General features: G+C 35.6%; 1 protein-coding gene across 1 annotated transcript; it reads right to left on the bottom strand.

The window, feature by feature from the left end:
• Positions 1-808: 808 nt before the first annotated feature.
• On the bottom strand, positions 809-51,600 carry LOC128998178 (uncharacterized). Its single transcript, XM_054424194.1, has 26 exons — positions 50,163-51,600; positions 45,823-46,026; positions 44,761-44,921; positions 42,532-42,665; positions 41,745-41,827; positions 41,178-41,303; positions 40,762-40,887; positions 40,345-40,470; positions 36,146-36,549; positions 33,584-33,717; positions 31,814-31,978; positions 30,610-30,731; positions 29,225-29,369; positions 27,543-27,682; positions 24,618-27,015; positions 23,282-23,454; positions 21,179-21,292; positions 20,087-20,255; positions 17,511-17,741; positions 15,813-15,998; positions 14,090-14,234; positions 11,344-11,506; positions 8,767-8,943; positions 5,707-5,962; positions 3,403-3,504; positions 809-1,090 (listed from the first exon to the last, which is right to left on the bottom strand). Exons 1-26 carry the CDS (start codon positions 51,598-51,600, stop codon positions 814-816), a joined length of 7,899 nt encoding a protein of 2,632 aa, XP_054280169.1. The 3' UTR covers positions 809-813.
• Between the last annotated feature and the right edge of the window lie 3,829 nt (positions 51,601-55,429).

Here is a 55,429-nt window from a genome sequence, read left to right as displayed (position 1 = left end):
AATCACAATATAAAAATGGTCCAAGACTATAAAATCAGTTTAGTTTTGAAGACATTGGGTCATAAACAATATTCTAGTTTGCAAAGGTCTTAATAAAAACAAACAAACATAAATTGGTTTGGGTTTTTAATTTTTGATGATGAAAATATTAAATGAGTAATGATGGGGGTGGATCATTTCTGTGGTAGCAAAAGTAATCATACAGTTGTGTCGGTCAGGAGTTGATCACAAGGCTGGGGGTGAGCGGAGGGGAACAGCACAGTACAAGGGTCAGGTCGGATACGATTATAATAAAATTTCGGCCTCCTCTGTCCCTGGACTAAGAAGAATGATTTGGTCCTGACTATTTTTAATACTTTAAGAGAAAGAGAACAAAAATTGAAAACATCATTAAAACAAGAGCGGATATTACAAAACACTACGTGAGATATGTAAAAGGAGTTGATAGAAGAAAAAGAAATTTTTTTTATAAAGTGATACCAATTCTAGAAGAATAGCTTATGCTGTGGTAATGTTCCATGTGTGTTTCCATTTTTGTGTGCAAAGAAAAAAATGCATCAATAAATAACCTAAAAAATCAATAGAAGCATTTACACTATGCTTGTTTATGTTTCTGGGCTGTTAGATTTTTCTGAAATATTAAGTTATTTTATCACTGTACGATTAACACACTAAGAAACTAACAAATTTACCATATAAATTGGTTGTAAATTGATTACCTCAAAAGGAAATTAGAACTCTCATTCAAACCAAACCCACAAGAATTGTTAGTAGGTTTAAAAACTGGAAGGAAAATAAAATTTACATATACCTTTATAAACATTTAATGTACAGATTTTTACACATAGAACTGGAGTCAACTTCCATGAGGGGTCTTCCTTTCCGTATCACTATGGTGGTCATGCTGTTAAGAGTTACAGGGGTGAAACTGTCGGCCGCAAGGGTGGTATGATTGTTAGTGACCACTTCTCTAGTTACGGCTTCGGTCATGCCCAGCTCGGTGCAGACGCTCGTAAAATCTGTGACAGTGTTGTTCACACATTTTGGACTCCAAACTCCAAAGTTTTGCTGAGAAAGAGTTCCTTCGTTTCTAGAAATCAGCAAAAATCTATATAAGAATCTTTAGGTTATAGTTTTAAGGAAATCTAATTGGCTAGTAAGGAATTTTTTGGAAAGGAATAGAGTTCAGCTAACTTACCTGAGAAAATTAGAGTCCAGGGGCTAATAGAAATACAATAAAAGAACACAAATATAACACTGATATTTTGCCCTGATGTAAGGCTTTTTCAGAGACTAGGTTGAAGTAAATGTAAGTTGCCAGGCTGAAATAACTGTGATAATGGAGTGTCAGGGACATGAACATTTACATTTTCACAGACAGCTAAGCTATCGCTCAAGGCCTCGACTCCTGCGAGTTCAAGTCTAAGGTGGTCTGAAACTGCCTCACAGCAGTATGTGCCCTGGGCAGGCGTTACAAGGTAACACTCTGTTGGGATCCTGGGCATTCAGGTATAGAAGGAAACGAGGGAGCTGACAAGTTAGCAAACGTTGCGTCAGCCTCAAACTTTGAGGGACCACAGCCTTTCTGTGGAATCTTTTGTGGGTATGCATGTCACTCAGTCATGTCATGGGCTCAGGAGGAACACAGGAAAATATGGGTTGGACTTCAACACCATAGGGTAAGCAAGGTCCCTCTTCTTCCCTTCCCAGACGGTCGCATCCAATGCTCTCCTATTAGATAGGAAGCAACTTAGACAGATCACAGGAATGGTCACAGGCCATGGCTACCTGAAACTGCACCTGCATCGCTTGAGGATCTATAATGGAGACACTGCATGTAGGAAATGTGGTCAGTCCGAGGAGACCGCAGATCATCTACTCTACAACTGTACAACTCTAAGCTAGGTAAGGGAAAGCACTCTTGGAACGATGACAAGGGGCAGACACCTTCAGGAGGAGCTGATAAATAGAATGCTGCAGTTCATCAAGCAACTCAGGTTTGACAGGCTCTGACGCACCAAGTGGGGAGCACAAAATCCCATCTGGGGCTGAGGTGCATCAGGACAAGATTTCACTCCTACTAAATCAATGTAAGTTGCCTGTACTGACTCTCTAAAGAAGTCCTACATGAGGAAAAAATATCAGCGTTATGTTTTTTGTTTTTTTATTGTATCTATTAGCCCCTAGACACTTATTTTCTTAGGTAAGCTAGCTGAACTCTATTCCTCAAAAAAGAAAATCCTATAATAGTCATCAATGATTCTTACATGAAGTATTAATTGACTATAAAGATAATTTTATCAATAGTTTAGATGCGTAGCTTTCTCGGTGACTAAGACCAGATATTTAGCCTGAACCATGAATTAAAATCCAATTATCAGGGACAGCTGGTTCCAGTTTTGAACAACAACAAAACTGCTGCCATTTCTCATAATCAAGCCAGAATCCTTCTGATTTTTAGGCAAGCCCTTTTGTTGGTCCTATTTAAAATTTATTTTTCAAGAGGTTGGCGACATCTTTTAACCTTGAATTTGTCCAATAAACCTCAGGCATGTGTGTGGTACATTTCAAGCAGTGTAAGGGGTGAGCCTGTGCATTACATTAAAGAATTGTACTGATATTCTCAAGCAGTAACACCACAAGTGAATCCAAGGTATTACTGTCGCAGTTTCATAGTTTGTCAGTGGACTTAGCCTTTGACTCGTCAATAAAATGTGAATGTTAATGAGTAGGGGCTTTCACATACTGCAAGGTGATCAGAAGCCATTTAAATTTGAAGAACTTAAATAGTATATTACCCCAGAAGTAAGCCTAAAGTACCTTGTCCAGCAAACCTGCTTACCAAGCAAATTTAGTTCAAAACCAAATTGTATAGAAATTATAAACTAATTAACTAATACAGTGAATCCCTTACAGAAAGAATTTAAAAAACTTAAAACCACAGTAATACAAATTTTTATGCATAAGCCGCCATCGTGCCAAAATCTTGCACATTTACCACCGTCTTGTAGACATTATCATCATTTCCCCTGGTCACGGAAAATCAGAAACGTCCTCCGCGGTTGTGGAGAAAAAAAAAAATCCTTGCAGACACATTCTGCATTTGAAATAGTAAAAGATCGGATTAACTCGGCCTATTTTCTGTAAAATCCCCCAAATTTGAATAAAAGTCCAACAATCCCAATTTTTTATTACCTTAATGTGGTACAGACCCAATTTATTGCGATAAATGGAGTTCTACTGTACCTTCTAACTTTAAAAAAATTGGGGAAATCGAAATGTTATGCTACCTTGCCCCCCCCCCTGATTTTTTTATATCTAAAACCAACCACTGGCTATATCAAAATTACTAATCAGCTTGTGACTCTATTTTGGTATTAAAATAAAACAAAAGTAACTTACAGTCCGGAATGTGAAATAGACACACAGCTTTCTTCATCTTCTCCGTCAGGGCAGTCATTTTGGTCGTCACAAACAAACTCTCGTGGAATACACTTGCCTCCGCTGTAAAATGTTGTAGGTTTAGGAGCAAAAACAATAGGTCATAACTTATAGACTGTATTTCAATTTGTTTTATCACAATTCAGCAAAAACAGTGATTAATTTCAACACATTACGGATAAAAATTAGTTCTTTTCTCTGAGCTAGAAAAGAAGCAGTAGAAGTGTGGGGATAAGATGTACATTTTCAAGAAGGTACTGTCATATCATATCATTATTAAAATTTGAGTTTTTACTGTATTAAATTGAGTCTATCTTACAAATATTATAAATGTGAAAGTTTGTGTGTTTGTTTGTTTGAAGTTCAATCACGCTTTAGCTACTGGACGGATTGGGCTGAAATTTGGCATGATGATAGCTCACATTCCCGATTAACATATAGGCATATTCTTATCTCAAAAATCCTTTCGGGCTCCGCCCCAGTGGCTCTGTAGCTCCCCATGTTAACCTTATGAGTATTCATATTTAATGGGAATTAAAGAATTTAGTCAGCTGTTTCAACTAAAAAAAAAACTGGTTCTATGATATGCAAAAGCATTAAAAAGTTACCAACAGGGTGCAGCACTATTTTTTTTTGCATGTATGAAAACAGCTAATTTGAACCAAGCAGCAACTAAAAACTGTGATACACAATGAGAACTGTCAAAGTAGGATTGTTTACAGTTATGTTTATGTTTTTAATTTCATGAATGATTTGTGATATTTTGCGGATTTTTAATAATTTATTTTTTTCTATTGTTTAGGAGAAGTGGTAGAACATTATTGCTATGGTAGATGTGTAATACTTTAGTATACCGTAAATTTAAAGAAGCAAATTTTATCAAACTGTGTCCTCCCCCATTGCAAACGCAAAACTTGAGTATAACTGCAATAAGCATTTTATACTTGATGCCAACCCTGTACGAAGGACGGGTTCTCTGCTAGTAACTATAATAAGTACCCCTTTACCGAAATTAAGACTACTGACTATACACAGAATAAACTTCCCACCCAATGTAAACATTTGAAGCCAGGAAAGTAGAGGAAGTTCAGGACTGCAGATTGCACCATGTTTTTTGGCTTCAAATATTTACATTTGATGGGACGTCTATTCTATGTATATTCAATGTCAAGACTAATAAGTAAGGTGAAAATATTTCAGGAATTTAAATTTCTTATTGTGTTGACAAAGTAATACTAGTATGTAATCTCTTCAAACAGTGATATTAATTCCTTTTCCTACAGTTACCTAACAATGTACATGTTCTCTCACTGATTTGAGAAAGCAAAGTGGCCAATTCGCTCATCAGTGAGACAATGTTAACATTGTCTAACATTGTGTGTTATCATTGTCTAATTACTTTGTCTCACTCCAGATTTGCAACGTGAAGGCACGAAATAGTGGGAATTTGCGCGTAACATGCAGGCAACGTCGTATGTGCGCGAAATATGTTGGCAGCACTGGCTGTAAATCAGCTGGTCAGCTGTTGTACTGTTGTATTTGTCACTTCACATTAAATGTTATATTAAAAGTTCACTTCTGTGTAAAAATAGGTTTTGTTTCTTCACAAATTTATTTGTTTTATGGTAACTGTAGGAAAAGTATAATGTGCAACTCGAGTTCAAAGTACAATTGCCTCACTCGAGAAACCATTCCTAACTCGCCTACGGCTCATGAGTAAGGATCTCTCTCGAGTGAGTCAATTGCTCACTTTTCTCACTAGTTGCACAAATAACTATTCTCTGACTGTTTCCTCCAGTACCTGAAGGTGTTTTATTTGTGGTGATGTTTTACTGTTTACTTGTGTCCAAGATGTTTTAGTTAGCATTGACTATGAGACCAAGTATTACCTACCGGTATTATGAGACTATGTATTACCTACCGAGAGATTTTATTGATTGGTTACAATTAATCTCTTCCACACTAACACAATCGTAACAGCCCAAATAATTGAACATCTTGTTAATGGTTATTTGCATATTCATAGCAAAACAATGTGGGGGATATTACAGGTATTGACATATACACCTAAGCAATATACAAAGTTCATAATTTGTGAATGAGCTAAATTAAACAAAAAATGTAGTTATGAAAAGAAGGAAAAGACACATCACACAGTCTAAATGTATCTTTTCCTCGTTCATTTTCAATTTTCCTTCGTTGAACGTTTGCATCAAAAAGTCACTTGAGGCCCTGTAATGAAATATACTACAGTCTCATTCTTACCTTTTGCAAACAAAAGCATCTTTCAAGGTGCAAATTTTGCTACGACAAGTTTCCCAGTTTTCATCAGACTTGTCAAAACAGTTTCTGACTCCGTCGCATATTTTCCGAGGGTAAGCGAAGCGCAGGTAAGCCAAACAGCTGTCCCTGCATCCTGGGGGCTCGTCACTTCCGTCTGCGCAGTGTTTAACACCGTCGCAGTAAGAAGATTTGTTGATGCATTCCCCACTAGGACATTTCACCTGGTCCATTTTGCAACCTGCAGTGGGAAAACATGCTTCAGTTTACACAATTAGAAATTAGGATATTAAATTTTTATTCAATATGGTCTTCTGGTTGTTAAAATTGCTCATGCAGACTAACATTTGGTACTCTTGGAAATAGACATTTGTATTCCACGATTGTCATCGTGGAATACTGAGCTATTCGCCAAATAGTCAGCTACATAAACACACAAAATATATTACCCAAACTTCAGTCTGGATTTAGACCTAACCATAGCACGTGTACAGCCCTGACGAACTTATTTAGTGATATGATTGACGCCAAAGACAAGGGTAAATATAGTTCTCTAGTTATGCTGGACTATTCAAAGGCATTTGATTCAATGAACCATGAGATGCTATTGGCCAAAATGAAATATTATGGCTTTGACGAAAATATTTTGAAATGGATAAGGTCATACTTAGACTCCAGGCTGCAGGTGACTCAGTTAGAGAGTGAAACATCAACCCCGCTTGTCAAAACCCAAGGAATTCCCCAAGGCAGCTGTCTTGGGCCTGTTCTGTTCAATTTGTACACGGCAGACCTTCCTAGCTGTGTGCAACATTGTACAGTTCATTTGTATGCCGATGACTCACAGCTGCACTTGTCTTATGAGCCATCCCAGATTAGAGCTTCACTCGATCTCATTAACTCTGATCTAAGAAAAATCCTTTTGTGGTCAGAAGCAAATGGGTTGAAACTCAATACTGGCAAGTGTACTGTGATGCATACGGCGCCACAAGACTTGGTGCAGTCCCTCAGCGAGAGAGGAGTGAGTGTTATGCTCAACGGGGAATCTTTGACTTTGTGTGACAAGTCAAAGACTCTTGGCGTTGTGCTTGATAGCAGCCTCACCTTCTCTGACCATGTCACACATGCTTCGCAGCGCGCGTTAGGAAGGCTGAGAGGGCTGTACAGGTTTAGAAGTCTGCTGCCAGAATCAGCGAAGCTGCGCTTCATGCAGTCACTAGTCCTGTCGGTGTTTACATATTGTCTCCCTGCTTATGGAAACAGCATCTCTGGAGTAGACATGACCCGAATGCAGAAACTGCAAAATTCAGCTATTCACTTCATATTTTGCCTCAAAAAATTTGAACATATCTCTCCCTATAGAGCTGTAGCGGGGATGACAACAGTAGACACTGTTTGCAGGATCATGACGTGCTGCATGGTGCACAATGCTCTTGTCTTACAGGAGCCACAGTACCTTCTTGAGAGGCTCTCTTTCCGGGAGGAGGTCTCTCAGCGCAGTACCCGCCATGGTGGTCTCCAGCTTCACTTTCCAAGAGTGAGGCTTGAGTTTAAGACGAAGCTTCTCGTACTTCGGTCCAAAACTGTACAACGACCTCCCCTCTGGCCTCAAAAAATATTCTTTATCATCATTTAGTGTTAAGATCAAAGAATTGTGCACTGATGGTTAATTATTGTTACTCATATTGTCTTGTTTCTGTTTTGTTATTGCTCTATTTATTTGTTGTTAGTTTTATATTGTTATTGACGATAGTTGTTCTGAGAAGCAGTATTTATACTGAGAAACGCTTGATAAATAAAGGCATTTTTATTTTATTTATTTATTTATTTATTTATTATTGTGTAAAATATCAAGAGTTTTATTTACATTTTTATTACAGTGAAATTATTTAATTTACATCTCAAACTGTGTTCATAAACTTGTTTGATTAGCCATTTTGGTTCAATTGCTCATGACTCATAATCATAATTTTAATTTTTTTGTTTACATTGAAACATTGAAGATATTCCTAAAACATTCTACACATTTTTGAGGATTGTATAGGTTGATAAAGATTTCCAGACAGTTTTGTACATGTTCATATCGGAAACCCCCTCTTTTTCCTCTCGCTCACTCCAGTAGAGAGGGTTTATGCCATTTCATTTGCCATTGCGAGAGCTGGTGATAGTAACAATCTAATGTGGCTATTACTGATCAATTTTGACTTTATTAATTACCGAATAAAATGAATAATTCGGTTAAAAAAAAAGTTAAAATACTTTAAATGGGCACAAAATTACTAATTTTAACAAACTTGATTTAAATATCCAACACAGTGGCTTATAAATTGCCTGTTTAATTGAACATGGCCTGATTTGCCTCTGTGGCGGATCCAAAGGGCCAATTGCCCCCTCCCCGACCACCAGAATCTGAGAACCCAAAAATTAGTATTGTGTTATGGATTTATATAAAAAAATTATCATGTTTTTGTCTTTAGATTGTCTAAAAACACAAGTTTTCAGTTCAAATTTTCCAACATTTCTTGGGGGGCAGACCCCCTTCCACCTATTCCATACCCCCCAAACCCACCGGAAGGTTACCCTCATAATCCAACTTGCCCCCCCCCTCCCTGAACTCTTGCCCTGGACTTACCACTGATTTGCCTTTATGATTTTTATGATGCATTCTAGTATCCCTTGGGAAACAAGCTAATGTGATTTGAACCAATCCAAATTTGACCACCCAGAACCGCTACTTTAAATTATTTTAGACTGCAATTCGTACAAAGACCTTCTCCAAGGAATTCCTATCGCACACTGTCCTTTGTCATTGGCTGACTTAGTTCAGCTGTGAAGCTGTTTGAACTTGACTTTAAAATTAAAAATTTGTACAATATATTGTGTTCATTCAACTATGATAATAACAATTGACTGTAGCTGGTAAATATATATGGGATGACTGTACTATCAAAAAATCAATGGTTTTTTAATGGTTGATATATTTAGCTGATGGGGCTCGAGGGTAAATTAAAATACCCTAATTTATGATCTACAATCAATTATACTCACCACAAACACTGGGATCACTCTTGCATGCCTGTTGTCGTTTCCTGAATGATTCAGGACTTTCGTCAGAAAGATCAGGACAATCAGGTTCGCCATTGGCTACATCTTCCCATTTGACACATTTACCGCATCTTATTCCATGGCAAGGTGGAGTGGCTGTCGGAGCTTCTAGACCCTTGTCTGTGAAATGCAAACCAAATTATAACAGTTATTTCAGACTAAACATAACTCACCGTTGAAGCTTTGACTTTTAATAGATCTAGTCATTTCATCTAGTGTTAAAGTTGTCACCAGTTTTAAAATCAAAATGGACGTAGTTGATGTGAGCTACCAACAGATTGCACTGATGTAGATTACTGATTTCTGACCAATATGCAGGTTTTTCAACAAACCAATTTCACAAAACAAACTATTATACAACAACAACCAATTATAAAACAAACTATTATTTGTTGGAAAGTTTTAAACTGATAGGATGATTGTAAGCCATAGCATCTGTTATACCCCATAAATTATCTTGGTAACAAAAAGTACGGACGAAAAAGGAATTTTACACAGAATCAAATCGAAATCCATAACTTGCTCACTGAAATATGTTTACGCCACACTACACTGTTTTAATGAACTTCCCACGCAAGGATTTAGTCCAGAAAACAGCTGTTTGTTGTCAGCTTAATCAAATGGGGTTTCATTACGTACTACTGTACTGTAATGAGTTTTACCAAGTACACCAACCAGCTGATTATATACTGTATTTGGCAATGAGTGAGTGTGGTTAGTTTATAAACAAAAACATAACCTCTCTTAAAGGTTATGAGTAGTGATTGTTATAGTTCGGCCGCTTAGAAAGCGACCTCCTCCACCATTTGTTTAGCATTAGCGCGCAGGTCGTTTTCTAAGCGGCCGAACTCTAGTCGTTTAGTCGGTGGTAACATATAAGGACTTTGTACAGATTTAGTATTATGGCGTAAAATATTGTACATCACTCGTCCAAATTTTGCTTACCGGACTCATATGGTAATCCCGTACTCAACTTCGTTTCGCACAGGAACCACCACACTCGTACGGTAAACAGTAAACACCTATTTATTTTCAGGACTAGTAACAGAATATACTATTTTATTTTAATAAAACATTGGCAACAGCTGGTCCATATAAATGATATGTCTATTTCAGTACCTAAAAGTCGATGGTGGAAGAATTTTTTAATAATAAATATTACTTACTCTTCAAGTTCTCATCATCCTAAATGTATTGTGTTTGCTTATTCACAATGGTTCACAAACGGTGCAATTTAAGATTATTGTAAAACCCTAACTTAAACACAGATGTCCGGAAGGTTTTTACAGGGACAAACCAATATTTTTAAACATAGATCAAGGGGAAACATCCTTTTCCTCAAACAATTTTAATTTTTTAAAGTTTCTCAAACACAGTTTTGTTTTTTTTTTGCTGTCCAAAAGCTAGAATTATCCATTTAAAATGGTTAAAACCCTTGTTATTGTCTACAATATGTCTAAAAATTTACAGAGCAAAGTGAAATTTTATGTTTTTCCTCAAGTGAGCCATGAACTTTAAAGTACATTTTTTTCATTCAATCAGAAAATTCTTGATAACTAACTGAAAATAGTATGCACGAGAGCACGAGTAGCATCAGCAACTTAACCAATTCTAGAAAAGGTATGCACATTGAACATACTTTTTTTGGGTAGTGGGATTTTTAATTAGAGTTGTTAAAAAGTGTAGAGTGAATTTTTTACCAGATAGGTTTCACTCAACACGAAAAAATTAACACAGAAAAGTAGCATATGAATCATGTTGGTAAAATATTTGTGGGTACAGTTTGCAGGACAATGTTAACCCATGTTCAATCTATATACAGTCTTCTTGGTAATTCAAAAATTGGAAGGATCAAAACTTTTGAATAATTCAAAATGACAGCTTAGCCCGTAGAGAATCTCTTGAAAATTTAAAGTTTTACCCTGTATTTTGATAAAACTCTGTATTTCATAGTTCATGAAGAGGACAGACAGGGGGAGGCGGTTTAAAACACAGTAATTTGAAGTTTCATGGACAAAACTTAAATCTTTTCTGCCAGACGCAATGTCAAAGTTGCATCCGATTGACCAAGGTGTCAGCAAAATTACAAAGAACCTTATACACTAAAAATATGAACTCTTGGTAATTTGAATGGTTTCTTCTTCTCCCAATAAATCAAACCTTTTAATAGTGAAAATGTAATTCTTTGACCCTTCAACTTTGAATTAGTCTACTGTACTATTAATCTGCGTTGCTTAGAATTTAAGTAAAATTTATTATCTAAGGTACGTCCAATGTAGTAAACTATTTTGGTATGAATATTTCAGGCTTAAAACACCTAAATGAAAACAATTTACAAAATCATTGAGTTCACATTACTTCATAGCATTATTACATTACAGCTATTATTTATAGCCTCATACCAATTTGTAATCTCCATAAACTTGAATGGAATTCAAAAATCTAAAACCCAGCTTTTTCAAAATATGTAGCTCTCTGAAACAATACTTCACTGTATAACTAAAGGTGAAAATACTTTACCTAAAATGCCCAAAATAGCAGAAGAAGATTTAGAAATCCTTTTCAAACAAACTTCACTCATTGGGTCGCAAAATATGTGGAACGAATCAAACGTAGAGACCACAAATGATTCATACACAGTGCTCATTATAACAACTCCATTTTCTTGAAAGCCACCAAGATTCTGAAAAACATTTGTTTTATTATTTATAGGAAACAATTAACATGTTAAGTATTTTGTTGGGTATCAGTATCCTGAAACATGTTTTGTTTTTTACTAATCAGCTTCATGGGTCGTGTTAAAATCATCAAGAGAGTAAGTTAGAAACATAGAAAATTGTCTGTTAGGGAATCGCCTTCTATGGGTAAAAAAAACTTAAACAAGATTTTAAAAGTACAAAAAAAGATATTAAAATAATATTGACTTGTAACTTGTAATTTTCATTATATTTGCATTGGGCGATCAGCTGATTTACTAATAATATTGGTTTGTAGTTTATAATGAAACTGGCCCCTGGGAAATTTAACAGTTTTTGGACAGTACATTTTTATACCGTTATGACCGTCAAGGAAAACAAGACCGAAAACATCTCACGACACCAATACCCAACTAGGAATAGAAATTTAAATATACAACAGCCAGAATTTGAATTTTTTAAAATCCATTATTTTCTGGTAACATAATTATTAGGAAAATTCCTAACGAAATGAAGAAAGAGAAGTAAATAGAAATAAATTTAAAAGAAAACTCTAAAACTATCTTATTGGAAGGGCTCTTTACTCTTTTTAAGAATTGTTATTGTTATTAATATCATAGTTTGTCTTTTGATTTAGCATTGTAGTTTAGAAATTATCGACTGTTCAATGTTATGTACATTAGCATATAACAAATAAAGTATATTTTGACTTGACTTGACTTGAAGGCCATAGTGACAGAAATTGTGGCCCTGCTTTGAATAAAAGAGGACACTCCAATGCCCCTCCTGCTTGGTCTGGAAATGTTGAATCATTGACTGGTATACAATGTTACAACACAAAAACAAATGAATCATTTTGTTGTTGTTTTGTCATTGATGTTGAATCATTTTGAAAGTATACAATGTTTACTTTCAAGGTTAAGCAGTTCCATAAATTGCGAGAAGAAAAATCATCAATGCATTTTATGACTGATTACAGGATTAATTGCAATTATTGCATGATTTGAGAGGAATGGAAGAATTTAATGTACCTATCAAAATACGGTTGAATAGTTCAATTAGTTAACTTTTTCTTTCCTAATAGTTTGTCAGTTCTTGCTATGGATATACTACTAATATCAATTTTGAGTTTCAGCTTTTTTGTCGTAGGAACATGTATCTCCGTTTGAGACTCCTTTGAATGGGAGATGGCAGCTTTATTTTTTACTAATTCAACCAAAACTTCTAGTTTTGTCAAACTTTTCAGTAATAATTTATCAGGGGGTATTTGCCAAGTTTTTATTAAATTTTGATATTTTCCAAAGCTGGCAGATTTAGTTTTGGCATGGTTTGTACTTCATTAGGAAAACAACATTTTGTATTTACAGATATGGATTCTTTTTTTTACCGGGACTAATTTTGGGACAATTTTCAAATCTCAACTTAAATTCCATTTCTTAATTTTTTTAATATTTTTTTAACACACTATGATAGTGATATCAATGAAGTTATGTCATAGAATGCCCAGTAGCCAGATGTGTGTGTGTACAACAGCTGACAGCAAATTTGTTGGGAAGGTGACACATGCTGACTCGGTGGCTAGGCTGCTGACCTAGTTCTTGATGGTATCGCTTATGTTGACTGAATGGAACTTATATGTGTTGGCACTTTTTAATTGTTACGTTTGATTGTCATTCAAAGGAAGACATATCAGAATGAAGCTTAACTGATTCAACTTGATTTTAAACTAAAATAGTTCTAATCTAATTGTTAGCTGCTTATGCTATTTTCCTTTAAAAAGTCTCTAGTCTAAAACAATATCGCAGATCATTGATGCTACTGGGAGTTGTCTTGAAAGTTCCGGTTTTATTTATTGAATGTCAAGAAAATTGTTTAAATTATTTATTGAAGTTTTCTGGCATGTTTTTATACACAAGTGAGTTAATATCAAGTGCATTGCTGATGAAATACACACTTAAAATTAAAATAACTGGAGATACACTTCACTTTGATTATAGTCTTTGAGCAGCACAAATTAGAGCTTTTTAAAACAAAAATAATTTAAAGGGAAACAAATATCAAGATTTTCAAATTTAGCAAAAAACACCTGATTGACTCTTAATTTCTTCTCTGTCATGGAGTTTGATATTGATGTTTACCAAACATTAGTTTTGTATTGAGATGCCAAAAAAAGGTTGACATCTCTTTTAAGCTTGCCTATTTGCCTATTTGGTTAGGCTACAGACCAGTGCGTGGAACGTAAAAGAGCAAATTGTAATGATAAAAAGTATAGACAGATACTAGGATCCAAACCCACGACATTGCTGCCTTGGGCCCAAAGTGGTGCTACCCACTGAGCACAACCCAACCATCAGTTGGTCTTGTTGTGGTGACTCACCAATTACATCACTATTTTGTTGAGGTTCATATTCGATTACAGCTGTTTTCTTGTTATTTTACCATATGTATGTTTTCTTCTTCATTAACTTAAGTTTAATTGTTATGACTCAATTTTATATAGCTCTGTTAACATAATGAAATAGAGTTATTTTGATTTAAATCATTATTAATTGTAGGATAAAAGTACTTACATAACATTCAGCAGGTCTATGAGTTATTTTGAAGCATAACTCTTGATCACATCGTGGTATTTGTGATTCGTTTAATTTCAACTCGTAAAACCCTCTGGGAGAAGAGACAACCGCGTAATAACCCTGGGGCAAGTGGTTGTCGTCCCTGTAACAAAATTACCACCTCTAAGTTATCATTTAAAATTTTAACTCTCCAAGCTCCTGGGGTTGTTTAGTGGTTTGATGATGAATATTTTTATGTTTCCCCCCTCTTACGAGCAAAAATATCCAAATTATTCAGTGGACACATAAATAAGAAGGAAAAGCAAAATGTTAAAGTGAAATGTCCGGTTTGAAACACCACCTCTCGTCAACTTCCCAGCTCTGTCACAACAGGTGAATACCTCGTAACTGACCAAGACAAGATTCGAACCCTTGATCTATTGTGCTATCTCCTAACCGAAGAAACAACGCCTCTCATCACTTGACCATTAACCAGATCTACTAACAATACAATACAATGCAATATTCTTTATTGTTAATTCGTTAAGAATTACAATTGTGTCAATACAAAAGTGAATTGTACATGTTAATTTTCATAAAATTCCTTTATTGAGTAGAAGGGTCTTTATACTGATTAACCCAAAACCTAACTGTAGTATTTCTAATCTTGACTCCTATGTTGCTGTCCAGGTCAGTTAAGCTTTCAATCTTTTTCAGTTATATTCTCATAAATGGTTTTTAACTGATTTTTTGGTTATGTTAGTCTTGTGTCCAATGTCAGCTTTTAGAACTCAAAGGATCTATGGAAATACTCCATGTAAAAGGTATTACTGAATTCTCTACCCGTAAAAATGCTGTTTTAGGTTTTCACTTTGTGAATATAGTTTTTTATTTTGTATTGTTTGAAAACATGTTTAAATCCTCAGAAGCTCGGGTAAGATTAAAGAAATGTCTTTCACGTAAATTATGAGCCGTATTTAAAAAGTTTCATCTAAGTATACAGTACTTTTTTGAGAGGATAGCAGGCTTACCTGAATGGGAAAGAGTCCAAACTGGCACAGGAACACAAAATTTTACACTATATACACAAAACATTAGAATATTTCACTGTCACTGACAGCATTTTCAACTAAGGAAGAGAGAGTTTTCTAGATGTCCAAAATGGTCCAAAATGTCAAAGCCTGCTATCCTCTCAAAAGATTTAGGCCCTTGTGCTCTATGCTACACCCTTAAGTATACAGTACATTGCTTTTGCGAGCAAAATAAATCAAGAAATGTAATAAGAAGGAAGTGGCACAAACTACAGTAGGAGGATTCATATACATTTTTACAGATTGTTTAGGAGATTTTTGACTACAATATCATCATGGGGAAAAACCAACTGCATAAATTGATACATAATAAACATTCTTGTTTTAGGGATCTATAAGGAACTTGTCTTGTTGTCTATTGACCAACTAAATGTAAATTTAGATGTTGTTATGTAAATTATATGCCAGAAGAAATAAGTAAGAAGAAAGTAACAAGAATAAGTGAGGGCAGGTAAGCAAGTGTTTCAATGAGTTGGAAAATCACATTGGACGCTGGAATGGAAATAAAAAATAATATTACATTTTAATTCTTTTAAATATTTACATTACTAGCTACAGTACTTCAATTTTTATGGTTAAAACTTCAATTTTTCAAATAAAATTAGAACAAAATACTAGAATGTGTGTCAGCAATATAATCTAATACTTACAAAAGAGGAAACTTTATTGGTTGAGCTTGACGGCTAAGATTAAATGGGATTTCAGTGTGTAGAAGGCACAAAGAATCAGACGTTACTATGCCGTCAATCCTTCGTGATTCTTCGTAGACTCCCCTGACACCAAAATCTGACACTTGATTTTGTCCAATGGTAACTTCAGTGTATTGATTTTTCAAGCTGCAAACAAATTACAGTTCATCAGAGGGGTATCTATAATCATCTATGATAAATATGTAATATTTTAAAGCGTCTATTAATCTCCCCATACAGTTTAAATGGTTTGTTGTAAAAAAGAGAAAGTGTTATTAGTATTACATAAAAAAACTATTTGACAAATATAAAAAAAAAATCTTGAGCATTGTATACAATGCTTGACCATCGAACTATATAAACATTAAAGTTATAACTTTGACAATCTAAAATCTTTTGTTTTGACACATGTACTATTCTCCCACGAATATGTAAATAAAGAACATTGTCTATTGTCAAAGATTTTGAACTATGGAAGGGTAGGAGAAATGGAGAGACACAGCCCATGCCCAAACTCACGAATAACCAGAAAATAATAGTGAATTGTGATGTCTTAGTGGGTTTTTTATTCGGTTCAGATGTGTAAAAAATCTAAATCTTAACTGATAATTTACAAAAGTTTCAATTTTGAGGTTTGATTGGCAAGTTTCAAAATCAAAACTTTAAAAATATTCAAATTTTAATCTTCTCTCATTGGATGTTTACCTTTATTAGTGACGTTTTAGATGTAAATATTATTCATTATGTTTCGCTATTTTGGAGTGATACTAGAATATTATTTTTGGGCTACTTTGAGATAGTTAATTAGCCACAAAAAACAAAGACACCAATTGGCAATTCCAAGGGGGGGGGGGCTATAGAGGCTAAAGTCCTCTCAATTGCACTCTAGAAAATTTACATTATGTTTTTATATAGTTTTAGATGTTAAAAATGGCTTTATCACCAAATGGCTTCAAAAATATCAAATTTTGAAATTTGTAACCCGGACCCCCAACTTTTTTGGGGGTGTTCCACAACTCCAGTAGCCGTCCCCTTGACAAGGGTGAAGCACACCACTGAAGCCACCTAATATATATTCTGATAGTAATATTTATAGTATAATACTGCATTCACAGGGGGTGGTTTGTGGGGAAGTTCTCCCACTACTTTTTCTACTTAATATATATGACACATCTGATTTATATTTTGGCAAAACCTCAGCTTTAATTTTTGATGAGCTATTGTTTTTAAAGGTAGGTTCAAGTAGAGGCAGTGGCGGATCCAGAGGGGGGCGACCGCCCTCCTTCGGCATACATATACATATATTTTTTACTGCATTAGTGCATACAAATTGTGTAAAATAGTTTGTCACACTAACTTTGAACAAAGAAATGGTATAAAACTGCCATTTTGGAGACTTAGTTTACATACATTTTTTGGGGGGATACCCCCAGACCCCCTGGTTTGCCCCCCCCCTTGGCTGTTCTAGATCCTCCACTGAGTGTAGGGGATATATTTATTCTCCTAAAACCACCTAAATTTTGTGAATGGAGTATAGTTTTTTTGTTGTTGTGACATGAACTACCAAAGTATAGGCTAATTTAATTAATGTCATATTTTATTAGAGTAAAGCTCAACTACTCACACTGTTTCCAATGAGACCTTGTGACTCGTACTTACTTCAATGGTTTACAGACTGATGAGTGTAAGAGTAGCCATTGGGGATGAACCATAGAAACGGAAGCTACAAATTCTCCCTCCACCTTGAGCCATCCGACCCAAGACTGGTCAGGTCTCCCAAAGGAACATTTCACTCTGAGACCGGAACATGTTGTAGGGGCCTTCTTTACGTTGGAGGAGTGCAGTTTTGTTTCGTTCCTAACATCTTCTGGTTCATATTTTTCGTAACCGCTGAAATAACGATAGCAACCATTTGATAAGTGGATAAGTCAATGATCAGCCACTCAACATCAATGTTAGCAACAAACAAAAATCAAATAAAAATATATTTTTTTACAAAAAGTACAAAGAAACCTAAATAAACATACACTTCCAACAAAAAGCAAATAGTCTTAACATTCATAACTGTGCTATGCATAATTAAAAGATAAAGGGTGGTCATAAATTATTGGACACATTTTCAGATTATATAAAAAAATAACCAAGCAACTTAGAAACATAGGAATTGTGTCATTGAATAGCAAATTTAAAATAGTTTTATACAGTAGGCAACTCCTACTCCATACTCAAAACTCCTAACTGCAAAAAAATTATTATAAAAATGTCAGTAATTAAAAAAGTGGTTAAGTGTGTAAAAATCACCTAAACTGTGAGCGCAAGTTATGTTTTCTTTCAATGACTTGTGTTGTGGCATAGTCAGCTGACCAACAATTGACTTTTCTACACCAGCTGTGTATGACATTGATGAATCAAACCTTAAACTGACTTAAGTAACAAATTACTAGTGTGCAATAAAAAGCAGAGTCTTTGGTTTCATGAATGTAAATCTGTAATAACTGTTTGAATAAAGCTTCGTTTAGAGTATGACTGTAATTCTACGTGTGACAATTCTATAAAATGGTGGTTCAGGCAGTTTGAATGACTAAGTGTCCAAAATATAGTGTAAAGGGTCCTCACCTAAGAAGAAACATAACAGTTTAGGTAATATTTACAGTCTTTTTATAACTACTTTTCATAATTGCTGACATTTCTATAATTAATTTTCTGCAGTAACTGTATGAAGCTGTTTTAAATTTGCTACTTCATGAAACAATTCCCAAGTTCCTAAGTTGCTTGGTTATTTATTTATTTAACCTTAGATGTGTAGAATAATTAATGACCACCCTGTACTTTTAGATAAATGGATGACAAAATGGATTATTATATTAAGGAAGAAGGAACAGATACACAATAATTTGTGTATAAATAATGATAAGACTATAAAAATCACTATGGTGAAACTTGGAAAAAAAGTAGTGGTAAATTTTATATATAAACAATTTTAAAACTGAATAAGTGAATTGAACGAAATTGAACGAATTGAAGAGAAAGTGAAAAAAGGAGTACCAAAGAGCATTGACATATTTAGTTGTCAGTAGTTTGATTTTAAATTATTCCATTGAACACAATTAAGTTCTTCATTTTTCATGTCAGTAATGACAGAAAACGTATTGGGTGTGGTAAAATTAAACAAGAGTAAAGCAACAAGGAGGCAAACATATTCAATTGATAATTCAACCATTGACTTTGTATTCTGCAAGTAAATTTCTTATTCTATTGTGAAATCTGAAACTTGCTTTGAAGTATGATCTATGTTGTTTTACATTTGAGACATAAACCAATTTTTGATTGTGAGAATACAATAAAACCTCGATTATCAAGGGGCAGGTCAAATGGACCAGTAAATGCAAGGTATAAAGAGGCCGCCAAACTCTTTTTTTGGCACATTTATGCCATTTTCAGGCTATATAATACGTTTGTGTTTGTCATCCTGTGGAGCTCAGTCTCCACAACCATTCAAATGTCCCGCCTAGTTAGCAATCTCAAGTCCAGGACCGCTCGCGCATGCGCAGCAGCAGGTGAGTGAGGTGAGTGAAGAAACGGGCTGGGCTGTCTGGTGTCCACGTTCGACGAGTGAAGATGCAGGGCTAACTTGGTGGGATATGGGGGGAGGTCCCCCCTTGAGGTATTGTGTCGTAGGGTAGTAATAAATAATTAATAACTAATTCCAGATCATGTAGACCAAATTTCTAATTCATATATTCCGTCATAATTTACTTGCTATTTGTACAAATGTTATATGTCCAGTTGACTTGTATATTAAATATTCCACATGTTGAAAGATTAAGATATTTCTGTATTAAAAATTATTTAATTAATCAAATAATCATCAAAGCTGGCTCTTAGGGACTGTGAATTGTGGTAAATTGTCTCCTCTGTTTAAAATAATGTGTCCAGTTATCGTTTCCAACATGAACGATTTGGTTAGGATCATAAATCACATGACCAAATCACCAATGTGAGCATGAAAGCATGCCACAATCCTTCCATAAACACGGCCACTTTTAAATACCATAAAAGCACGCCGATTGACACACATATGACGAGATATAACGGACACGTAAACATCAATACTGTAGTAAGTTTATAAGCAGCTGTTTTTCTAAATCAAATACCCAGAAGTAGAGTATGGACTGCACCATTTGTACCAATATCAACATTTTCAAACTCTATTTTAGCGGACAAACTATACTTACTTGAAACCCAAAGCGTTGCAGGCTCGGTAAGCTGCAGAATGAGCAGACTTGAGGCTTACACAGAGTGGTTTCCATCCGGAGGGAGAGTTAACGATGACGATGCCTTCGTCCGTAAACTCAGGCAACAGCGCTCGGTCTAGCCTGATTTTGTCCCCTGCCATCAGAGAATCTACAAAGGCAAAAACACATTTACAGCAGCCAATAGTCGCCTCAAGTACATTTGAAACAAATTTAAAATGATTTTATTTATAACGTTATCAATGGTATTCATCATATGATGTTATAGTGAAGTTACAAGACAACTTAGAAGTGTTTTACTAAACATTAGCTATAAATTTACGTTTATCTAAGTCTTGCAAACAGAGTAGTGATTAGAAACAGTTTCAAACATTTCTTCAATACCTTTGTTTAAGTCTTTCAGTTCCACAGGAAAACTTATAATAAGGAATACAACTAAAAGGGATGATGTTTTACGATACTTATCTCATAAAAAAAAAATTCTTTGTAACGGTTAGAGAGAAAAATTGATGAAAAAACCATAGACATAGAAGCGCGAGGTTCAGAAGATGGAGGATCTATAGTTGTTTAAGTGCCATTAGGTCTGACCAATCATCATCAGACCCAATAGGCAATCGGGCCTAGTGATGATTGAGACGTAGAAGCGCGAGGTTCAGAAGATGGAGGATCTATAGTTGCTTAAGTGTCATTAGGTCTGACCAATCATCATCAGACAAAATAGGCAATCGGGCCTAATGATGATTGGAGTGTCCAATCGAAATCAATCCCCACTTACCACCTTTTATATGTATTTACCATTTTGTGAGTTAAAAGTATGAGTGTAAATATATTTATAACAAGTTATTTGACATATTTTTGTACTTTTGGGGAAAAAGTATCATACAAAACTCACCCGGGAAGGGGGAGGTACGCATGAATACCTCGCAAGTAATCCCACACTCAGCAAGCCTTGCTCGGGAACTATCATGCTGTACCATAAACCTACTTCCAGGCCTTGAAGCATAATATACCATTAAATGTGTGAGTAAGAAGGAAATGGATAAAAATATGGCTGAAACAATGTTGTTTACTTACAGCAATTTTCCTCATCCTCATTTTCAGGACAGTTATGAATGCCATCACAACGTTGTGCTCTAGAAATACAAATTTTACTTCTCGGACAGTAAAATGCAGTCTTGTTGCAATTATCTGGAACAGAGTAAATTGAGTTATACAACCTAACCCTTTCAGTGCTATGTGATGATAAATCGTGCTTCTTTGTCCCTAAAAGTGCTATGGAACAATATATTGTTGTTCGCGTTTCATCCTAATATAGTGCTGAGCGCCGATATATCGTGCCAGCACGACTTTCAATCATGTGTGTTTAAATGGGCATATTGGTTGACTCGGTTGTTTTTTTCGAAACAGCGATGGTTTCTTTTGATTCCTCATACGATCGAGGTCCGTGCCGTCAAGGCGCGTTCCTTAACACTTTTAAGATTACAATTTTTTTTTAGCAATATTTTTTCTCGCGCCCTAGACTTCGCCCCCGTGGAAAGCCTAGCTAAAAAATCTATGTGTAATCGTTGCCACCCTGACTTTGGGTATTCCCATACATGTAAATATTACCTTGACGGGCTTTGACGTTCCATGAGACATTGCGAGCAACTATTGGCAAGTTCTTCTATGTCTTTATCTATTGAAGGCCACCATAGATAAGAACGGGCTAGTGCCTTCATTTTGACTATCCCATCCTCGTCGCCACTGGAACGTTTGGGGTGCAATGACTTGAAATAAAAACACCATTTGGGGAATTAAATAAAACCCGGCCGACTACATGTTTACGGTTTATTTATTATTATTATTATTATTTCTTTGTCATGAGAGCCGAAGCCCCCTGACTACATACCCGGTACCTGTCGTGAGACTTACCCGGGCCCCATGATGTAGGCCGAAGCTTACGCATCAACCTTTTGCACATCATGGGCGGATGACTTAAGGTCATCAGGCTCACCGGCTGCCGAAGCAGACCCTTCGGAAAGAGGGTTGCCCCTCAATCCTAACCAGGGTTTCCGGCTACTTGTTTAAGCGTCACTCCACCTGGGTTCCACTAGGTCGGGACCTAGAGGACCATGGTAGAGCGCCCCGACGCATTTAGTGCAAGTAACACTCGGGACCTATCTAATCCCTGACAGGCAAACCCGCCATCAATAGCCAGAAGGAAGGGGACCGTCAGCGTACCTCCCATTTACACCACTACCCGATCGAGGCCTTACCCAGTTGCTGGGAAACCAGAGATAACCAGAGCGATAGATCCCGAGATACCCCTGGCGGGCTCGGACCCAGCACCCGATCTACTTCGTTTGCCCGTCAGACCCAACATCACTGCCAGGCCATCAGGGTTTCCCAAAAGGAGGCAGGTATAGAAGTGGGACCCACCCGGATGAACCTATCCACCAGAGGTGGCGACACCCTTGACTCAATTGAGGTTCCGGGAAGAACCCCCCACACTCAAGATAACCATACCGTCCGTGCTCAGAGACAGGGATTGGTTTGCATAAGTGCCTACAAACCGTTACCCTCACACTGCGGAAAGTTACGTTGCCCTTGAGTGTCCCCGTGAGCTACGGGTACTTGCCCGTTTTCACCTCCAGGAAAGGTTACTTCCATGTTTACGGTTTGCTGGAATCTTGAGGACTGGAGGAGCGAGGAAACCTTTGGATCGGCGGTTAAACGTGGAGGGAAAAGTGGCGTGATGGGGTTGTAGCCAATCCGGGAGCTTTATTGAAATCATACGATATGACGTCACAGTCGCCTGATCGCAGTCAGGACACAAATGCAAAACATATTGCCAACTCTTTCTAACACAAATCTAAATATTGTAAAAATGGCAACATTATGGTACATTATTATTGTATACACTACAATTCCAAAATGAAATAATGTAACAGTCTGCCTGTCGTCAAAAAATGTCCAAAAGTCCCTAAAGGAAAACTTTTAAAACCGGATAGAACTTTCTCTGAGATAGATTGTGATACGTAATTTGTAACTGATTCAATTAGTTGTTACAAAATAGGAGAAATTGCATAACACCTTGCAAATTTAAAATGTTTCAAATGTTTTTTTTCTATTGTGAACGCAGTTTCTGTATTTCATGTACAAGATAAATAATATATTTTATATTAGTCGTTATCTTACTTGCACAGTGTTTCTCATCGGATTGGTCGTAGCAGTGAATTCGGCCGTCGCAATTCAAGCTAGAGTTGTGATTCAAAAGCCGCTCTTTACACGAACACTTGGCTTCATCTGAACCGTCTTCACAGTCGACCACCCCGTCGCAACGGCGCTTCCTTAGCAACGGCTGTTTGTATCTGAAACATTACAATGAGAAGAATAAGGATCATTTGATAATAAATACCTAAATGAAATGCAATAGTAGGCAAATAAAACATTTTGCTTGAAGGATTCTATTATCATGAAATAGTATATTACGTTACTAGTCCTGAAAATAAGTGTTTACCGGACGAGTGTGGTCGTTCTCGTGCGAGACGAAGTCGAGTACGGGATTACCATACGAGTCCGATACACACATTTTGGACGAGTTACATACGATAGTTTACGCCATACTACCAAATCTGTACAAATCCTAATATATTTTCACCAATTAAAAGACTAAAAATCACTAGTCATAACCTCTAAGAGAGGTTATGTTTTTGTTAATAACCATTCATTGCCACCTAAATATAGTATAATCAGCTGATTGGTGTCCGGCAAAACTCATTACAGCACAGTAGTACGCAATGAAACCCCATTTGAATAAGCTGGCGGCAAACAGCTGTTTTCTGGACTAAATCCTTGCGTCGGAAGTTCGTCAAAATAATGTAGTGTGGCGTAAACATTATTTTTCGTTGCCTATAATGAATTGTTAGTAAAGGTAGAATTTTGGTTGAAAAACAGCTTTAGTCATTAGTATATTTTATTTTTTTTATTGTTTGATTACTAATGCTTTGAAATTTCTGATTGGTATCTAAATTTAAAATTTTTACCAAATGCATTCTATTAAGAAAATGCTGATAATTCCATTGATGTCTAGAAAATTATCTATTTGTATTTAAACCAGCTGATTGTAAGTTAATATTTAACTCTTAAATAAAACAACACAGTAACAAATAACAGGAATGCTTATTTTACTTTGTTTCATTGGGATTGACTTGATTTACTAATATGGATTCGTAATAGGTTTATGTATTTTATTAGTATTACATTAAATTTCACACCTTGTACTTTATAAATAAAACTTGTTGGAACAAAAACATATTTCAAAATGAATATCAAAACTGAAAGTTAAGTTTACCAAATTATCTCTCTATTCCCTTAAAAATTTGTTAAGTCATATTTTGCTTACATCTGAACAAAATGAATTATCAATTAAATGTTTTTATTTATTTAATTCTATTTATAAAATTCAAAAAATTAAAACATAAACGGAAACAATTGCATCAAACAAAACGTTCAATGAAAGGGGTTTTCTTACCTTTTGCATACAAACAAGCTGTTTCTTTTGACTTTTTTCACTTCTTTAGTAGTATTCAATATTTCATTTGGTTTGACAGTGGAATCTGGGATATTTTCATGCATAATTTCTTTATCTAAAGATCGCAATGTAACGTCTTCTGTTGAATTTGCATTCTTTGATTTTTCTTGTTTACCATACATGTAGGCTTTGCAGAAGCTTTCATAGTCTACTGTTTCGTTTGTTTTAACTTTGCTGTGTTCAGCTATCGAACTTGTTTCATTGTTTTCTTTGAAACCGTTATCATTTTTTAGTCTATCCAAGGATTCCACTGATTCTGTAGATATTTGATTTACAGTGGTAGAGATTATAGCCAGGGTAGTTGTTTCAACGTCATTTGTTGTGTAAGAAGAAAGAGTTTTATGTTTAACATTTTCATATGAGTGAGGTTTGAATGTTTTCATTCCATCCGTAGTTGTTTCTTGTGCATTTTCATATGAGTTAGATTCAGTAGAACTCATTTCACCGATAGTATTTTCATGTTTATTACCATATGAGTGAGGTTTAACAGTACTCACTCCATCCATATTGCTTTCATGTTTATTTTCATTCCAATGAGGTTTATATGTACTCATGTCAGCCATAGTGCTTTCATGTTTATTCTCATTCCAATGAGGTTTATATGTAGTCATGTCAGCCGTAGTGCTTTCATGCTCATTCTCATTCCAATGAGGTTTACGTGTACTCATGTCAGTCGTAGTGGTTTCATGTTCATTCTCATTCCAATGAGGTTTATGTGTACTCATGTCAGCCGTAGTGCTTTCATGTTCATTCTCATTCCAATGAGGTTTATGTGTACTCATGTCAGCCGTAGTGCTTTCGTGTTCGTTCTCATTCCAATGAGGTTTATGTGTACTCATGTCAGCCGTAGTGCTTTCATGCTCATTCTCATTCCAATGAGGTTTATGTGTACTCATGTCAGCCGTAGTGCTTTCATATTCATTCTCATTCCAATGAGGTTTATGTGTACTCATGTCAGCCGTAGTGCTTTCGTGTTCGTTCTCATTCCAATGAGGTTTATGTGTACTCATGTCAGCCGTAGTGCTTTCATATTCATTCTCATTCCAATGAGGTTTATGTGTACTCATGTCAGCCATAGTGCTTTCATGTTCATTCTCAATCCAATGAGGTTTATGTGTACTCATGTCAGTCGTAGTGCTTTCATGTTCATTTTCATTCCAATGAGGTTTATATGTACTCATGTCAGCCGTAGTGCTTTCATCTTCACTTTCCTTTTCAATAGTTACTTTACCATCATTGTTTTCCACAGTATATTTAAAATAATCATGTTCATTTCCACTGTTTGAACTTCTTGAAATATTATGCAGGATTTTTGTTATATTTTTGTGTTCTTCATGATGGTCTTTTCTATGTGAAGTTGCATTTGCAAACACTATGGGAACAAGGTAAGATGGAATATTCACACTGTGAGAGTCACCTGAATCATCTTCTGGCTTTGATAAATTGCTGTACAGATGAACTAGCTCATTGATCAACTGGGTGTCTTCGTTATGATATATACTCAAAGTTGTACTTTCAGGATAGAATTGATGAGGAACAGTAGAGGTTTCCTCATCTGCCAATGAAGTAGTAGCAACTGTTTCTGTGTTAGGAGTGGAAGTACCAATGCCATCATCTCCATCTCCTTTCTCAGAAAATTGTGACTTTGTTGAGTGGCAGTTTTCTTCATCAGTTATTTCTAAAATAGATTCATGAGAGTACGGGAAAGCACTTTCATGAGTGAATGTATCATCAGGTTCTTTGTTTTCTTCATTATTGCTTGCTCTTCCAAAACTGGATTCGTTTTCATTTTGATCTACTTCTTTGGAGCTTGCGACCTGACCTTCTTTTGCTGCAATCAGGTCTTTGTTTGAGTTTTCTTCGTGAGGATTTTTATTTACAGTTTGATGTTTATAATCGTAGCTCTTGATTCCATATGGCTCATTAAATATTTCATGGATTGTGATTTTATCCTCATAATTTTCTTCTAGCCTAGGATCCTCGGGGTTAGCATTTTCTACAAAATTTTCATTTTCATTTTCTTCTTTGGAAGATTCCTGGTATTCTGGATCTATTGCTTCCAGCATCTGACTTCTGCCTTCTTCTGAATTCCTTTCTCGTCCTGTTTGTTGAGAGTCTGAGGCTGGGTCGGGTGTGGTTTGAGTAGCAGCATTATCTCTACCAAAGGTTCCATTATTTGTGGCTTTCAAGTAATTTTCCTCACAGAACGTTTCATCTTCTGCATTGAAGCAGTCAGGTTTGGTATTGCACAGCCGAGAGTAGGAGACACAGCGTCGGCCAGAGTTGCATTGCAGCCCTGGGCACTTCTGAATGGGCATCAGGGATGGGGATAGGGCACCTGAAAAAGAAAATAAAATATTATTGATAAATGTCTTTACTGTAAAACTCAACAAACCGGGTAGGCCTATCCAATGTTTTGCAATCAGTCTAAGGGATTTTTTCACTGGATAAACCTTTGGTTGTGCTCAGTAACATTTTTGGGTAAAGCTGAGGTTGCACTTACTGAAAACCCCCAACATAACACAAGAAAAATGGTGTATCTTCGCCATATGCGAGGAACCCTTCACACCAGAATATTAGTCTTTACAGTAAGCTACTTTGCAAAATTTGACAAAGCTAAATACAAACAGTTATAAAGATCTTACATGATTAAACATTCTTTGTATGAAGTTTATTTTTGGTGATGGTTAGTTTACATTATCCAACAGATTATTAAGGACATTTTTTGTCACAACCAGTAAGAAACTTTGTCATGCCATGAAACCTTTGTTTTTACTAAGGGTGATGGAGAATATCCGCAATTATCTGTTGGATAATGATAACACATTGCTTATCTATGTTGTTTATAGCTAAATAATATTTTACCTCTATTGTTGGTTATACTCTTGATCCAATCAAGGAAGAGGAATACTCGGGTGTAGACTCCTGGCTCGTTAGGTCTAGCACAACCCTCCCCATGGCTCACTACTCCAGCCACGTACCATCGGTCCTCTTCACCTGGCAGTCTGTCAAAACACCACTACATTATACAGTTGTTTATGTCCTTCATCTAAGGATGCTAGGCTCAAGCCCGGAAGCAGTTTACACTTTACCCCAGGCTAGGTCCAGAGGATTGTGTCATTATCACTTAACTAGTAATTGGCAGAACTGGACCCCAAGACCTCGAGACCGAAGCCTCACACTATCACTAGACCAGCTTATTCTCTCACTTTATATACAGTTTTTTTTCCTAGGACGCTAGGCACAAGCCTGGGATTGTTTTTCACATTACTTCAGGCTAGATCTAGGGGTTGCGGCATCATCACTTAGATAAAATCCATTGGTGACTTGGCGGGGATCGAACCCGGGACCTCAGGGACTGAAGTCCCGCGCTCTAACCACTACGCCAGCTCGCTCCTCAACTTTATATACAGTAAAGTGTATATGTTTTGTACTGTGATCAATGGCATGTCTCATTGTATTCACATAGAAGTAAGATACAGAGGAAACATTTATTGGTACAATTAAGTGGTGTCTAGCACTGTAGTGCTGGTGTCTAGGGCCAAGCCCCGCATCACTTCCCTTGCCTTCATGTACTACAATGCTCACAGTGGAGGAAGACCTTGTGCCCTGTATGATAGAATGTTTTGTGTTTGCCGTTGGGGCTCTTCCTTGCTCGTAACAAATATATTTCCGGCACATCATACCAGAGCTGAAAGTGCACGATCTTCCCATAACCGTGTTTCCTGTGTACCTTATTTCTCTGTACTGTATTGTATTGAGATCTTAAAGAATTATTGGTTGAGATTTCCTTATGATCTGAGACTCGCTTTGAGCTTTAATTGAATCTAAAATGTTAAAACTAAATAGTCAGAGGTAAGGTAAATCAAGATTACTTTTCTAAGTTCTTTGTTAGCCCAATCATGCAGAATAGTTCGCCAAAATATTATGAAGGAGAATTTAGCTATGTAGCTGAAGGTAATTTAAGAAGCTCACACTACATATTTCATGTTGCCTCATTTTAGAAAGAATATGATGTGATATTTGACCTAAAGAACACTCTATCTTACTAAGTTGAAAATGCTGTCAGTGATAGTGAAATATTCTAATGTTTTTTGTATATAGTGTATAGTTTTGGGTTTCTTGTGCCAGTTTGGACCCTTTCCCAGTCAGGTAAGCTTGCTATCCTCTCAAAAAATCTGAAATCTTAGAAAGAATACGGTTGGACTGTGGCTGGGAATAGGGTTTTCCATGTATTGAGTTGTTGCCAGTTCTTGGCCAGGGTTGCCAGGTCATTTGGAGCTGATTTATATGTGAGAGATAGTTTTGAAAATTATGGAATTATGGTAATATTTTTAGATTTTTTACTTGTTTATATATTTAGTAGCCTTTGAGTGTTTGGGCTATTGTTTTTGAGTTAATTCTGTTTAATATATTAAGGGATTCAGGGTATGTTATTGAGTGAGTCAGGTTTTGATTGAGATGAGCTACTATTGAGGTAGGATTGTTGTAGTGACTGGTTTTGCCACTAGAAAATTTCGCCTTGGCTATTGCAAGGTCAAACCTACCTGCACAGTAGAGGTCCCCCACTGTCCCCTTGGCAAGCGTCATGGCCGCCGTGTAGATATCCAGCACATAGGCCAGCTCCCTCCTGGTCCGAGCGGTGTTTACAGTACGGCAAGATCGGGACATTCACCTCGTGGAGGTCATCAGCTGGAAATATGTAACTTGTTAGTTCAAGCATTGGTAAAACCTACTTACAAGTGGATTCTTACTGACATCACGAGAAAAGAACAATCAGAGGATGCTTTAAATGGTATAAATCGTGTCAATCAGGATGTCGTGTAGGGAGGTATGAGCGAAAGGCTCCCAGCAACACTGAGTCACACGACTTGACGCTAATCCAATTGCAATTAATTGTTGGGATGACTGTACAAACTACAAAAGCTAGTCTGGAAGAGTTTTTGTACACAGGTAACTCGACACTCTGACACAATCTATACAATTTTTGGCAAACTATAATAGTCAATATCAGTAGTCTTAGGTCAAAAATATAGACAATGATCAACTAGACTGAAAAACCTTATATTATTTGGAAAACAATCTTAAGCTGATTTACAGTCCCATAGAGAATGGGATGTGAGGGATCCTTGCAACAAAGAACGCAGAGAGAGATGAAGATTTGATTTAGACATCGTTCTCTGAATAATAAAGTTGACTCCTTTCAACTAGAATTTTAGCAAATTTGCCATATAGGGATTAAGCTATTATCGTAGGTCTCATGGTAAGACCTGGACCTGGGACCGATTTACTTTTTCGTTTTGAGGTCCCAAGAGGCAAGTGTCTGTCAGCCCGATATTTCAAGCAAAAATCATCCAATTTTGATGAAATTAGGTATAAACGTGTAAACATACACATTTCATCGAACAAGTTTGCAAACCAACATGGTCAGACTTTGGGAACGGGGTTTTTACAAGGGGTTTTACTGGTAATAATTGGTTTTTCCATTTTTTACCCAAAAACATAAAATTTAGCAATTTCTTCCCAAACCATTTTGTAGAGCTTAATAAAAACAAATAATTATGTATATTGAAGCGATGCTATGCCCATAATGGTTAAGGAGAAAATTTATTAAAATCTGTAAATTTAAAATTCTCATGTTTTTCTTATGAAGAATATGTAAAACTGTAGTTTGCATGGTTATGGACATATTTTGATTAAATTTTGATTATTTCATTATTTCATAGTACCCCCAAACTCCCCCCCCCCCACAGTTCGCCCCCCCCCCCCTTGTGACTATTCTAGATTCGCCACTGGTAGAACTCTTGGATTGAACAATCTTGTCGCAGATCTGAGGAAATACACCTTCCATATGGTCTTTTGGACACCTTCTACACACAAACTAAAATATTATAACTTCGGTCATTTGTAAATTTAAAGGCTGATAACTCACGGTCTGGTCCCCCTTCTTTGGTCGCTCCCCATCCCACTGCTGTGCACAGAGAGCCTGGGGGTGGCCCGTACTGGGATAAGTCCTCTTGGGGAAGACAGATGGGGCGGACCCACCGATTGTACCTGGGGGCGAACAACCAATAAATGAACAATTGCAGTTAAAAAACAGTTTTTTTTTTACCTTTTACCAGATAATGATAACTTGTTAATATAAATCAGGTTTCTTTGATCTGTACGTATGAGTGATTTCACATATGAGTCTATCCTCCTTTTCAAATTTAAATTATTTTATTTTTTGAACTTTGACTCAAGGGAATAGCAATTGCAACTTACTTAAGTCAACGTAAGACTGTTACAAACAATACTGGTGTGCGCCAAAGTAAGGCTTTCTGTACTATAATCTGTGCAAGGAAGCCAACTTTGTCTGGTGACTGTATGAAAAAAACATTTTAGAACTTTGAAATATCAAGAGATTCTCTAGGGACTGAGCTTTATTTTGAATTATCAAAAGTTTTGATTTAACGAATGTTTGAATAACCAAGAGTAGAGTGTATCCAGGGTTAAAAAACAATGGCAAAATACAGTGGAGTGCATTCGCCTAAAGCCTCGCACGTATCTTTCGAGTCAATCAGGGGCAGCATAAGGATTGATCTTCCCGCACCTGATACAGTGTACAGTCATGTCACATGTAAATAGAACATGATCACATAGCACTCAATTGTTAGCAGGGAAGTTCCGATAAGATGGAAGGTCGAATTACAGAAGTTACCATAATCGAGACTACTGTAATCCCATAAACTTGAAAACTAAAATTGAAGCTTAAATAATATTATGGACAAGTAAGGTACAGAGGAAACACGCTTATGGGACGACCATGCGCTTTCAGCTCTGGTATGTTGTGCTAGAAATATACTTGTGACGAGCAAGGAAGCCCGAGCAGCGAGCAATGTGCGGAAATTCCTATCACAAAGGACACAGGTTTTTCCTCCACCGTGAGCATTGTAATACATGAGAGCGAGGGGGGCAATGTTGGACTTTTCCTTAGACACCAGCACTGGTGCTAGACACCACTTAAGTGTGCCGTTGAAGGTTTCCTCTGTACTTTACTTCTCTGTGATAATAATAAAACTCAGAGAGTACTAAGACCATCAGAGTTTAATTGATTATTAATGTACAGCTTATGAAATATATACACTGATTCTTACTTGAGTTTGGAGCCCAGCCTTAGCAAAGCAAGGTCGTTCTGCATATCATACATGTCGTAGAGGTTGTGTAGAACGACGTGACTGACTCTTCGTGTTTGTTCCTGAGGTGAGAAGGAGAATCTGCGCAACATTCCAGCTTGCACCTCAAAGTAATGCTTTTTGAACCTGTAACAACATTGAAAAACATCAGTTTAATTGTTAACACCTTTAGTGCGGCTGACATTAATAATTAATATAGTGCGGGAGTGGCGAGGGCGGCAGACTATGTTAAACTATGTAGCACTCCTAACTCTGAAGTATTGATCAAGTGTGAGCTCAGCCTAGCACGGAGAACGTTGTTTCGCTTGCTGCTTGTTGTGTCAGTTTTATTCTTTAATTCGCTATAATTTGTTTTCAGATCCAACAATTTCATCGGTGGTGGAGACCGTTCCAAATTTAGTGTGGAGTTCTGTCTTGGATTTAGTGAAATTGCTTAGAATAATGATGATTACTGTAGTGTAGCACTGTGGAAGGAACCTAACCTCAAAATTTTGCTTAACGCCTTTTTTGCGGTATCTTTTGATGGCGTATCCAGGTTTTTCACCCCTGATTATTTGGCCATACTGAGGGCCTGCTAGCAGTTTTGTTTTGTGCCTCAGTAACCCAACAGAACTCTTTTGGGTCCTTGTAAAACTACGTCCACAATAACTGGAACACAGTTCATGCTATAATATGCCTCTCATTTGGATGAACCAAAATTTAAACGTTTTATGTACACTCAAACACACAGCGCAATAACCACCGGCTGCGGCCGGCCATCGTGCAACATCACTTAACTTGTTAAAGGATCATAGCTTGATCAGAATATAATGTTTACCTCAATTGCTCTCTTCTATGACAGCCCACAAATAAACTACTGAGAGGAACAGTTATATCCAAATTACTTTTCTTTCACATAACCTCTATTTGTAAGTATAACCTGTAATCCTTAAGTAGAACCTCAATAACTTGAACATTGATATCTAAAATTCCTTGATATCTCGCACCTCAGTATTTTGATTTTTTTGTTTAACACCTTGATAATTCGAGCCTCACTCGAAAAATTACATAACTCGATTTGTGACCCTTCCTTAAAATATATTATAAGATTTACTGTAAACAAAATTATTAAAAAATGAAAAAATACATGGAGAAGAGACAACATTATATTTCAATCATAATAAAATTAAGCAGTAAATGAATACACATTAAGTAATTGGGTTAAAATAAAATAAGAAAATGTGTATTTCTAAACATGCTGCAGATTTAAAAAGTTCTCCTATTTACTTATAGAATTAAAATTCAATTTAAGGTTTTTTGTTTGCTTAAAAGTCTTCTATTAAAAGGAAATTTAATTTCAATATCTTAAAGTGTCTCTTTGAATTTATTTTTATAATCGTCCCTCTTTATAGGAGGTGATAGATGTTGCAAAAAAGTTAACCCTTTTAAAAGAATTCCAGTTTATGTCGTGGTAGATTAATTTTAAATCTAGTGTTGTAGTCACAAGTATTGCTTGAAGTGGATGACAATAGATTTTTTTGCATGAATAAATGTTTTATAACCATACAGATTATATACTGTTAAGATTTTGAATTCAGTAAATGTCTCTAAGCTGAATCTCATTTTGCAGTTTCATCATTACGGTACACAAATAGCCTTCTTTTGTTTTTTTGTATGATAAGGATGGAATTTTAATGGCATGGATTCCCACAGTTGTGTACTGCTAAAACACTGATAATATTAATTACTTACTGGTCCATACAGTGAGCAGCGGTCATAACCCAGAGTTCATTGACGATGACTCCGCCACAGTGGAATCTTCCATCCCTATAAAGAGCGACCAGCCAAGGCCATGAGTGAGATCGGCTTATCCTTCCTCCGACCACCTGCACAGGAAATACCAGGATCAAATCATCACAAAGAAATATACAGGTAATGAACAGTAAATGCAAGAAATATAGGTTAATACATGAAAATTGTGAGTTTCAGGTAAAAAAGATGGATGTAGTACAACCAGACTAGAGACGCAGAGACTTGGTCTTTCACAAAAAAAGACCTAGTCTTTTATTGAGAAGCATCTTTGGAACAATTAAAGAAGGACATTCACGGAGAATTAGAAAAAAATAGAGGGTTGAGAATATTTTTTTTAGAGAACCAGATACTGTAGGAGTGGTAAAGAGTATAAAATAATGCATGGTTAATATGTCTGGGCCACATTCATGGCAGAGGTGAGAGAGAGAGAGAGATGGTAAAGCAGGTGCTAAGAGGTACTCCGGAGCGCAGGAGTCCACTGGGAAAACCAAGGGTACAATAGGTTGACAAGGTTGGACCTAAGAAGAATAGGAACAGACCTAGAGCTGACAGAAGCCTAGAAGTCCAATGTACTATCAATAATTCTAGAGGCACATGGTTGGTAAGGCCAAAGATTGCTCACTCATTGGTCACAGTTTAAGAGTAAGTAAGTAAAAATTATTGATGAAGGATTTGGAAAATTAAGCTCAATAGAGAATTTGAAGGAATGAGAAGATTTTGAGGACCACAAAATTATAGCAAGACTCCATAATATAAGAGGACTTTATGGTAAAATTAAAACTTCTAAAGAAAATGGAAGAGGTAAAAGCTTTCTAGAAAGACAAGAGTGGAAGAGGTTTATAAGCAAGCACACTTAGAACACTGACATTGCTAAAGAAACTGATGATGACAAGAAACTGATGGCGTGATTATCATGAAATTGTTACAATCTAAATATTGAAACTTATAGTTGTTTACATTTTGGACGTTTTATCAGTTTGGATTATTGCGAAACTATCATTCAGTTACTATTTCTAATTGATTGTTAATGGAACAATCTATGCATGGATTTGGGTATCAACAGATAGCACATAATAAATGTTTAATTTCCTTGAAATGGTAGTACAAAATCCTAATGGGAGCACCTCTAACACTGTTTATAATTTTATCATTCAAACTAAAAAGTTTTAAAATAGTTTTGCACACAAATTATATATATTTTTGTGTCAATGATAAATTTTCCACACAATTTATATATATTTTTGTGTCAATGATAAATTTTTCACACAATTTATATATTTTTTTTGTCAACAATCATTGATATTTTCAATAAAGGTTGGCTTTCCCTTTACCTTGCATTTGCCCGTCCACATAGACTATTTGTCCACGTGTGAAATGTATCCAGCAAAACAAGGGGTGAGCTGGTACGAAGGTAAACTAATGATAAACTAGTGATAAAATGTTCACGGCAATGACAAAGATCCGAACCCACGACATCTCTTCCTTGGGCCCGAAGTCTGTGACGCTACCGACTGAGCCACCGACTCACCTAAATTAAAGCTTATAACCGCCTCTTTAACTATACAACGGAATGAAAATGATTAACGGTAGATTCTTCATAGTCTATGAATAATTTTGACTGTGTCTCAATCTGATGTCAAAAATCCGATGTCTCAAAAACAACTATTAAAATTATTAAACATGTTTGAACTTCATGCAGGTATTTAAATATAATTATTTGCTTGCATCTAAGGTTGGTTTTTGGAGGGTGGAGAACTTATCAGAAGTTTAAGAATACATGAAGGAAGAATGAATGGATACATAACTACCTTACCCAAGAAATGTATCAAAATAATTGTGAAATTACTGTGAACTCTCAAATACCTGGAATTCAGGGAACCTTAAGCTTTTCTTAGGTAACTTAGGAAACCACTCCTTCTTCCTTTCGAACAATGGGTTCACTGAATGCTGAACAATAATTCTACTTTTCAATTCAAAAATATCTCACAGAAAACCTCCAGACTAAGGGATTTCCCATTTGCCTGATTGGATTTTCAATTGAATAAGTCCTTAAATATGAAATGACATAGTCCCTATTCAAATAACATTAGATATAACAAGTACTAAAGTTCGCTGCTACATGGATGGTAATAAAGTGGAAAAATATAACCGATTAACTTGGTACCGAAGGTATCGCTACCGACATTTCACCATCGATTCTCTGTCCCTGTACTTTTCCCAAGAACTGGTGGAACCGACATTTGACGTTTAGTACCGACCCATCACTAGTTTACACCTTCGTAATCATCAAAATTGGATTATTTTTATTCGAGTTATTGTGCAAACACATATATGAGTATGAATTTGAACAGATGGTGTTTTTGGACTCTGGGGACGAAAAAGGAAATTGGTCCTTAGTCTTACCATGAGATCTACGGCAACAGCTTATTCCCTAATTAAATAAATTATCTAAAAATTTCCCAATTTAATAGAATACCCTTAATAAGGGTAAAAACCACTCACCCCCAGAATATCGTCAGCATCCCTGGTCCATCGAAGTCGCTCTTCCTCGGGTTCAAACTGTGTTCGGTACTCTTGCGATTTTCCAGCAATCGGTCCGCAGCTTTTGCAGTAACCTTCCTCTGTTCCTGCAGACGCAGAGGTTTCTTTAGTTTCCGCAGTTCTCAACTGCATCTTTGCCTGTCGCTGGTTCGCCTCACGCCATCTTACTGATGAGTCTAGCATCGGACGAGAGACCCTGGTGCCGCACTCCACGGGGGGACAGGTCACATAAGTAACCACCTTCTGATCCCGGCACATTTGGCTGAGTGTTAATTTCTCTGGTCCGTTGGGAATAATGTAAGGTCCTGGGTATTCGGTCGAGGTCATCTCGATATGCGGATCTCTAATGAAATATAAGTACTTAAGTCAATTTCCAAACAATAACTAGGAAACTATGAAATGCTAAACCTACCACTAATACAAAGCTAAACCACTACTGTAATAATAAATTTCCTTAAAAATTTTAAATGGAACTAATCTGATTCAATGAATATCTAATGTAGTATATTGATATATAATATATAAATATATTAATATATACATATTCAGACCTTAGTAAAAATAAGAATAAGAATCCTTTATTTTCATCAGACACAGAAGTGTAATAGACATTGTCAAAGCTATAAAATACATAAAAGTAACAAGTCATCAACATTATCACAGTGGATGCAACCATGGATAAAACATATTCTCAGGGTGTTCATTTGAAAACTTTCCATATCTGTTGTGTGCAAAGGTAAGGCTTTTAACACTTGTTTGTTCTCATTTCCCCCTAATTTGGACATGCCAAATCCAATAAAATTATTTTCAATTTTGAAAAATGCCCCAAAAGGGCCCAATTTGGGGGGTAGGGGTGCTTTTTGAGAAATTTTCAAATGTAAACATGGGTTGTGTAATTTGGTAGATTTCTCATCCTTATGGAACAGCTGAAGCCAATTTTATTGTTAGTTCTGTCCGGTCCACTGTACAGGTCGTGTTTTCTTTCCATTTTGTTTCCTGTTATTTCAGTCATTTAAAAAAAACCCCTGTTTAAAAAAAACTATATAATCATAAACAATAACTCGTACCCTAGTTATATAACCAAAGTAAAAAAAAGTAAAGCACAATGAAATTAACCCTAAAATAATAGAAACAAACTTTCGTCGACACTAACGCCCAGTGTCACTGGACATGAACTAGACACGAAAAACAAGCTTCAAAAATTATAATGGGATGAGGAGTCTACTTGTGATTGGTTACTCTATGATGCAACATACATATAAAACTTAGCCTATATCACAGGAGAGATCACTTTTGTTAATTGAGAATATCCTACTAATATTGGGTAAGCGAGGGGAATTGGGTGGGCGGGGTAATTGGGTGGTAAAATTTTTAACAATTTTTATATTTTTTATTTATTGATATTTTAACATTTAAATGACATGTATGGACAGCCAATCTCTTCAAGAATAAGCCATAACCTTTTCAGATTTGTGCCTTTAAACATTTAAAGGAGGGAAATAGTTTTAGGGACCCTTGTCATTTCGCGATTCTAAAAGTTGTATGCAAACTTTTTCAATCTTTCATATAAAATGCATTAAAATTTTCATACATGTGAAATTACATTATTTTTCACCATAAAATGAATAAAAATATACCAAAGAACATGCACAATACTTATCTTCATAATAAAACTAAGTTACTTCTAATTTTTTTTTTTCAAAAATGTTACCACCCAATTACCCCCTTATGGGAAATTGGGTGGTAAATTTTAAAACTGAGCTAATACTGTTTCCTTAGCTTAATTTAATTAAAAAAGGCAATAATAATAATATTTTGTGAATATAATTCACACTAGAGTTTTTGTTTTGGTATTTCACCACTACCACCCAATTACCCCTATACCAATACCATTAACCCTATACCACCCAATACCCGTGAGTTCACGTCACATTGGACTGAACCCAGAAGACCTAAAAAAAGTCACAAAATTGTATTATAGTTACTTAAATAGGCATAGAGACTGCAGTAGCGACTGAGCTGATGTAGTAAACTAGTGCATTAGGCCTACATTACTTAGTTTATACAGCATCCCTTCTTTTATATCGTGCGAAGGACTGGAAAATCGTGCCTCATTTTCTAAAGTTTTGAGACCATATTACATAATTTAAACCTTATTAGATAAAAATCTGTCCCTATTTTCCTGTTAATATTATTAATGTACTCTTTATATTATGAATTTAAAAGCTGTAGGCCATAATATTTAATTGTGGTTAAAGATTTTTTTTAATGCGCGTAGTTCAGGAAAAATATGTTTGTCACCACAAAATTTATGGTAAATTTTGTTTGTTTTTTATTAAACCTAGTTAAAAAATGTTGCTTTTAGTTTCCTTTATAACACCCAATTTCCCAACTTTAATTAGCATTTAGTGTTTATGGATTGTTGACCTACCACCCAATTACCCCCATGGGGGTAATTGGGTGGTAAAACACATTTTAATTTTTTTAATTTTTTTTTTGGGAACTGCGGGAAAAAAATATAACATGAAAAAGATAGCTTTTTGTATTATAAAATTAATTAAGTAGGCATTTAACAACAAAAATAGGAAAAGTGGCCTAACCAGATACATTTGTAAAACATACCTCCCAATTCCCCCCGCTTACCCCCTATGTGATGGATGTTTGTGAGAAGTAAACACGAAAAATACTGGTCGGATTGGGCTGAAATTTGGTGTGATAATGGCTCACATTCACGATTAACATATAGCCACATTCTTATTTCAAAAATCATTCCGGGCTCCAGCCCAGTGGTTTACCATGTTAACCTTATGAGTACCCCTTGTGACGATATTTAAAAGGAATAAAAGAGTTTTGTCAGCCGTTTCAACTACACAAGTTGCTTCTATGATATTAAATAGCTTTAAAAAGTTATAAGGTTTACCAACTGGGTGGAACACTATACATTTTTTTCATTTATGACAACATCTAATTTGAACCAACTAGCAACAAAAAGCTGTGTAAATGACAATTTCACTTTTTTTATTGTTTAGAAGCAGTGGTAGAACATAATGGCTATGGTAGATGTGCTATACTATACAGCATACCGTGGATTAAAAGAACCAAATTTTCTTAAACTGTGTCCTCTCCCATTGCAAACGCAAAGCACGAGTATAACTGCAATAAGCATTTTATACTTATACGCCAACCCCGTACGAATGACGGGTACTCTGCTAGTATATATATATATAAAATCAAACAATTTGTTGAATAACAATGCATGTTACTTACAATCTATAAAATCACTAAGATCAGTAGCATTAAAATGTAGAAATTCTTGAACAGCATAAAGAGGGTCCTTAAGAGACTATTGTTATGACAGTTTTAAAATTAGGGTTCTATATTCCTAACATTTTGAGGAATTACATTGTAAAGTTTATGCCCTATAACTTTAGAGCTTTTGGCTGCTTTGGCCAATCTACAAAAAGGAATGTCAATTTCATGCTTAAACCTTGTGTTGTGACTATGTACATTTTTACAATGTAACTGGGTTTATCCTATTTTGCAGCATTGTAATAAAACAAATAAATAAATAAGTTCTACTTGAAGGCTTGGGAAGCTTGTCTCTATGGTCATGGTGTAGGTTGGGTTCTTGAAACAGCTGGATGATGACTTGATGTTTTGCAAGGGCCAAACTTTGAGAGGGAACTGTGTAGCATAAAACTTCTCTCTCATAATTTGGCCCTTTCACCACATCAATGAACCTCACTTGAATAGCCTGCGCGGGAACTTCCGTCTATTCTGCGTTCATGTTCCTCAGTCTCGCTGCCAGTGCTTTTGAGTTGCTAGAGTAGAACGTAGTACACAGTGACAAACTCTTAGTCCTTGATGACAGCTTAGTACCAGATTTACACTAATAAACATACCGCTAATACTAAACTCAACACTAATACTAAATTTTCCCTCTAGGCATACTCCTAGGCCAAAATGCTACTGTCTAACAGATATTATAGTTCTACTTGAAAGCTTGGAAATCTTGTCTCTATGGTCATGGTGTAGGTTGGGTTCTTGAAAAAGCTGGATGGTGACTTGATGTTTTGGAAGGGCCAAACTATCAGATGGAACTGTTAGCATAAAACTTCTTTCTCATAATTTGGCCCTTTCACCACATCAATGAACCTCACTTGAATGACCTGCACGGGAACTTCTGTCCATTCTGCGTTCATGTTCCTCATCCTCGCTGGCAGTGCTTCCGAGTTGCCACAGTAGAACGTAGTACACAGTGACAAACTCTTGGTCCTTGATGACAGCTTAGTACCAGATTTACACTAATAAACCTACCGCTAATACAAAACTAAACCACTAATACTAAATTTTCCCTCTAGGCTTACTCCTTAACCAAAATGCCACTGTCTAACAGATATTCTAGTTCAACTTGAAAGCTTGGAAATCCTGTCTCTATGGTCATGGTGTAGGTTGGGTTCTTGAAACAGCAGGATGGTGACTTGATGTTTTGCAAGGGCCAAATTTTGAGAGGGAACTGTGTAGCATAAAACTTCTCTCTCATAATTTGGCCCTTTCACCACATCAATGAACCTCACTTGAATGACCTGCGCGAGAACTTCCGTCTATTCTGCGTTCATGTTCCTCAGTCTCGCTGGCAGTGCTTCCGAGTTGCCACAGTAGAACGTAGTACACAGTGACAAACTCTTGGTCCTTGATGACAGCTCAGTACCGGATTTACACAAATAAACCTACCGCTAATACAAAACTAAACCACTAATACTAAATTTTCCCTCTAGGCTTACTCCTTGGCCAAAATGCCACTGTCTAACAGATATTCTAGTTCTTCTTGAAAGCTTGGAAATCTTGTCTCTATGGTCATGGTGTAGGTTGGGTTCTTGAAAAAGCTGGATGGTGACTTGATGTTTTGGAAGGGCCAAACTATCAGATGGAACTGTAAGCATAAAACTTCTTTCTCATAATTTGGCCCTTTCACCACATCAATGAACCTCACTTGAATGGCCTGCGCGGGAACTTCCGTCTATTCTGCGTTCATGTTCCTCAGTCTCGCTGGCAGTGCTTCCGAGTTGGCATAGTAGAACGTTGTACACAGTGACAAACTCTTGGTCCTTGATGACAGCTTAGTACCAGATTTACACTAATAAACCTACCGCTAATACAAAACTAAAAAACTAAACCACTAATACTAAATTTTGCCAACAAACAAACACAAACAAACTTTTGGTCCTTGATGACAGCTCGGTACCGGATTTCATCCTCGGTGAAACAACCGAGAAGCACTAGTTCTTCTACTGGCTGTCACCATAGGCAACCGTTCAACCTTCTCTCGAATTTTGTTTTCCATTAGTTAGAATCTGGTTATAACCTCGGGATCATCACATTCCCTAATCATTCCTCTTACAGAGTTTGAGCTGATGACACGAAGCATTTGAACAAGAAACTCCCCATGTTAACTTCCAGTAGAACGTACAAAACATATAAACTAAAGACAGTAAACACTTTTTGTGGATACAAATAGGCCTTCAGTGCTCTGTGTTGTCAGCAGAACAGTAAAGTCTACCATACTGTCTCACCGGATCAAGTCTATATGTCAGAATCTGTCTTTGACCTTCTCTCTCAACAGCATATTGTACCAGCTGTGAGCTTTATATAGTCGTTCACGTTCAGCCACAAGAGCATTGACCAAGAGATGGAATAAATTTACTATAAATATACAGTACCCCTGATCTTTCTTTATTCAAAAACTTATTTATAAAACCTGCAATGACAAGAACTTATCAAATATTGAATTTTTGTCATTAAGAGCAGTTACTACAGAAAAGGGTAATTTGCTATAAAAACTTAATACTAAGATATTTGTAGCAATTGTGTGCAAGTTTCAGTCTTCTAAATGGTAAGTTGAGATGATGGTTATTTCTTTTGTAATTCTTTTGTATTCTTTTGTATGTCGGATTGGAGATTATACGGGTCAATATTTTCTTTGACCATTAATAGGCAATTTAAATAACAAAAACATGGAAGGGTTGAAATATTTATTCCCTCGTAATATGAGAGTGCCCCCTGCCCCTGGCCCCTGAACTCCAGGTACAATACATATAGTCTAAGGGCACTCCCATATTGCTTAGGGTGTAAAGCTTTGAAATATGCTCTCCAATCGTCCCAGGGCTTTGTTCCCCTCCAAACTATGCTACTTTTCCATTTAAGCCCCTCTTTGGCTTCTACAGTTATACCATAAGAGAATACTATATTGAAGATGGAAATGTACCATAATTTAGAAGTGGTCGATTGGTTAACTCTTAAGAAGTATGATGGTATCATTTAAAGTTGAACAAATATTATTTTCTCACCCAGTCAGTGGTCCGGCGTCTGCTAAGCAGGCTTGTATCGCCCACTCCGTTACTTTAGGCCCGGTGCATGCTGGGTACCATCGCCCCTTCCAGTTGTGATGGAGAATCCCTCTGGTGTATGACACAAAATGGGTCTGTCAAAATGAACATAGAGGTGAAAACAGTTGTATTGTTTCCTTCTTTTTCAGATGTTTTTGATGCAGCATGCATTACTTATTGCCGATTATTTTTTAACAAAATCAGCTGACAGCCGTGTCATGATAGCGCTATCGTGTTATTTTGTGTTTAAATGTCCAGTGTTGTCTCTATGTACTGTCTTATGTGTAAATTTTGATGTTTTTCACGTAAAGCTCTGACGATGCAGCTTTGAATAATAATTGAAGTTTTTTGACTACTAACGGAGTTAAGCCTATAAGGTCATTATATCAGTAGTCCAGGGGCTATCAGAATAAATACTATGTATTAAAGACACTAGATGACAACTCACTGGCATTTTTAATGCTATAATCTTTTACAAAAGAAGTGTTATATCAACCGTTTGTTGGTTCCAAACTCATTTGAAACTTTTGAAGCAATTTTGACCAGCAAAAATCTAAAATGAAAAGGAATATAAAGCCAAGAAATAAAGATCCACTCTGTTAGATATAGTGATGTGTAAGCAGACTGAGGTAGCAAAACTGACCTGCCTTACATTGCTGACTAAACAACACTCAGCACATTCCAAGCTGTGTCTCTTTCAATGCACTAGTTTACACAGTGTTTCTATGAGTAAAGTTGGTTTGATTTTGCAAATTTTTTAATTTTGGCCAGCAATCAATATGGTTGAAACTGTTCATTAAAAATTTTTGGTGCTCCCAAAACTTTAAAATTTTAATAATAGCCTGCAGGTTCCATATTCTATGCATGTTTATGTTCATGAATGAATTAATGAATCAAAATCCTGATTCATTTTTGTAATTTTAAAACTATAATCATTAGAATCATTAAAAAAATGTAACTGTAAGAAATCATCAAAATGGAACTTTAAAGAAATAAAATGTCTTACTGTGTACAGTTAGTAAATTTCAGTATACAAAGTATAAAAAATAGAAATCCAAACTCTAACACGAGGAGATGTAAAAATGTAGCAGTAAAAAGCTAGGTATCATTGCACAGAATTTTGAAATTTTTCAAAATGAAGACATCATAGATTGGCAACTTTGAATTTATTTATAAGAAATCTGTCCATCTCACTTTTGGGGGTCTGCAGAAAACATTCTAATAAAATATTTATTTTCTAATCACACTGACCAAAAGTCCCTGTTTCTGAAAATAACAATTTTGGTTTGTATTACAAAATGCCTACGTATTAAGCTAACACATGCCTATGAGAAATGAAATGAAATGAAATGAAAAATCATTTATTTATACAGGCAAAGTTAGGGCCACATGGCCCTTTCTTACACTTAACCTGTACTTTAAAACATAATATAAATATTTTAACATAATCAGCTTATACAATAAAACAAAACAGAAATCATAGATACAGAAACTTTTATCAAAAATCAGTAAATTTTAAAAATACTTACACACACACACACTCACTCACGCATACATACATACAAGTCAGCGACCGCCATGCGCACAGGCCCCTACGACAAACCTACCTACCATGGCCATACGTTCAGAATAGAGATTTTTTAGTGCTGCCACAAACCGGGAACGACTATCGAGGGATTTAATAGCTAAAGGGAGATCGTTCCAAAGACGGCAAGCAGTTACAATAAACGCTCTGTCGTAAACTGCGGTCCTATGGTGAGGCATACGCAAAGTTAATGATGCATGGCGTGAGTATCTGACACTTTCTTCAGCTACAAACCTAAAATCATCTACAAAATATTTTGGAAAATTGTTTTTTAATATTAAATAGGTTAGCAGAATAGTAAATTAAATAGTAATTAAATAGTAATTAGTAATTAGTAATTAAATAGTAATTAGTAGAATAGGATGAGCAGGGAAATATTGGGTTAATACGGGTAGGGGGTGGGGGTAATTGTAGGGGGTCCGCATTACATCCATAATTAATTACGGGGATCCTTAAGTAGGTGAAGTGAGAACCACTGCTCTAAACAATTAATATTGTAATGGCACTAATCATATGCCAAAGAAACTTGTGTGTTTCTTGTACTTGAATACAAAGAATAAAGACGATTTGATTTGATAACTCGTTGAACGGTTTATATATCGTACCTTGTGTGGAACGATGGAATCGGACAGTAAGGAGCACTCCATCTCGTCCCGGTGGTTGATGCAGTCGATCACATTATCGCACATCTTAGATAGTGGAACACAGGTGGACTGTTCTCTACCTCTCTCCCAATCTTGACAACTGAATGAGTCTGTGTCACACCCTGTAAACACATCGAGTTAGAATTGAAACATAAACTGTTCAATTATTACCACTACTTTTGAGAAGCAGCCTTAACGGTATCAGAATATCTGACAGGTTATGAAGCTATTACACAGTCAATAAACAGACAAAGTACTCTGTGAACGAGTACTTACGTTTGCGGCTATAGGGAAGGTTATACAGTGTGTTTTTAGTGAAATGTTAATAATATAAGTATGAAATAAATAAATTTTCCAAATTTTATGAAAATTTGTTCATAAACAAGCAAATTACATCAGTTAACTTATTCTCCATAAGAATAAACTGAGAGTTTTTAATTTACAGTTTTTAGAATTTGTCTCCTTAACCATAAGTAAGTGCATTACAATGTTTCAATATACTAATTTTTTTTAAGCTCTACAAAATGGTTTGGAAATAAATTTCTATGTTTAGCTTTTTCTGGGAAAAAAATGGGAAAAACCAATAAAACCCCCCATAAACCCCCATTTTCATTGTCCAATCTTGCTAGTTCAGGAAAATCGTTCAAATAAATGTAGGTTTAAATTTTTATGCCAAATGAAATTAAAATAGAACCATTTTTGCTCTAGTAATCGTGCTAACGGAACTATATATCATTCTACATATATATTATTGCCTATATGGGAAATTCGCTAAAACATACCATGTAAGTTTAATGTACGTTATACAACTATACAGTGACGAACAAGATGTTTAAAGTGAGGAGGTCCATCATCTCATGGGCAGACTATACACAAAACAACAGATTGCTGTTGCTGTTGTTTACTTCACTCACCACGATGACTTATCACACATCAACATGATGAATATTGCAGTTTGTAAGATAGTCAATATTAACTAAGTAGGCAATAAAAGTTTTCATATTAAAAATAACTAAACATTACCAAAACATCCAAGTTCGTCTTCTCCAGAAGGACAATCAAAGTAACCATCACAAAGTCGATGCTTTTCCACCCGATGTTTGCAGGAACATTCAGTTTCGTCACTGGCATCCAAGCAGTCTACTTCACCGTCACACCACTTAGATAAGGGAATGCAGGAATCAGAATTTCGGCACTCAAACTCATCATCTCCACAGATCCCCTTGTCTATAACAATTCAAGAATAAAAATCGTTATTCACAATTAGATAACACAGTTACAATAGGCATCGTCAACATATCTTGTCTAGAAAAAGAAAATGAAATGAAATGAAATGTTTATTTGTCACATAGAGCTTACATAATTGTGATACATCACCAGTTAACACATGACAGGTAGGTTTTTCACAACAAAATACATTATATTATATATTTTATTTCATTGTAGTTAGTAATATATTAAACAATAAGGTCATAAGTTTAAAATACAACAATAATAGTGATGTCAGTTACAAAAAAAATTCATCAACTGAATGAGGACAAAGTAGTTTTTTAAAAATATCCATCTTTTCTGTTGATTTGATTTGGTTAGGGAGGTGGTTGAATAGCTTCCTACCCATATACAAAGGAGCTTTCTCATAAATAACTGTTCTATGGATAGGGAACTGAAGAGTGTTTCTATGTCGAGTCTTATATGGATGTTGGTGATTTTTTTATGAGAATGAGGTCGAGTGTTTTTTTTAACAAATATACATCAATATAAACAAATATACAATTTTGTTGCTGTGTACAAACGCAGGATTGGCGAATGGCTCGCGCGTATCGGGTGGGCGGCTGCAGAGGCGCTGATACAGTCAGCTTACACAGCATAATTATTATGTTTTCGCCACGGCTGATGCAGAATTCAACCATGTTTTTGTTACCGTTTTCAGTAACTTCTAGTTAAGTAGGATCCATTTTATTATTTTTTTGAATGTATTACTATAGACTCTCGTATTTGTTTAAATCAAATTAGGTTTTTTCCTTTCTAATATTCAATTTATAAAGGTGTTTGTCTTTTTAATTTCTAGTAGATGTAGGTAATAGCATCGAACAAATGTTAAATACTTTGTATATTGCTAACAATGGTTTACAAGAACTCTTCCCCCGATCACAGATCAACAGTCTATCCGGGGGAATAATTCCATGTAATATATTGTTCTATTACTGTACCATTTAATTTTTGGAATAAAAGTATTTTGATTTGATTTGATTTGACATAGTCGATATATATACACAGCATGAATTATTAATAGTTTCAAACGTACAAACAGAGGACGACAAGAAGTACGAGGTGCAGTATCAGTTACAACTCTTATGGCCTTTTTTTGAAGAATAAAAAACCCATCTATGATCGGAGAGCTGCCCCAAGAAATAATGCCATAGCAAGCCCTGGACATAAAATAGGAATGGTAAACTGTCAAAGCAGCATTTAGTCCCGTTGTTTTGAAGATGACCCTTAATCCAAACGAAGCTTTGGCTAACGATTTAGTGACCTGAATTTGATGTTCTGTCCATTTTAAATGTTCATTCATTTAGTATGAAAATCACATTGATCACATAAATTTAACCACCACTAATTCTAAATTATATATACAGCCACAAATTAATTGCTAAATTAGCTGCTTAAATTACAGTCCATCCTCGGTATAACGAATCTGAAGGGACCGAACTGAATATTCGTTATACCGAGGAATTCGTTAAAATGAGGTTCGTTATATAGAGGTTAGGTTTGCAGGAATTTCGCTAAGTCGAGGTTCAGAACCAGCACCAGTCTATATAGGTCGGGATTGGACCTCATTAAAACACAATTAAAGTAGCATAGGCTACAATACTTTACAGTGTACAGTGTTTACATTGTAAAGTAGAACCTCGATTATCCGGAGTACTAAAAGGGGAGGGGTCTTTAATATTGTGCAATCATGACATTTCTAGTCATTGACCTTGGTACAGGTTACAAACTGTAAGTTTAAAATCACAGCTTACTGCTTACTCCAACCCACCTAAAACCTAACCAAACACTGTATTGCATAGCAATAAACCACGTAAAGAACAAAACAAAACAGTAGAGAGTTTTGTAAGCTACTGCTCGTGATAGGCCGGTGGTGGGCTACAGTACTGCTTTAAATCACAATAGAGGAATGTAATGTAATACTCATGAACTTAGTACAAATCATATTGAAAATAATAAAAATATTAGATAGGCTAAGTCGTTATAAAAGTGTATAATCATAGCCAACTTAAAGATAATAAAAACACTCGTAAAAGGAATGTTAAGATAACGATGTTGCTATTCATTTTCTTTGCCTTGACTTGATCTTCTATTCTTTTTCTTTCTAAGGTTTCTCTTCATCCAAAAATTGTACAATTCGCCATATTTACTTATCACCCAATCAGCTTACTACACATTACGTCGTCATCAGTCCTCAGTGAATTAAATCAGTTCTCAGTTAGTTGTAAACATAGCGCGCATGCAACGACGACAGCAGACAGGGATGTGTAAACGGAGCAGACGAATGTTAGCGCAAGCGTTGACGTCACCTTTCCATTTCATTTGATGAAGAAACAGATTTTTCAAAAGCAATAATAATAATGGTGGTGGGGGGTTCGTTGTATCGAGGGAGAGACGCAGACAATTCGTTAAGTAGAGGTTAAATTCGCTATGTAGAGGTTCTGACAGTGATAAATTCGTTATATTGAGGTGTCTTATTTTAGCCGGGATCATGAAAAATTCGTTAAATCAAGGTCGTTGATATGGATTGTTCGTTATGTAGAGGTAAAATATACATTGTGTCTTATGGAGAGTTCTAGGGGATTTAAAAAAGTTCGTTATATCAAGGAATTCGTTATATCGAGGTTCGTTATACCAAGGTTAGACTGTAATTGCAATTATGGCTGGAAGATTACTTTGAAAGATGGTTCAAAAAGTCCTTGGTGAATAAAACGTCCTTAAGCAACTTACAATCAAAAACACATTTCCAAAAAGTTAACATTTCAAAATTTGTATAATAAAAGGTAATTTGTTTATGGTAAATATGACTTTTTTAATATTACGTAAATTACTTGGCCTGACTGTGAGGTCTCTTTGCCTATTGATAAGAATGGACGGTAGAGTTTGTATTAATGCGTTCAAATGTTTCAAAAATGTTTATCAAAACAAAGATTGTAAAAAATGAACACATATCGGAGAGTCAGTATGACAATATTTAGGAAGATGTGTCAGAATTAGGCCAAACCAAGCATTGCTCTTCCAGCTTTTTTTCAAACAAAGCGGTTTTGGCTGAAGCTGAGTTGCTAGCGGTATTACAGATAATGGCTCCTTTACAATAGCCTCTATAGCTTCACCTCTTCCTCTTCGTACTTTTTGAATAGTTTTTGAACAATAGAATATGTTTTAGTTAAAAAGTAATAAGTAAAAAAACTCTTTAGATTTCAAAATCACTATGCAAAGAGGTGTGCTGCCTCTTTTAACCTTGCATTTTTCCAATTGTAGATCTCCAGCTTAAGTATAGAACGTAATAAGCAAAACAAAGGGTAAGATGGTACAGTAGGCCTACAAGAGTGAAATTGTTATAACATTTTTAGCTGTGCCATCACTACGCAAACTCATTAGTATAAAATTGTAACAAAATGTCACTCTTACAGTCAAGAATTTGAGCTATGTAGACCTACTTTTGTTTAACACAATAACATATTAATGAAAGAAATAACATTTTTAAATAATTGAAGACATATGGCAAATGCCAGTCCATACCAGTCCATTTGGTCTAAATGTTTATTTAAAAAAATATAGTCTACATAATTAAAGTTAGCTTTCCGCTCACTAAAAATTTGGACTAAAAAACTAAATTTAAAAATATAAATACCCACGGTACCCTATAGGTTGTATTAGGATACAAGATTTACAAATAAACGACTGAAAGATCTACCATTTACTTCAAATAGTGAAAACAGACTTCTAATCTCACGGCAAAATCTGGAACCAGATTTAAATGTGATATTGGATATGTTTGGATGTAGGCCTACTAATGTCAATTAAATGTTACTCTCCTATTTTCTTGTATATTTATCAATATAGATTGTTAACTAAAATAGTTTTGAATTGGATCAAATAACAAGAAACAAATATTAAACAACATAGCACCCTCAACATAAATTATTCAGAAAGATACTTTGAGGAACTGTGTCTTATGCTGATCAATATAGATGATAAATCTATAAGGGATTCTATTGATTTAAAATAATTTGATTTATTATCATGAAAAAATTATCAAGATGACATATTAGTATTACTTCTTAAGCTAACTGATCTATAAGGACAATTACCTGATCTAAACGTTGGTTGAGAAGAATTGTTGCTTACTGGCCAAGATGGGCTTTCACTTTCAACATTTCTGTTCTTCACCTCTGTGACTCCGTTGACAATAGGGAACTGGTGAGATCGGGACTGGACGTACATGCAGATGACAGGATTCAGCAGGTCCGCTGCGGATTGGGGAGGCAACATGTGGAACTGTTGTTGAGGCTGGTAACCTGCAAAGCCTCCAGGAAATCTAGAAGATCCATAGAACGGTGAAACGAATCCAGGTTGATTTCCGTAATGCCAATGAGGAGGGATCTGGCGAGAATCGTACATATTGTTCATGATCGGAGCTCCATTCATAGTAGGAAAGAAATAAGGATTTGGAGAAGAAATTGCTGTTGGTAGATGCATATCAGAACTAGTAGGTGGTGGTATCCCAAATTGTTGACGATTATCAGAATTGAGGTTAGAGGCAGCGTTCCCATTGGGGAGAGAATAATCCAAACCTTTCTGCTTCCTATCGTTTGAAAAATCTCCGCTCGAATAGAGATTTTGTAGATTTTGATTAGGGTCAAATAATCTTGATGCGGGTAGACAAACTACAGATTGTGGGTTTGGACTGTTTTGCGCACGAAAACATACACGTTTCAAAATCGGGTCATCAGCGACAGTCAGTTGTTGACTTGTCTTCATACTTTGGCCGTAATTTGAACCATCAGGACCTGTAGGAGGGTAGGGCTGCCTGGTACGAGCTGAGATTGGTATGTACGGAATATTGCCTTCTGACGCTCGGTTCATTGGAACTATATCAGGATCTCCAAGTGAATTTGGGATAGGATAATGGTCATGGTAAGGATATTGAAATTGGGAATAATCGTCAAAACTTCGTTTTTCTGAGTACTTGTCCTCTGACATTTCAGAATCCTCAGATTTTAAGGAATGTCCTTCATTGGTAGTAGCAATGGGAGAAATTGGAATGGGGCTTCCTACATCGGTTTCTTTAGATTTTTCTAACTTTTGATCCAAACCAGAGCCATTTTTGTTAGTATTATTCCTCATCAAATTTTCACAGTATTTGTATTTCTTAGCGTACTCATCATTCTCTTCATTTTCAGAAGAATTAGAAGTTTTATTTTGATGTAAAGAAAGAATAGATAAACAATCTGATTCACTGAGATTTTTTTTGTATTCTGTATTGATTGATTCTACACTTCTTTTTCTCCTTTCATACCCATTATCAGAATAATTGTCTTCATTTGTCTCTTCTTCTTCCTCGTAATCTTCATCATTTCCAAAGGTATCCTCCGTATTGGCAGTGACAGCTGGTTCTGTTGTTGACAATATTTCCGTCACATTCATGGTATTCTGTGGTTCAACTCCAGGTGTTATCAGAGAATCATTACTCTCGGGATTGGTTATAAGCACCAAGAAGTGATGAACTGTTTCATAGCCACTCTGCATCTCTGGAAAAAATAATTTAAAATGTATCATTACGTATAATTAAACCATTATAGAATGTCTATATCTACTGCATAAATACTTAGAGCCCAGCCAATGAAGATATAAATAAGGGAAATGTCGGGGGTAATTCTGGGAAAGTTGGATTTTCTATGCTGTTGGACAATGTTGAGATTAGCATTTTCCAAAAATTCCCCACTCCTCCCCCTTGTGCTTTCCTATCAAACCCCCTTTTAAGATAAATTTACAGTATCTTAGAAAATTTGCTATAACTTTAAAACGGGTAAAGATAACAATGCCGTCTATTGTTAATCCTTTTTGCGAAAAGATTTTCTACAAAAAGTGTATTTACCATGTTAGCCTAAATATTCATAGTTTCGTAAAAAAATAACATAAACAAACAAAATTAACTTTCACGGATTAATTTTATGAAACCTTTCCTTGTAGATCTTTTATATGAGGTCGCACGATCAAAAGCTTTATGTAAAGTAGTAGTACAGTGCTTAATATAGACAGTACCTACAGTAAGTTGATTTCACAGGACACTGGCTTTTTTTGCACCGCAACAATGAAAACAACAATACATATATTATGGTTGTTGTATTTGAATTCACCGCATTATACAGGGTGGATGGTCATCAGTGTTACAACATTTTTTTGGTGTAAGTACAAAGTAAATGAAATGTAATGATGCATAAAAAAGGTGTCAAGTCTAAAAATTGGCTTCCCAAAGAATTGGAGAATGGTTTTAATTTTTCTATAACCCATGTTTTTTTTTTTTTGTTCTTTTTTTTGTAAATAACCATGTTTTAAAACACAATACCACACCATATTATAAGCCTTCCAGCCATATGCTACACTATAAAGGTTTAGATCTGCTTATGTTCGCAAAGTGGTTTGAAGACCCTAAAACACAGGGTTTTTTAAACTTTAAATATAAATAGTAGACACAGCAAAACTTGTATTTTTGTTTCAATTAGAACAGTAGATACCCCTGCCGCTGCAAAACCTGCAGACTAAGTGAATTTCCATTTGCCTGATATGATTTTCAATTAAAATTTAAATAGCCTAACACAAGTTTTAACAAGTACCTAGGTTTGCTGCTACAAGGAGGGTAATAAAGTGTTTTTTGGTAAAATATTAGTAGCTTAATATAAAATAAATAAGTTTGCCAAGTTTGATCAAAATATATCCATAAACAAATAAACTACAAAGTTTTACAATATTCTCCTTAAGAATGACATAAGAATTTTAATTGAACAGTTTTTTGGATTTTCTTCGTAACGTAACCAATAACCGTACAAAAACACTTTGATATACTAAATTATTTGTTTGTTAAGCTCTTTAAAATGGTCTAGAGAGAAATTGGGAAATTTTGTGTCATAAAAACATGACTAAATCGAAACGGTAAATTGTCCGTGTTCATTTAAATTATCATATTGTGTTTTGTATATTGAAATTATGTTTTTAAAGAGCATATATGAGCAAAAAGTTTTTAGTTTTGCAATCCTTTGAGTACAAATTCCAAATTCTTACCTTCGACATGAAATGTGAGTGCCACAGTCAGAAATACCAAGCATAAACAAGCAATCAGAGAAGTAATGGTGAGACAAACACATTTCTTGGCCGGGTGACTTCTGTGGTAACAACCACATTTGGGGCAAAACTGGGGGTTTTCTCTGATGCAAAATATCCTCTGGAAACCTGGAAAACGAGCATCAAAAGAAACAAATAAAAATTATTGCATTCCGAAGACAGATATAAAAGACTCAAAACAATACTATCTAATGAAGTATAGTTCTTTGAGACACAATCATGTTCATCTACAAATAAAATTTATTAGTCACTTATTCAACAAATTGGTTTCCTAAGGAAATTTTTATGCACCATTCTTTTGGGACTTTTTTGTAGCAGGCTTCAGAGCAGTGTTTCATACTGCCAGTGTTGAAATATGATCAGGATCTTTACCCAGGGCTACAGATATACAAGGGCTGGCTCACTCCTTTGACGTTAGCGGTCGCCGCCTGATCCTACTTCCCCTCCCCCGACACTCCTCATAGTGACGTAGCGGAGATACATCGGCACGAGGCGTGACGGTAGCCTAGCACGGCAGTGCATATGTCCCCCGGCATCTACGCGCATATTAATAATTGTGTTTATAATAATGTAGTTTTATAGTGTGATTTTTAAAGCGGGTTTCGTTAACCCTCCAACTTGCAATGGGCGAACTCTGTAGTGGCAAGGCATTTTTGGCGACTTTGCAGTCATATTTTCGAAAATTCATATAAACTAAACTAACAGATTCAACCTATGAACTGTATTTATTATTTCCAACTTGAAGTGTTCGTAATGAAATGAAGAATTTGAAAATGGTAACAAAATAAATATTGAAAATATTGTAGAAAATATTGTCAGTAGGAAGAAAAGTTGCTGCATGAACCAAAAATGTTTCATAAGATATACAAATTGTTTGGAGTTTATTTCCCTACATGGAAATGTAAAAAGATTCCAATTACCATTTATACGAAGTTATGGCCCAAAAACAATAAAATGACAAGTTTCACGATTTTGCACAACAAATTTCAAATAAAAACCAAATAAATGTATTATCAAGAGATAAAGTAAAAATAAACATTTTTAGGCAATAATATTGGAGATCAAATGAAGTAAGAATTGTTTATGTATACTGATCATTTCAATAGATGTTTATGACTTTTAATAAATGTTTATATTTGTCTAGAAAAAACATTCTATATAACATGAAAGTAAACTTATTCCCCTACCTGAATATACATAGTTATAAAGGCAAATATACACAAATAAATGTTTTATAATTTTTCTATAAAATGCTTTTGTGCCTTTTTCATTTGGCGATTAAATCGTTTGTTAATTATGACGAAATGTTTCAAAAACGGGCTAAATGTAATGTCCCAGACCTCAAATTAAGAAAGTATATCCACATAAAACAGTGTATAAACTAAATAAGTACAATTTTTACAACTAATAAATACGATTAAAAAAATAAAGTCAAACCCGCGATATTCGTTGTTGGTAAACAGTCAATGAAGTTCACAAAACTGGCTAAAAAATAGTGTCTCAAGTTTCTAAAAGTAATGTCACATTACAGTCGAGGCAAAATAAATAATATCGTAACGAAACATTTACAACTTATAATCACGATGTAAACTGATAAAGTAAAATCACACCAAAACTCGACTTGTTAGTTATTGGTCAACAGAGATAGAGATTAGTTAGTCAGGCAACTTAATGTATTTTATATGTTATTTTAATGTATTGAAATATGTAGGGCCTATAATAAAATGTAATTGATTAATTGAAATTCTTTTCCTTCCTGTAAAAGTTTCAAAATACAAAGTATAGGTAATGCATTTTTATACAACCTCAATGTATTTTATATAACCTCAATGAATCCTAAAAGGTATGAATAAGTAATAAATAAATACAATTAATAATCCATACATTAAGATACATTCGAGCAATACGAACACAGATATTACACAGTAACTAATACATTGGATCAATAACTACAGTATTCTTAGCCATCGCTTTACATTCCACTCCCATCCTTAAATATCTACTAAAGTTAATTTTTTACTTATTAAAATTGATGTTATACGTAATCCTATTTGAAAATCAATTACTTTTATAAAATACATTAATACCTAATAAAAAATGTCCAACATAGAGCTTAATATACGCAAAATGTGCGGTAATACCAGAGCTCACACAGGCAAAGATATACGGTGCCGGGAGCCCGAGGTATCGCCGTGACGTCACAGCGGCGGAGTGGTGGGGAGCCACCGTGCATCAC

The sequence above is a fragment of the Macrosteles quadrilineatus genome, unplaced genomic scaffold, assembly GCF_028750875.1.
Source record: "Macrosteles quadrilineatus isolate MER2022 unplaced genomic scaffold, UCM_ALF_1.0 Scaffold_7__1_contigs__length_78375512, whole genome shotgun sequence".
NCBI lineage: Eukaryota > Metazoa > Arthropoda > Insecta > Hemiptera > Cicadellidae > Macrosteles > Macrosteles quadrilineatus.
Note: the sequence above shows the minus strand (reverse complement) of the source record. Positions and strands in the feature narration are given on the sequence as shown.

What these genes read in the sequence shown, in the direction of transcription:
- LOC128998178 (XM_054424194.1), bottom strand. Translation starts at nt 51,600, where the DNA reads ATGCAGAGTGGCTATGAAACAGTTCATCACTTCTTGGTGCTTATAACC. An exon ending in TTCTCGCGCAGGTCATTCAA is followed by an intron (nt 40,471 to 40,761) that starts GTGAGGTTCATT and finishes TCTGGTACTAAG; the next exon opens with CTGTCATCAAGGACCAAGAG. An exon ending in AGGCTGGGCTCCAAACTCAA is followed by an intron (nt 30,732 to 31,813) that starts GTAAGAATCAGT and finishes GTTCGCCCCCAG; the next exon opens with GTACAATCGGTGGGTCCGCC.